The sequence below is a fragment of the Strongylocentrotus purpuratus genome, unplaced genomic scaffold (assembly GCF_000002235.5).
Source record: "Strongylocentrotus purpuratus isolate Spur 01 unplaced genomic scaffold, Spur_5.0 spur5_scaffold_2, whole genome shotgun sequence".
NCBI classification, from domain to species: domain Eukaryota; kingdom Metazoa; phylum Echinodermata; class Echinoidea; order Camarodonta; family Strongylocentrotidae; genus Strongylocentrotus; species Strongylocentrotus purpuratus.
In genome coordinates, this window is record NW_022145605.1 from 5,646,534 (window position 1) to 5,718,622 (window position 72,089).

The window sequence follows — 72,089 nt, forward strand, 5'->3', positions numbered from 1 at the left end:
CAAACTTCGCGAGGTGAAACAAAGGGTCTTTCAATTCAAGTCTATTCAAGCCCAATATGGGCTAACAACTGGCCTGCATACCCGAGCAGAATCATTTTGTGCTCGACAAAGACACACAGCCTTGGGTAAAGAGGTCCATTATTATTTTTTTTTTTAGTTATATTTTTTCATTGACAGTATACTATTAAATATCAGGAATATTGAATGCTCTGTTTCAAATACAGTCCAGATTGCCGAGCAATGAATTATCTCATGCTTCTTGTCCTTAAACCATATCTAACTGGTTTTTAAAACGGTATCATTTTAATTTCCATTTCCCAGCATTATTTTGAACTGTCCCGAAATCGCTTTCCTTTTTTTAAATGAGACTACAGCCCCATTCTATCCTTTTTTCTATTGGGATATTTAAAGTGCGTGTCCTCCATGCAGACAAGGAGAAAGACTTTCTCTTTATGGACAATACATCAACATAATGCGGTCATTGTTGCAATGTCATGAATGCTATTATTACCTCTTATGTAATCCTCGCAATTGACAAAAATATTCCGTCAATGAAGGGAGGGTCGGGTTTTTTTCTTCAATTCATTAATTGATGCTGCAGGTGCAAGCTATTGAACACAGAATCGAATAGCCAAGCTTCCCTATTCATTTGTGCCCTGTTACAGAATTCGTAGCATATCCTAAATTGAATAGATCCGTGTTCTGTTCATTATGCTATGTCAGGGCAGTGGCCTATTGTCATATCACTTGAAGTTTAAGTCAGCAGATTGCAAAATAAATGAAAATAACATAAAACCTCACTATTATATCAGAAATATCAGTAACTGAAAGAAAACATTTACGGGCAATCTTGACAACATCGGACTGCAAAAATATGAATAATTATGCATCCCGAAATCGTTAAGTCAGTAAATCAACATATTAAAGTCGTTAACATGCAGAAAGTGCTATAAGACCAAGAAGTGAGCCACTTAGTAGCAGTGAGGCAAAGTGGTCTTGCGGATAAGACTGATCGCTTCACAACGCAATGTATGTATGTACTCGGGTTCGACTCCCAGCTTCTTCTTTATACCTCATGTTATTTTTTTTTTCTTTACCCCATGATATTGACGTGTCCATCTCCTTTTTTTAAAGGGGACACACCCCCCCCCCACCTCCTCAACAAAGGAGAAAATAACATTTGATACTCTTTCTTTAACAAGCGACTCTCTGAATTAGTTAGAATACGTTTTTGCTACATCTACAAAAATAAGTATCAATATGAAAAAATACATGAAGATTACCAGTGTGACACATTAGTCTAGTGGATAGGCAAACGCCTGGCAACTGGAAGGTATCGGGTTCGACTCCCAGCTAGTGCTTTTTTTTATTTTTTTTATAAATCTTTGAAAAAGAAAAACTGATGTTAGAACCCATTTTCATCTCACTCATAGTTTGGTGTGATAAAATAATTATTGTTGGTGTTGTTGATGTATGGGAAAGGGTTCCAAACCACTATTATGTCAATGGATTCCTCAAAAAAAACTTGAAAAAAGGGCCTATGGTGAGGGGGAGCAGCTGAGTGTAGGAAAAAACTGTAATGGAGCCCCTTGGGGGGGGGGGGTCTTTTTTTTGGGGGGGGAGGGGTCTTTTTGGCAATAAGGGACTTGAATGTAGTTTAAAAATTGGACATGGCTTTGGGGCTAACGCTACCGGCCACCGGCTACGCTGACGACCGCCAGCTAGCTGACGACCGCCAGCTAGTCAGCTGGCGGTCGTCAGCCTCTGACGAGTTAGCCGAGGTCGCCAGCTAGCCAGCTGGCGGTCGTCAGCGTAGCCGGTGGCCGGTAGCGTTAGCCCCAAAGCCATGTCCAATTTTTAAACTACATTCAAGAGTCCCTTATTGCCAGGTTAAACAAGTTTTTTACATTTTCAGTACTACTTACATCCATTTATTCAATCTGTACACTCCCATGCTATCCATTTCCAGTCTGTAAACAACTTTACAACATGAATTCAATGATGGGCAAGGTTTTACTCCTCATATGAAAGCGCCCAAACTTCGCGAGGTGAAACAAAGGGTCTTTCAATTCAAGTCTATTCAAGCCCAATATGGGCTAACAACTGGCCTGCATACCCGAGCAGAATCATTTTGTGCTCGACAAAGACACACAGCCTTGGGTAAAGAGGTCCATTATTATTTTTTTTTTAGTTATATTTTTTCATTGACAGTATACTATTAAATATCAGGAATATTGAATGCTCTGTTTCAAATACAGTCCAGATTGCCGAACAATGAATTATCTCATGCTTCTTGTCCTTAAACCATATCTAACTGGTTTTTAAAACGGTATCATTTTAATTTCCATTTCCCAGCATTATTTTGAACTGTCCCGAAATCGCTTTCCTTTTTTTAAATGAGACTACAGCCCCATTCTATCCTTTTTCTATTGGGATATTTAAAGTGCGTGTCCTCCATGCAGACAAGGAGAAAGACTTTCTCTTTATGGACAATACATCAACATAATGCGGTCATTGTTGCAATGTCATGAATGCTATTATTACCTCTTATGTAATCCTCGCAATTGACAAAAATATTCCGTCAATGAAGGGAGGGTCGGGTTTTTTTCTTCAATTCATTAATTGATGCTGCAGGTGCAAGCTATTGAACACAGAATCGAATAGCCAAGCTTCCCTATTCATTTGTGCCCTGTTACAGAATTCGTAGCATATCCTAAATTGAATAGATCCGTGTTCTGTTCATTATGCTATGTCAGGGCAGTGGCCTATTGTCATATCACTTGAAGTTTAAGTCAGCAGATTGCAAAATAAATGAAAATAACATAAAACCTCACTATTATATCAGAAATATCAGTAACTGAAAGAAAACATTTACGGGCAATCTTGACAACATCGGACTGCAAAAATATGAATAATTATGCATCCCGAAATCGTTAAATCAGTAAATCAACATATTAAAGTCGTTAACATGCAGAAAGTGCTATAAGACCAAGAAGTGAGTCACTTAGTAGCAGTGAGGCAAAGTGGTCTTGCGGATAAGACTGATCGCTTCACAACGCAATGTATGTATGTACTCGGGTTCGACTCCCAGCTTCTTCTTTATACCTCATGTTATTTTTTTTTTCTTTACCCCATGATATTGACGTGTCCATCTCCTTTTTTTAAAGGGGACACCCCCCCCCCCACCTCCTCAACAAAGGAGAAAATAACATTTGATACTCTTTCTTTAACAAGCGACTCTCTGAATTAGTTAGAATACGTTTTTTGCTACATCTACAAAAATAAGTATCAATATGAAAAAATACATGAAGATTACCAGTGTGACACATTAGTCTAGTGGATAGGCAAACGCCTGGCAACTGGAAGGTATCGGGTTCGACTCCCAGCTAGTGCTTTTTTTTATTTTTTTTTATAAATCTTTGAAAAAGAAAAACTGATGTTAGAACCCATTTTCATCTCACTCATAGTTTGGTGTGATAAAATAATTATTGTTGGTGTTGTTGATGTATGGGAAAGGGTTCCAAACCACATTATGTCAATGGATTCCTCAACAAAAACTTGAAAAAGGGCCTATGGTGAGGGGGAGCAGCTGAGTGTAGGAAAAAACTGTAATGGAGCCCCTTGGGGGGGGGGGGGTCTTTTTTTTTGGGGGGGGGGGAGGGGTCTTTTTTTTGGGGGGGGGGGTCTTTTTTTTTTTGGGGGGGGGGGTCTTTTTTTTAGCTGGCGGTCGTCAGCTAGCTGGCGGTCGTCAGCGTAGCCGGTGGCCGGTAGCGTTAGCCCCAAAGCCATGTCCAATTTTTAAACTACATTCAAGAGTCCCTTATTGCCAGGTTAAACAAGTTTTTTACATTTTCAGTACTACTTACATCCATTTATTCAATCTGTACACTCCCATGCTATCCTTTTCCAGTCTGTAAACAACTTTACAACATGAATTCAATGATGGGCAAGGTTTTACTCCTCATATGAAAGCGCCCAAACTTCGCGAGGTGAAACAAAGGGTCTTTCAATTCAAGTCTATTCAAGCCCAATATGGGCTAACAACTGGCCTGCATACCCGAGCAGAATCATTTTGTGCTCGACAAAGACACACAGCCTTGGGTAAAGAGGTCCATTATTATTTTTTTTTTTAGTTATATTTTTTCATTGACAGTATACTATTAAATATCAGGAATATTGAATGCTCTGTTTCAAATACAGTCCAGATTGCCGAACAATGAATTATCTCATGCTTCTTGTCCTTAAACCATATCTAACTGGTTTTTAAAACGGTATCATTTTAATTTCCATTTCCCAGCATTATTTTGAACCGTCTTGAACTGAAGTTGTTTTCCTTTCTTATATTTCGATACCATTGCGTCATCTTTCATACGCCTTCCCGGCATGCACCTCGAGCATTGTATACGTTTCTGTAGATCAATGTAATGTGCATAGATAGCAATGTACTATACTTGGAACACAAGCCACCTTCAATCTCATATAGTGTAGTTGACGCAAATTAGGCTCCGTCTCATTTCATCTCTCTCGGAGCTTCTGATACCGATCATGTCGAATTATGATGTTTGGTTATTTTTGCACATCTGCTCCTACTCTATAATATCAAGTTTTCGTTATATACAAGGCTTATGTTTAGGAATGTCACTAGACGTGAAAAACTAAATGGGAGAGAGAGAGAGAGAAAGGGGAGGGGGCGAGTTAGAGCGCGAGAGAATTATCACAATCTTTATTCCTAGATCGTGTAAGGGATTTCCTGACTACTTGCATATTTTGTAATGTTACTAATTTTTACATAAAGTTTTCACAATCTTTACTCTTTACCAATATATCAGATATAATGTATTATAAAGTACCGAAATGTCATGTCATACTGGCCAAGTTATCAAGGTTGCTGGTTCCAAACAATCTTGTTCTAAACAATCGTGTGATGATCACACAAGCCCCATACCTAGTATGTTTCATTTTGAAGAACTTCAGTTAGTGTTCTCGCTCATTAATTATTAACTCCATAATATCTCCTAGCATGATTTCATTTAAAATTGCCTAGCACCCCCTCCATTGAGCCTTAGAGTTATTAGCTCCATCTATCCCCTAGCATGATTTCATTTAAACTTGCACTAACTACATCCAGCCTAGCACCCTCTCCATCTAGCCTAGCACCCCCTCCATTGAGCCTTAGAAATATTAACTCCATTTCCTAGCTATTTTGCCATTAATGCTAGTTTTCAAAACTAATTTATGTATAATACACCTACGTGTTACTTTCAAGTTGCCTTTGATACCAGGTAAGGAAGTAATGTTCGATAATGTCAAAGTCTTCTGCAATATTTTATCGTAAGTATTGAGATAAGACTGAGTATATGCAGTGCGTCCCATAAAAAAAGAAACTGAGAATTATCAATGTTTTATCATAACTTAATCACAATTATAAACAAAGAAAATGCAATAATTTTTCAATAATTCATTGCATTTCACCCCGGTCCCCAACAGGAAAAATTCCTCTGTAGGGCTCTGCATTATGGTTCATGGAATGCCCACATAGAGGATACTTTTATGTTGGGGGTCGGGGCAAAATGCAATGAATTATTGATAATTAAATGCCTGAAACCCCTTAGCTTACTGGGAATCTGCCCTTGACCAGCGGCGGATCCAGGGGGAGCCCGGGGAAAAAAATCATAGAATTAATGATAGATATGATTCTATTGATATATTATAGAGGTAGAAAATCTAATGATAAGCTTGCTCTAAATAATAAAATAAATGTTTTTTCTACAGCGAGAAAGACATGTACAAAGTTCATTGGTGTAAAAACCATTGAAAAGACTGGAGCGACCATGTAAAACACACCGTTACATCAATCTCCAGAAATATTGGCATACTGTATAGAATAAAATGTTTTGTTTTTGATAGAATATTAGTTATGCTATATAATAGTCTAATCTTACCACATATATCCTATTGTAATATTTTGTGGGCAACATCCAAGTGTGTGAATAATAATATTCTTTTGCTGCAAAAGAAATCAGTACGCTATTTTGTACCCGAGTTGGTTATCGTGACCATGCTACCCCACCTGAAATGCTTAAAGGTTGATGATATTTACTTCCTCCAAATTTCCATATTCATGTCCCGGGGGTCTCAGTCATGTAGAAATACTGTAAGCATGCATGACCACAGGTCTTCCAGACACCCCGGAAACGAGGCTCTTTAAAGGTATAGACCAGTTTTGGAAACGCCCCCTCTCGAAAAATGAAATGGAAGCTCTTACTACCAATCATGTGAAAGAATATGTTTTTACTACTACGTGGTCATACAAATTTTGCCAAGAAACCGCCTACTAATTGATATATTTGGTAAATTATTTTATCTATTTGGACCTGATAGATATAACACACGTGTCGCGCACGTGTGCGTAGTCCCATTAACATCTTTCTGTGTACAGTGCTTATAACATTACCAAGACTGGGCCAATATTTCTTATCATTTGATGATTCCTGAACCTTGGAGGACACACCAATACTTAGCCTATATGCTTAATGATCAACCTTTTCTGATCGATTCCACCACGCCTTTTTCATAATGCAATCGCATGACCATAACTGGTCTTTATCTTGAAGTGATTCGCACGCTTCGCTTACTCACCACCGCCCCCAAAATAAGAATCTAGCTACGTGCCTGCAGTTAAATATATAGCTCAAGCCCGTACAAGCTTTTAAGGAGGGGGGGGGGGTTCTTATAGGGTTGCCACTTTTGAGCCAGAGGTGAGAGTGAATCATTGCGAGGGGTGTAATGAGCACTTAATTTTTTTTTTCGTGAGAAAAAGTTTATCCGCGAATTAGCCGGCGAAAAGGCGGGGGGGGGGTGGTGGGGGAGGTGGTGGTGAGCACTAATTTGTACGGGTGTAGCTACGATGTTGACTAAGTTAACGAAATAAATCTTAATATATTTATGTTGTCGAGGAAAATGACCTTGTGCCCATATCGCAAGTAGGCCTACTATACAGTGCGTCCCAGAAAAAACGAAACCGAGAATTAATCACAATTATAATTAATAAATGACACATATTTGTAAAGCATAGATCCTCCTCTTTCATTTGATGTAACTCATATGATGCATATTTCACGCGCGAGTGATTAAAAACAAATTGAAGAGAGGGTACCAAAAAGTCATTTGGCGGGCGTTATCTGAATTTCAAAGAGAAAATCACATTTCTAGAAAGTTTATTTTCTGCCCTTTCATACGACACCTCAATCAGAAATAACAAAGTTCTGTTTGTTTAAATTAATGCTTGCATTTCCATAATTTGATGAAACGAATTGGTTTTTACTGGTTGCCTGCCATAGCAACGAGCAGACTCGACAAAAGACTTAACTACGTTTCGTTGACAATCAGCCATGCACAAAGAGGTCGAAAGAGCCCCCAGAAGCTTAGGGGTTTTGGGCATTAAATTTCCATCAGATTAGCATCCAGTGGACCGCCTTAGGGCCCTAGATAGGGTCCAGGGGGGGGGGGGGGCAAAGCCACCGGATGTTCAGGGGTCTTGTTATGCCGACATGTTTTGATCGAGTTATGAAATAAAATTATTTGAATTGAATTGAATTGAATGACAATACCCATTCGAAGACTCGAATCATATCACTTCCCCAAAACGACAGAACATAACTTTAGAGTCGATTTGATATTCGCAGAGAAATTTATTTTTAATTTTTAAAGATAACCAGATAGAATGATTAAAACAAAAATATTGGCTGCCATCAAAGCTGAATCACGAGACACACTGAGCTTAAATGTGCTAAATATTACTTTGATATGTATACAAAAATCATACTTTCCGTGCGCGTCTCAAATGTCTGACGGACAATCTGTGCGGAAGACGTCTCGCACCAATAGTCCGCCTGCCGCACCGAATGTCCGTACTCTAGTCCACACGTATACATATTCAATACAAGTATAATTATACTTAATGAATGAAACGACTGGATAACCCATATTCAGCTTTGCCAGCTAGCTAGGGATGACACTACAGGTCTTCCCGGCGCGGATCCAGGGGGTGGGGGGGGGGGGGGCGAGAGGGCCTTGACCCCCAACCGCCAACAAAAAATGAAGAGAAAGAGAGAGAAGGTAAAGCGGAGAGTAAGGGAAAGGAAGAAGAGGAAGAAGAAAAGAAAGGGGAAAAGAAGGTGATCGGGGGCGAAAGGCCTTTGCCTCCCTTGCTGTTGCCTCCCCCGCAAAACAAGAGAGAAGGAAGGAAAGGGAAAGAACCAAAAGAAGAAAAGAAAAGAAGGGATATCAGTTGCAATTTTCATGCACACAAGATGTGGATCGCGGAGAAAGGCCCTTGCCTCTGCCCCCCCCCCCCGACCACCCCCCCCCCTCCCCGCCAAAAAAAAAAGAGAGAAAGAAGGGAAAGGGAAAGAGGAGAGCTAAAATGGAACACAAAAGAGGAAGAAGTAAAGAAAAGGGTAAAAAGAAGTAGAGATCAATTGCAATTAATCCCACCAACATCATATGGATCGGGGGAGGGGGCGAAAGGTCCCTGCCTCCCTCATTAAAGTTAAATGAGAGAGAGAGAGAAGTAAGGGAAGGGAAAGGGGGAAAAAAGAGGAAGAAGAAAGGTAAGGGAGATCAGTTGCAATTTTTCCCGATGTGTACCCCTCCCCCCCCCCCCCTCAGCAAAGAGAGAGAGAGAAAGAAAGGGAAAGAGGAGAGAAAGGGACAGAAAACAAAGAGGAAGAAAAGAAAAGGGGGAAAAGAATTAGGGAAGATCAGTTGCGATTTTCATGGTTCTTCTATCATCATTGTACAACTATCGTACAAATCGAATTGTACAAATGTATTTATATATTCATTTATTTAATCCTGTTTGATAACAAAAATATGAATATAAGCTCATAACAGCAACAAAATTAAATGCAGAAGGAAACTATCACAAAAATGATCATGCGAAGGCTAAATTGTTATGCGCAAATGGTCGTTTTCGTCGACGACATGAATATACAAATTATTTCGTCAACTTAGTTAGCATCATAGCTATATATTTAAACGCAGGTGCGTAGCTAGGATCTTATTTTAGGGAGGGGCGGTATCAGTGGCGGATCCAGGGGGGGGGCCCCCCCCCCCCTTGAGAAAAAAATCATGTAAAATCACGTGATTTTTACCTTTTTGGGGGGTTGGGCCCCCCCCCCCCCTGGCGCTCAAGGGGGGGTGCAAATTGAATTTTTTTTTGAGGATCAAAAAAAAAAAAAATGTGCTCTGTACCCCCCCCCCCCCCCCCCCCCCCACTGAGCGACTTTTCGGCCGGCGCGATTTTCAAATTTTCGGGAGCAAAAAAAAAAAAAAAAGTTGGGCCCCCTCCCCTAAGAAATCCTGGATCCGCGCCTGGGCGGTATTGAGCAAGCGAATCACTTAAATAGCGCGCGTGGGGGAGGGGATGGGTGAAAGGCCTCCCGCGCGAAGCGCGGTAACTTACACGTTTCATTAAATTATTATGAAAAGAAGACGATTTGTTGTACCGTTCTCGACTCTTAATCCTTGTCTGAATTCAGTTTCCCCATCCCACGCGCAGCGCGGAAGCTTAGACGTTTCATTAAGTTATTATAGAAAGAAGACGATTTGTTGTGTACCGTTCTCTACTCTTAACCCTAATTGTCTGAATTCAGTTTCTCCCCCTCTCGCGCGAAGTGCGGGAGCTTCAACGTTTCATTAAATTATTAGAAAAAGAAGACTATTCATTGTACTGACTCTAAATCATTGTCTGAATTTTCAAAAATGTTTCTTTGTCCGATAAAAAGTCACAGCTCGAAGGGGAAAAACTTGCTGGCCGACCGACATAACAAAAATCCCACCGACTTCAAACCCACACCCCCCCCCCCTTTAGCGACGCCCCTGAATGTAGAGTGGCCTGAGCGGGTAGGCACAGGGCTTGGTTCTAAACCTACAGAGACACTTCGATGAAGACATCTTTATTTCATGATTGCGTGTGTTGAACTGCCCTGGACTTTACAACTTTAAACCTCCAGGGTTTATTTTGCATATATAGGTATTTATCAAATATCATAGGTAGCAAATAAAGGAAGACTAAAAGAGGAATGAAATCAAACAGATAGGTGAGGATGATCGAGCATAATGATGTGCACCAATCTATAATGATAATGATAACCGAGCCCGGCCAAAATATGGGGGGGGGGGGGGCTCAATGATATCCGAGCCTCTCACAAAATATCGGGGGGCTCCGTGTTGTTATCCGAGCCCCACACAAATATCGGGGGGCTCCGTGATGTTATCCGAGCCCCACAAAAAACAATTGGGTGATATCTGAGCCCCACAAACATATGGGAGGGGGGGGCTCAAAGATATCTGAGCTCCACCAAAATATGGGGGGGGGGGGGGCGCTCAATGATATCAGAGTCCCGCCAAAATATTTGGGGGTTTCAATGATAATTATCTGAGATCCACCAAATATATTTTTGGGGGTCAATGGTATGCGAGATCCGATGTCTGAGCCCCCCCCCCCCCTCCTCCCCAAATAAATATTTATAAAATGTTTATATTTGAATGGTAAGCCTGTAGATTATAGGTATACATGAGTTTCATGCCTAGAATATAATGATTGGGGAGGAGGGGGGGGGGGAGGGTTTAATGATATCCGAGCCCCGCAATAAGTATCGGGGGCGGCTCAATGATATCTGAGCACCGCTTAAATATTGGGGGCTCAATGGTATCTTAGCCCCTAAGGACTCAATGATATCTAAGCCCCACCGACAAATTGGGGGGCTTAATGATATCTATAAGCCCCGCAAAATATTTTGCGGGGCTCAATGATATCTGAGCCCCCCAAGCCCCCCCCCCCCCCGGTCCCTAAGCCTTTGTACTTGTCAATGAAGTCTACTTTTTGAAACTTAAAGGGATTGGGTAACTTTGTCTCATGCAGGTTCTGAAACAAAATCCTGGAATGATAGTAAGGGCTAGTTCTGACCGGAAAACGACCCAAATATCGGATTATGCATGGCAAGCTGCCCCAGGGCCTTGTCCTATATACGGATCAGGAAAACAATACTTGTCAGGACCTGTGGAACGGCGGGCTTGGGGGCTCAAGCCCCCCCCCCCCCCACACTTTTGAAAAAGTATATTAAAGATAATTAAATAGAAAGAAATAGAAAAGAAAGTATGCTCATGTGACCGTAATTAAATGCCCATACCCCTGAGCTTCCGGGGGCTCTGCCCCCTTGATCCCACCTTGTGCCCTAAGGCTGGCCCCTGGATGCTCATCTGACCGTAATTTAATGCCTAAAACCCCTGCGCTTCCGGGGGCTCCACCCCTTGGACCATACGCCAATTATTGACCTGCTAGTGTCATGAATAAGGTATGAAAATATGCTCATCTGACCGTAATTAAATGCCCCTACACCCTGAGCATCCGCCAATTTGTGCTACGCTCTACCTTATCTTAAATACTCTAGCCTCCCCCACTCACTTTCAACCACATTTTCACTTTTATTTTCCTGGATCACGAGTATATACTAGTAGTGAGTTGGTTGAAGAACGAAGCCACGTACAAAAGTATAATCGATTACAACAGTTTTGGGGCCGATATTCATAGAATAAAGGTTTAAATAAAATAAATATTCACTTCTACTTTCAAAAGGACTGGCCCATTTGCTTTAAAAAAATTGTAGAGAGTTATTATTATGTAATATCTAGAAAAAATGTCTACCACATGATTTACCGAGTTGCTTCCTTTTATCAAATATACACGTAAAACAAAATGAGGACAGACTGTGCGGATAGCAAACCGCACGGATCGTCCCTCGGACGGATCGTCCCTCGGACGATCCGTGTCCGTGCGAGTCACGGACGATCGATGCGAGCAGAAAACCCGCATGTTATGTCCGACGGACAAACGAAACTGGTAGGACAAACGGTGCGGTCACACCGGCCCTGCATAGTTGCTGTAAGACGCGCGCGCCATACAACCGCCATATTCTTCTCCGATCCGGCCCACTGCAGAAGAGCATCATATGGAGGGTATTCATATGTAAACAAGAACCAGGTTCCTTTAAATACCGATGGCGCTGGCGATGTTGATGTTGGGGATGTTGGATGAGGTTGAATCAGAATCAGAAGACGAATCAGAAGACGAAACCGAAGAGGCGGTTTCGCTTACCGAAGGAGCGATTTCGGTAAGAATTATTGGCGCGTTCAGAAACCAATCCAAAATTTGACCCGTAACTCCGGCGTGGAGATACCCTACTAAATCATACCCAAAATTAAGTAAATGTTCATTAATTGTCCAAATAAAGATCATGAATTAAAAGTCGTTATGGGTATTACCTGTTTCGTGTCAATTTTCTTGTTATTTTTGGAGTATATTCTTCGGATAAACGTTGATATTAGTATACACTTTTTCACGGAAAGCCGCCGCACAATTACAATTAGATCTAAGTGCATACCGAATATGGTGGGTTGCGCGAGCGCGCCTAGCCTGTGACTGTGTAAAATTATCTAGACTTCTAGGCCTGGCCTAGACCGAATTTTCCGTCTCTTTCGTTCGTTAGCCTCTTATTGGGGTAGGGTCGGAATTCGGTCTAGAGTCTAGGCCTAGCCTACCGTAATGTCTCAGATCCTCACTAGGACTAGGCCTACGGTAGATAACTTCAAACAGGCGCGCGCCCGCCCGCCCGGCCCGCAACCAAAGACGTTTAAATATAGAATAGGGTCTAATCTATTCTCTAGATCTAGAAATCTAGTCTAAAGGCAAAAGCCAGGCCCAAAGGCAAGGTGGGTCATGTAGGGTCTAGACCTGGGCCCTATTTAAAGTCATCTTTGTGACGTCATTTGTCATCGAAAAAAGGCTTTGTTAAAAAGTCCCTGGGCCTGGGCCTGAATTAGATCTAGGTCAAAGTAGATCTAGGCTAGTTTAATGGTATATAGATCTAGTCTAGATCTAGATCGATAGGATATAGGCCTAGACTGGCCTACCCGCTAGCCTGTGCCTAGATCTCGTCAGGCGGGTATACTGGTAGCTAGTATAGATTTTAAATGATCTAGACCTAATCTATGATACACAAATGGGCCTAAATCTAGGCCTAGTGGGTCTAGTAGTAGTAAAATTCACGGGCTCGGTCGGTAGCCTGGGGCTGGGCCAGTCCGGGAAGGATGATTTCTAATTCATGATTGATTGATTGCTATGCCTTGCTTGTCAATCTCCCTGCCCATATATGGCCATGATGGCTGGCGGATTTTACTTTTGTTTTAGACAGGGCTGTCAACTTTGGGGAACTGCTTCCAGGGAGATCTAATGCAATTTTTTGTTTTGATCAAACAGAGAAGGGGGGGGGGGGGGGGACGGGGGGTGTTGAGTATGAAAAAAAAATTTGAAGTGCTCATGTAATGTACACTTGAAATTACCGTTTTAAATCAACTGTCTGGACACATGCACAATGTCTGCGTATTATTTCTTGTCTAAGATTTTACCATAAATAGTAATTATTTACAATTACATGCATATAATCTTTCTTTTTCATGCAGGCCATTTATCGAGGTGAAAGTCCAAAATTTCCAAAGTTACAGTTTTTGGTAAGTAGGTTCTACCACTATACCAGGGAGTCTCCGGGTTCTACAGTCTACAGAGGACATGTCTGTAAATGACTAGACTATGTAGGACTTGACCAAAAAATTTGGTTGCCCCGCTTTGGCATACAAAGTTGTTGGCGTCTCTTTTGGTGTCCCTTATTTTCAGGCCTGATAATTACCCAATTTAAATTGGTTTCCCGATTATTTTATTTTTCTTTCTTCTTCATGATTTTACACCAATTTCCAGATTTCCCCCCTATTTTCCAGATTTTCCTTGTTTTTTCCTAATTTTCTTACTCAAAATGGGGGGGGGGGGGGGGGGGGGGGGTGGAAGTTGTAAGATGCCATTTTTTCTTTTCCTGAATCCTTTTTAGGATTTTTTTTTTTTTTCTTCCCTTTTTTTCAGTGCTCACTATCCGGCACCCCTGTATTTTACAGATTTTAGCCTGACGCTGGGTCTACTCTAAGATTAGGTTTAACGTAATTAACTTTAGACCTCAGACCAACTTTCTTTATTAAACCTTGATTTGAATAAAAGCTTAAACCCAGCGTCGGGTTAAAATTTAAGTGGGTTCAAGTATGGGCACACTGCCCCACCAGAGATGCCAACTAGTACGGATTTCCCGTAATTTCTACGGGAAATCGGCCGATTACGGGCGGTACGATTTTCATACCATAAATTCCGGATTTTGCAGATTTTGCCGATTTTCAAAATTAGCACTTTAAGGTTTAGCACGTTTAAGGTTTAGCACGTACTTTTGACTATTGCAGCGCAGCCATCCTTGAATCCATGCATAGAAATCCCACAGGGCTTCCGATTGGACAATTTGTTATCTAGCACACCCCTTTCAGTGCATACATGTGCATACAACATGTGCTTCGCGAGCGGGGGCCGGGTGAAATACCTCTCTTGGCCGCGCCGCTACCGCCCGCCCATATGCCCAGCGCCAGGCCTCGCTACGCTAGCGCCGTGTACACTGTCGGATTTCTCACAGGCTGTCACAGCGTTCGTCGATTTTCGTCGACAATCTGAACTCATGTTGGTTGGATTTAGATATCAATCATCATGTCTTCCACAACTAAGAAGCGTGGCAAGAAGTTACAGACTTTTAAAGAAGAATACAGTAAGAAATGGAAATGCATCGTGTAACACCAACTAATGAACAGGTAGACTATGTTACTTTTATTTAACTTGTTGTGCTATCGCGCTTGCCTGCGGGAGCTGCGCTTGCCAGCGTGCAGAAAAATTTGCGTCGCGCAGAAAATTACGGATTTTGTCTCCAAATTACGGATTTTTAGCCTTATGATTACGGATTTGTGCTCTGAAAGGTTGGCATCCCTGCCCCACATTCCATAAAAATGAACAGTGCATTTTTTTCGTGAATATAATCATCATTGTTTTCAACGGTATCATATGTCCCTTCTCTAGATACATTTGTAAGTAATTTTGGTTAAAAAAAGTGTTCTCCTTTTTATACATTAAATGCCTGCCCCTTCAAACTACCATGACATATTCTACTAAACTGCTAAAAGAGGTCTTCCAACCTGTCATCCTTTAAACTGTTTTTCACCCCATATGTAAGTTTCTTTGGTATCAATTACCTTGGTGTCCTAGTGACACTTTATTACTATAATTTATTGGAAAATTAACAATAGATGCCACTCCTGGGTTAGCATTGAAGTTAAATTTCCCAAGCAGTGACGGTGTTTGTTCGATGAATCTGTGTGGTCCCAGAACAGATTATACATTTTCAAACTCTGTTTGAATTGTTCTGCTGTTAGTGATGATCTCAGATGTGGAGAAAGCCTAACTGTTCCTGAGTTTGAAAGCGCAATATTATGTTTTTTGTCTGTTTTATGCACTGTACAGAGGACGACTACTATTAATGGCAAATCTTTGAATCGCTGGGATGTGATGCTATCAGATGGACAGCATATCTGTGTAGGTAATGGCTCTTCCTCATCATTTAATTGCATCAACATTTTTATTGATGAAGAGATGTGGCAAGTAAGAATTTAGATCTTCCTTTCATTCATATATTTCAACAGAATAGTGAAATTGAATAATCATTTTGAAAAGAAACTTGGGATATATTCACAAGTTTGCTCAAAATACTAACAATTATAAGCTGTTGTGAAGTTTTAGCCTCCTTAAAGGGAATTTTATATATCATATAAGTGAAAAAGAAATATATGTTCTAGGCCACAAATGGAGCCACAAATTTAAATGCATGTAGGTGTGTTGTAAACTCTAAAACTAATGAAATATATTATGTGCAAGCAAAGCTTTGTAAAATTGTCTATAGGGTTGTGATGGAATGGTAGGCTTCAGTTTACAACTTCTTCTTTTTTTCTTTTTTTTTTCTTACTTGAGTTCAATCATGGAAATCGGGGATGGAATCTTTTCATAATAGTTTGTAACACATTCTTCAAGTTGGACATAAATTTCTATTTCATCATCAATGCTGTAATATGTCTGGACCAAAAAAGCTTGTAGCAAACAAAAAGTACAATGTGGTTGTGGAAAAACAAATTAAAATGCTATAGTTGTCTGGCAAGCTAATATAATATGATTGTTTATATATATTGCATGTTGTTTCCATAGCAATGCTGGCAAAGAATCTCAAGTGGAAGTTGACATCGGGACAGCTGGATGAGAAAGCGATAATTAGACTAGATAATTACACCCTCACACGTAATAGGTATGTACAGTGGTGGAGAAGGAGAGATAATGAGGGTGTGGTGTGATGGATAGAGGGGAGATGGAGAGAGAGGAGAGAAAAGCAAGAAAGAGAAGAGGGGAAAAAGGGAGAGTAGAGAGAGAGAGAGTTGGGGGAGGGGGGGGGGTCAGGAATTGGAGAGAGAGAGAAGGGTAGCTATAGTTAGTAGAGTTAAGAGCAAATATATTCAAACGTAGCACTGACCAATGGACATTGCCCGGTTGACTTAGTTGTCAAGTGTATATGTTTACATACTTTAACAATTAACAGGCTAGTACTCCCCAACATTTACATCAATTAACTCTGATATTCCTTGTGAATGAAATGCTTTTTATCTCGTTTCAGGAAATACTTTGAAGTGCAAGACCTGTGCATCTTAAGGAAAGGAAAAGATATTGGTGTGAGCATAGGTAAACCCATCTTCATTTATCATAGACTATCACCACATGCAAGACCATCTGGGGTATCAGGCCTATCCAATGCAGCAGGACCATCTAGGGCATCTGGAGCTACAGGACTATCTAGGGCAGCAGAACCATCCGGGATAGCAGGACCATCTGGGGATTCAGGAACATCCAATGCAGCAGGACCATCTTTCACCATGGGACAATCTAAGGCATCAGTACCATCTGGAGCTTCAGGACCATCTAGGGCAGCACAACCATCTGGAGCTGCAGGACCATCCAGGGCAGCAGAACCATCCAATGCAGCAGGTCCAACTGGGGACACTGGACCATCTAGGGCATCAGTACCATCTGGAGCTGCAGGATCATCTAGGGCGTCAGTACCATCTGGAGCTGCAGGACCATCTAGGGCATCAGTACCATCTGGAGCTGCAGGACCATCTAGGGCAGCACAACCATCCAGAATAGCAGGACCTTCTGCGGCTGCAGGAACATCAAATGCAGCAGGACCATCTGGGGCCATGGGACCATCTAGGGCATCAGTACCATCTGGAGCTGCAGGACCATCCAGGGCAGCAGAACCATCTGGAATAGCAGGACCATCCAATGCACCAGGACCATCTACAGACACAGCATCATCTTCAATTTTAGAAACATTTGGGGATGCAGCACTGTCTCAAGGTATCATTAATATCACTTTTTTGTTTGTTCTCAGTACTAGCTGGCACTATAATAATCAATTACCCGTGGGCATTATGGCGCAACCTTAAAATATAACGTTTACTAGTCTTGCATTGCATTGTGAATTAAATTCCCGGCCCCCCCCCCCCCCACTCAGTGTTATTTAGGGTACGCGTATGCTTGTTCCCTCTTTTTTAAAAGACCCCCTATCTGAGCACTGCAAACATTTCCGAACCCCCTTTCGTGGGCTTTTCACTGGCTTTTCCTGCCTTGGAGACCCCCTAAATCTGGAACACTGCTCAATGTACCCCCTATCTCAGGACATGCAGACACCCCCCCCCCCTCTCATCTCAGATAAGCTGTCATTACTGGTTGGCACTTCTTCAAGTTTTTCTTCTTGATCATTTTGAAGCACAATTTTTATGCCTCCGTTACGAAGTAGCCGGAGGCATTATGTTTTCGGGTTGTCCATACGTCTGTACGTACGTCCTGTTTTCGTGATCGCGTTATCTGAAGAACAGATAAATGGATTCCTGCCAAACTTTGGTCATGTATGTATCTTGCGGAGCCGATGAACTGATTAGATTTTGGGGGTCACAAGGTCAAAGGTCAAAGGTCACAGGGCTCATTATGTATGCAAAAACAGCTTGTGATCGCGTTATCTGAAGAACCGATGAATGGATTCCTGCCAAACTTTGGTCATGTATGTATCTTACAGAGTCGATGAACTGATTAGATTTTGGGGTCACGAGGTCAAAGGTCAAAGGTCACATTATGTATGCAAAAACAGCTTGTGATTGCGTTATCTCAAGAACCGATTGATGGATTCCTGCCAAACTTAGGTCATGTATGTTACTTGCAGAGCTGATGAACTGATAAGATTTTGAGGTCACGAGGTCAAAGGTCACAGCGCACATTATGTATGCAAAAACAGCTCGTGATCGCGTTATCTCAAGAACCGATCGATGGATTCCTGCCAAACTTAGGTCATGTATGTTACTTGCAGAGCTGATGAACTGATTAGATTTTGGGGTTATGAGGTAAAGGTCAAGGTCATGCGGCTCATTATGTATGCAAAAATAGCTTGTGATCGTATTATCATTAGAACAGATTGATGGATTCCTGCCAAACTTAGATCATTTATGAATCTTGCAGAGCCAATGAACTGAGTAGATTCTTGTAAAATTGCTCTATGAAGGAGGCATCATTTTCGACTGCGCGCAGTCGAATTCCATCTAGTTTATAAGGGCTTCAATATTACACCATATAGACAATGATAACATGTAGGGCCTTGCATCTCAGATTTAACATTGTTAAACGATCCCTTTAATACACAGCCAGGATAGTATTATGCAGGTGTGTGTGAATTAGGGTAGCCTACACTACACTAGGTCTAGATCCAAGTCCCACATTATCATTTTCATGGGTGTAGGAAAATGAGTTTGAAAGTGTTACTATATTGCGATCAAACTATAGGGCAAACTACTCACCTGAATGTGCCACCCTGTGAGCCACAGGTAGACAGCCACAATATCCACAACGAGGAGACTGTGGATCCTGCTCAAAGACGTCGCAATCATGACAATTTTGGCAGGGCCCACGCCTCATACCCCATCTTGATGCCCCAGCTTGATGCCGATCGAGCCTAGCCCGATATGCATGCTGAGCGTGCAGCTAGCGGATGCGCCATACAGACTATACGTTCTGTTGTTATCTCTCTCTCTCTCTCTCTCACACACACAGATTTTGAGAAGTCCGTACTGCCCATAGAGCTATATACTACTAATATCTCTACGGTACATGCCGCCGTACTGGGACGGGAGTGCATGGGAATCAATGATTTTACTTTTCATAATGAAATAATCCTGAATAAGCTTTCAAAACTAGCAGGAATTTCTGAAATCTGATCGCGGGATTTCATCAATTTTTCTATATTCAACTTCAAGATATTTTATAACCCCCTTTTTTAATTACAAAGAGATGAGAGAAAAACACCCCCTTTTTAGAGAAATCTCCGGGTGAAAGTCAAGTACACCCCCTTTTTTTACATTTCTCGGGCCGGACTTTGTCGCACGAAAAGTACCCCTTTACCGGACATTTTGGCAACACCCATGCGGTCATTTCGAAACCTGAGTGGGGGGGCCGGGATTAAATTGTACTGATATTAGGAATTTTTGAGCCATCTGTACTTCTTGAAATACTTTCTATGTATCGAAATCTAATGGTTGTTTGTTTTGTGTGTTCTTTTTTTTTTGGGGGGGGGGGGGAATACAGAATGACTGAACTGACCTTGATCTTTGTAAAATCTTGTCAGTGGTTATCTTCATAACAGTAACTGTGTAGGTGGATGGACACCCTGAAAATGTACTGACTGTTGACCTTCAGCACCTGAAATTGCTCTTCCATGTAATTTTCTAACATCATAATGATAGTTGAAGGAGGCCATATTTGTGTTGTCAGTTTTGAAAACACTTGCAGTGACGTATTCTAAATTGATTTGAGTTGAACTGAACTGAATTGAATCAAACTGATTTGATCTGAATCTGAATCGAATTGTATTTCCAAATAGATCATTGTTCTGACAATGAAACATTACGCATTTGGTTACAGAAAGAGAAAACATAATCTTTCCCAGTTCTCAAACATTTGGTATTAATTAGTATCATATAAAAGAATATTAACCATCAGTGGTCAATAGATACACACATTGGAGATTTACCATCAGTATTAATATCAGTGCATACTGACTCTACCAAGATGCCGGCCCAAAAAGGTCCACAATCAACTCTTGAACATATATTGGATTAAAACCAATCCCTCCCTGAAGGCAGCGTAAAACGCCATGGCCTAGTGGATAAACTATCAGAGCTTCATTTTAATAACTTTTTAGAAAAATTACTTCATATTGCCTTTATGGAAAGAATGAAAATGCCCAGCTTTTAGATAAAATGATGATTGGGGTTTCCTCAGAGAGTGCATAATGCAGGCAACACTTGCATAATCTGTACAAAGTGTAAAGAATGGCATATAACGTGATCTGTTTTCTATACATTTGAAGATAACTTAAGATTTTTAAAATATTTGTTTTCCTTTCCCCAATTTAGAATTAACAAGCTCAGGTTCTGCATTGTCTGACGAGGGAGACCAGTGCCCCGAAGGTTTGCAGTGCCCCCTGTGTCTTGATGCCTTCAAGAACCCCACCCTCCTGGCTTGTGGGCATACCTTCTGCAAGGCCTGTCTCCAGGAATATGATAAACAGCACACAGGTCGAGATTACATGGAGTGCCCTGTCTGCAGGAAGCGCACCAAGCTGGCACACGATAGGGTCTCTGGGTTTCCATCAAACTTCTCAGTCAAGGTCCTGAAAGATGAATTATGCAAGAAAGAAGAGGGAAGCTCTGCAGATTTCTGTCCATTGCACAGTCAACTTTTCAGGGACATTTTGTGTGAAGATTGTGCAGAGTTCATCTGTCTGACTTGCTTCATTGATAAACACCAAGGTCACAAGATTAAGAAGAAGGAACAGCTTAATGCACAATTGAAAAAGAAAAGGGATTCTCTCCTTCGGAAAAGCAAGGAGAAAAAAGCAAGAATTGACAAATCCATAACCAGTGCTGAGCAGCATAAGCTAGACACGTATGCTCACTTTGAGAGTTTAAAGAAGAAAGTAAAAGTAAGCTTGGCAAAAAAGGCAAGGATTCTTCGTGAGAATGGGAAGAGATTACAGCATAGGTTATATGATATGCAGGTTTACCATGACGAGATGCTACAAACTTGCATCGCTGACCAGAGGCAGTCAGTAGATACCATAAATAAATGCCTCGGGGTACTGGCCAGCAACACAAGCAGATGTTCAAACATGGATTCACTCAATGCACATCATTTGCAATTAAGCGATGTTAAGAATTCATTGACGGCGATCACTGATGAGGTTTCAATGGCAGATGTCAAACAAACGGCAGAAATGACGCAGTTCTTTCCAGCCGATGACAATGTTCTTGAAGTTGGTCATATTCAGCTTGGAGAGAATGGTCCACCTAGTAAGGATGAAGAAGTGAAAACTGTTGCTGAGGGGAGTATAAATGAAGAAGATCTGCAAGCCACTACTAAGGTACTAGGCACTCCAGCGCGAGTAAGAAGCACGTTAAGCCTTGTGAGAAAAATTGATTTGCCACATATGATGTCTGGAATGGCAGCACTGTGGCAGAATGCTGTGGTGATAGGTTATGGATCTCATAGTCAAGGTTCTGATTGCTTCTTTGTGTCGGGTGGAAAGAGACCTTATATGAGGACCATTGGTGCAGTGCATGATCTTGCAATCCTTACCGATCGCAGTACAGTTGTATCACAGGATGGGAAAATATTCCATCAGCTTGACCCGCAAGATACAAATAGGAAAATAGGTATACAGTACGCATGCAAGAGAGATAATGGGTTTTTCACCTTGTGCAGTGACCAGAAGGACAACATCTATGCTATTAATGGCCATCCAGAGATCTACGTGTTCAAGAGTAGGAACCCTGATCCTGTGAGAGTGATCCCTGGTAAGACCAACGCCATGCACATCTGCGTCTTGAAGACTGGCGTCATGATCACTAGCACCTGTGCCGTCAAACCCAGCACAGTCACCATGTACGATGAGGAAGGTCATGTAGGTGACTCTATCACAGGCAGTGATGAGGGTGAATACTTGTATGCTGTGGTAGACAGCCTGGACAGAGTGCTGGTAGCAAGGGTTGAATGCAACTCTGACATGCTTTCATTGACAAGGTACATCATTCAGGACAGCAAGCTTATCGTTCAGACGTGGTTCAAACTACTCAAAATTCCTCATCTGAATAGTCTCCATCAAGGTAATTGGTGTTACATGGTCAGTCTAACACCCAACATGCTTGCCTTTGCCCATGCTACTCACTTATATTTCATCAAGCTGGCTGCGTAGCTCCATCTCTGATCCGTCTGCCAACCTTAAAGGCCACCTCAAACCTGATCTGACAACAGTTGGATCTCGAGTTCTGTAAAGATTCTTGACAGAAATTGAAGTAGAAGATTTGAACATTTTAGCTATCTTGATTTTCACCTGATGGAGGCGCTGATGGTTCAATCAATATCAATATTGCAGGATATTACCGCATCAACTGTGCATTATCAAGACATCACATCAGTCCAATGAGTGTCTAACCGTCTTCAAATTGGTTTGATATCTTCCTGGAAGGTGTTAAATGCCATGCAATTGCAGTTGTACTATTTTAAGACCATTACACATTTAACTTGGAAGAATATTGCACTTGGTAAATCATACTTTAATGCATTTTCTTCCAAAATCTATTGGCAGTGTCGTACTGTTTCAGGTCTCGATCACATTTTGGCTGGACCCGTTTAAGTAGAGCTGTAGCTAGATCTATTTATTTGCTTCTTCCACTGTTGCCAATGCTACCTCAATTGTCCATACCAGCTCTTAACACAGCTTGTTTGGTTAAGCTGACATTTTCTATGTATTTATAGTATTATAGGTTGTTAAAAGAATTGTTTGTGTCTTCATTTCTTGCCAAGATTAACCTCTGTGTATTAACACAACATATGTTTGCCAAAATAAGTAAAGTTATTGCAACCTTATCAATTACTTATTGTACTTTTGTTCATCAATTCCTTGCCAATATTTCCACTTTCAAAGTTATTCAGGTGTTTCTCTTATTAGGTGTTCATGATTACTTTCATTCAACGTATTTGTTGGCTTTGTAAATTTAAACTTAGTAAGCAAGAATTGTAGCCTACTTGTAGTTTTATGGAACCATAGTTTTACTAGCAATTTACTGCTGTTTCATGGTCTCCAATTACCAATTGAATAAGTTTACCTTGTAAATATGTTTAGTATTTCAATCTTTCATTCATTTGTATGGTAGATAATCATTACAATAAAAAATATGTCTTGTCTACCCAGGGTACCCCATCACTATTTATGTTGTTCACCCCGAGGGACCAGTTATCATATTACCCTGTTTACCATATCTTTACCACATCTTTACCATATCATAGCATTACCCCGATATGAACTGCACCTCCAATTGATTATTAAAGCTCATTTACATCATTGTTGTGATGGTGCCTCCAGCTCTTAACCTCTTACATAAGTCACTATTTAACTTTCTTTTTTAAAGGGATCCAAATTGTGTTTGGAAAGAAATTTAATATCGCATTACTTTTTCAAACTCTATTGGATACTCTGTAGTTTGATGAAGTCTACGATGTTGGTGTTTGTAACCTCAAATTAGTGTTGAAAATCATCATCGTTTCCCTTTTGAATATTGAATGTTCATTTGTTTTTTTCTTGAAATTGTCAGCAAGAGACTTCCCCCCCCCCCCCCCCCCATCCATTAATAACTACTAGGTAATAATTAAGGAAGGCCTACACTAAGACCTGTTGCACACGAGAGGTCATTTTGATTGCGTTATATTCTATGCTACATGAGCCTGTTGAGGCAGTGATTGGCCAAGCTGTGGGCCAGTTATCAATATCATCGGTTAGCACTGTTTATTATAACAGCAACACCTCTTTATGCGGCGATGCAACTCACATGGTGCGTCAGTCATAGACCACACACGTTACTGACGCCGTCCTAAATGTGCGTCAAACAAAATGATGTCTCGTGTGCAGCAGGTTTTATACTGCATTATAGAAGGGGATATATGTTCTATAGTCGACCCGTGAATCACATACATGTATACTTTCATATTAAACTAGCAACTACTTTTGAAAAATAAACCTATGGAAATGTGCGAACATAGCAATGACCTATTACTTTAATAATCCAAACATGGTTTATGTGGGGCCTACAATAGCGCATTGAAATTGCACTGTAGACAATTTTTCGAAAAAAAGTTGTGACCGTGTTTAATTAGTTCTAATGAATATTTGAATCTTGACAATGCTGACAAACATAATTGTTAAGAAATGCAAAGCATTGTACTGAATTTGCCAGATGTGACAAAAGATGAACGTTTTGAATAAAATATGTATCATTTAGACCCTTAAGTATCGTATCGTCGGGCATCGACCATTTTAAGCAATTTGGAGACCATTCTTGTTCTATCGTTTGGAATTTCAAAACAATAAACAGTGAGCACTATGTTTTGTGTTACATTGATGTTTCAATACTTGTCTCATGTGCATGTACTTTTAGGACTGAGTTTGTGTTGTTGTTAAGGGTGCTGGGGGGGGGGGGGGGGGGAGATAACAGGAAAAATAAATAGTCAGGGAAACAAAATCCGGCAAGGGAACTTTTTCATTTTTTTTTAATACTAGGGCGGGCCACAATTCAGAAAATGTCTGACAGCTAAATACTGACAAACTTTTGATTAAAGATCAATTATTTTGTCATTCTCTATCTTATGTTCCCCAAACTATCACTTTATTAAGATATGTGTCTCTCTGAATACACTGAAATGTTTAACAGTTTATTCAAATCAACTTGATGGCTGATGGTAATGCCTGTAAACAAAGCTTATATTAAGAGCAAACACGTCAACGTTATTGTTCTGTTATTCTTCCTCTATATTTGCGGCTAAATTCGACCCAACAATTCCAATTAGGTATCTCTGTAATATATCAATACTCCAAATTCTCAGTTTGATTAAATTTCCTTCTGTATCTTGCAGGTCGTCCACAAGATTTGCGGAGGCGCTATATGATAGCTGCAAACCGTTCCTATTTGGGGGCCTTTAAAGGGAACCAAAACCTTCATACTAAGTTACTTTTATTGTAAAGGAATAAGGAAGTTGGAGCTTTTTTAAATGACTAGTCACTAGAGGGCGGTATTCAATTTGATGAAATCTGTGGACAACTCTCCATGCCTTTTGTACAAAAAAAATTCACAATTTGTTCGTTTTCTTCATATTTATTTGTGTTCTTGATCCGACTTCATAACATGTGAAGTAGAATATCATTTTGCATTCTATATCTTGCTTTCAGGGGAGTAGATTATCTCAATCACAGGAAAGAAGGAAAAACATGAAATTTGATGTACAAAAGGCATGGAGAGTTGTCCACAGATGATGTCATCAAATTGAATACCGCCCTCTAGTGACTAGTCATTTCAAAAAGCTCTAACAACTAGGCGTTGTGGCGTGCGCCTGTAATCCAGCTAACAGTGGAAGTTACAAACTGATTCAGCCGAGGACGCAGGTTCGAAACTGAGTCACGTCTTTCGGATGGTGACGTTAAAGGTCGGTCCCCAGACGTAAATAATCATATCTGATTGATACACGTCTGTAAAAAACCAAATACACACACACACACACTCTAACTAGGCGTTGTGGCGTGCGCCTGTGGCGTGCGCCTGTAATCCAGCTAACAGTGGAAGTTACAAACTGATTCAGCCGAGGACGCAGGTTCGAAACTGAGTCACGTCTTTCGGATGGTGACGTTAAAGGTCGGTCCCCAGACGTAAATAATCATATCTGATTGATACACGTCTGTAAAAAACCAAATACACACACACACACACACTCTAACTAGGCGTTGTGGCGTGCGCCTGTAATCCAGCTAACAGTGGAAGTTACAAACTGATTCAGCCGAGGACGCAGGTTCGAAACTGAGTCACGTCTTTCGGATGGTGACGTTAAAGGTCGGTCCCCAGACGTAAATAATCATATCTGATTGATACACGTCTGTAAAAAACCAAATACACACACACACACACACTCTAACTAGGCGTTGTGGCGTGCGCCTGTAATCCAGCTAAAAAGTGGAAGTTACAAACTGATTCAGCCGAGGACGCAGGTTCGAAACTGAGTCACGTCTTTCGGACGGTGACGTTTAAAGGTCGGTCCCAGACGTAAATAATCATATCTGATTGATACACGTCTGTAAAAACCCAATATACACACACACACACACACTCTAACTTCCTTAAATTCCTTGCCCGATTTTGTTCAATTTTTCACTGATATTTTTCAAATATCTTAAACTTTACAATAAAAGTAACTTAGTATGAAGGTTTTGGTTCCCTTTAAGCTATTGTTAATATTGTTTAATAACGATAAGCGCGTTCGTAAATAGCTCTGGACCGCATGACCCCAAAATATCCACAGATCTTTTACACGATGGATACATCCCACATGTGCATTTTAGAATAATCACTGCCGAAGTGATGGAGGTGCTTCATGAATACCTTTTGTTTGCCTCTTGAGAAGAATGCTTCCACCTGTGTATCAGATAAATGTACTTTTGGTGCATAACTGAATACTGATTACACGATCCGAGTATTCGTCTCAATGGTTTTACAATTTGGGTACGAATGACCTTGATCTGCCCATGAACAAATCCTCGTTACGAACTCGCTTATTAACTAGCGCTTTCCTTTTTCTGATAATTGACAAAATGACTAGCTTTTATTCGATTTCAGAATCTTGTAAAGCACTTTAATATTTTGTGTAACAAAATGTAAGATCATTTGTACACTTCATCTCTCTCTCTCTCTCTCTCTCTCTCTCTTTGTGTCTGTCTCTCCCCCACTTCACTCCCTTCTCTCTGTCCCAGGACTCTCTCCCTCACACTCACACCCTTACAAACAAACTGCAGAGTATAGACATCAAGATACACATAATTTCATTTCTGTTGGTTGTTAAATATTTTATTGGAACGTTATGTAGCTATGTTCACATTCTCAATCATCATGTTTGCATGAGGCCTACTTTGCGCGATAAACATAATCATCAACGGTTTCAGATATTCAACACACATTGTCACAGGTTTTGAAAGCGAGAGAAGACAATTTTTTTTAATATGAAAGTTAAAACACTATTCTTGCAGAAATAAAGGCACTCCGAAATGTATTTGATTAGATCAAGGTTGTATAGTACTTGATGACGTCATCTCGGTTGTCATGACATCATCTTTTATCGGAGACTGTTTACGTCACTGTTTGATTAAGCATTATAATTTATGATTTAGTGATCGATCTACTAATTAGAATTACGTCAGCAGTTGTGGACATTATTGTCCTAAGTTTTGTCAAACATTATTTTTTCAGGAAAGTTCATAAATTATAGTTGAGTTTCCGTCACTTAAAAATTATAGACCAGGCCTATTAAAAGCCATGCAAACTTAATCAAAATAGATTTCGATTTATCTGCGCAAAACATCAATAACATATTCAACCGAAAATTACAGAAATATTCGTTCATTAATATGAGAAAACGAGTGTCTTCTCACCATAAAACATCTACTTCTAAAGTACCTGTTGGTGCCATGAGCCATCTGCAGTAATCACACATGTAAACATTCTAACAGATACAGAAAACAATGCGCCATGTGATATTAAGCTGAAATAATATCAGTATCATATTCATTTTAAAACTATTTTTCTCTACTATCTTGAGAACTATTAGATGTTGTCCTGATCCGGATTAATATCAAACCTTGTGTAGTTTGTCAAAATGTTAAATTCGATACCGATTTTGGAATCTGCCTGCATTTAACATGCATTCTTACAGTGAAGCAGTGAAGGGAAGGCCTTCAAACCAAGGTCTTATAGTTGTGATATAGAAATCAAACCTAATAAATAAATTGACGAGATCCATTAAATGATTGTACATCTCAATTAAAAACAATATATATAGATAGAAATGATTATTATATACACATCATGCCACTAAAATAAAAAACGCTGATAACCTATACCATCGACATAGTGCCTTTTATCTTTCTTTGCATGGAAGACCATTTCTAACCGCATGAACTGAAGCGTTCTACCGTACAATAACCAGAGACACTATACACAGGATAACATTAGATTTGGTCGAAAGCCATAGATGCCAAAATAAATCAATTATTGCACATTATTACATACTTTTTGCACACAGTCTCCCCGTGAATCTCCCCCATGAGGACTTATACGAGAAAGCAGGAAAGAAGCAGAACCAATCTTGCATGAGTTCTAGAAGAATACAAAAATAAAGTTTTAATAGACTTGGGACTGAAGAAAGACGGGGCTGATACTTAAAGTATTCCTAAAGCGAACGGCAGACAAAAGCCATGATTGCAGACAGCAGGAGAAATAGATTTACAGAGATGAGATTTGCAGAATTATTTGCGCTGTAGCCCATTCCGGCTCGACTGGGGAAGCCACTCCTAATTACTTGTCGGTCAAAGAGCGGCTGTACCGGTCGGAAGTTGTCCTCGATGTGGAGCATCTCCAGTTGGCCGTTGGGTTCCATGAAGAATCCCTGGTAAAGCTCACGGAACATGTCAAGCTGAGGAAGAAGAAATAAAAAAAGAAATGAGATAAGGTGTAAATGTGGTGTAAACGTGGTAACAAATCTATTTACACTCGCCTTCAAGTTGTTTTCAACGCAAGCAGACTATAAAAGACCCCCCCCCCCCACTCAGTGTTATGTAGGGTACGCGTATGCATGTTCCCTCATTTTGAAAACACCCCCTAACTAAACCCCCTAAAGTCAAGACGGGCCGATTTTTAGTTCATTACGAGCCGGACTTCTTTGTTGCGTGAAAAGTATCCCTTTACCGGAGATTTTGGGAACATGAATGCCGTCCCTCCGATCCCTGAGGGGGGGGGGGGGGGGGGTAAAGACTGATAACTACGTTTCACTATGCACCCCGCCCAGATTCTGACTACATTGCTCGTTTTAGTGCAAATGCATATTCACTTCTATTAATGGGTGCGACCAGTTGATAGACTAACAAATCATATGGTCTGTATACATGTTCTTTATTTTCAATAGCCCAACTTGAAGACAAAAACAAAATCATCTAATTATTCGCGTATTCCACTCGGCTGGCAGGTTCGTTGTGCGCGGTCATTCCTCTGATATTTTTCTTAAAGGGATCGTTTAACAATGTTAAATCTGATATACACGGCCCTACGTGTTATTAGTGTCTGTGATATGGTGTAATATTGAAGCCCTAAAAAAATTGCGCTTCAAAATGATCAAGAAGTGCCTTAAAAAAGTAAAAATCATTGAGTGACCGTTCCCATACTCGTTTTCCCCAATAGACTGTAGTGTTATGAAAACCGTCAGGCGAACGGTTTTCAAAATTTATAATTCCAATCATAAATATCTTGATAATCAGACAGGCGATCGGCTTGTAAAAGTCATGGGGTTCCTGACTGACCTAAAGGTTTATAATTATCATTGCATCATGAGCTAAATCCAGAATTTTGTTTCAGAATCTGAGACAAAGTTACCGGATCCCTTTAACGAAATTATTTATATATATATTTTTTTTTTTTTTTTTTTTTTTACCCAGGTTAGCCACATCAGCCCTGCATTTATTATCACCCCGGTTTTGCCAGGTACCAAGTAACACCTAGGTAGACTAATGTGGCAAAACAACTTGTCTATGAATGCAAACACCAAGCGAGGCTCGAACGCGGAACCTCTTGTATGAAAGTTTTAGAGAATTCACAAATTTTTACCACAGTGCCTCCATTATTGGAAATTATGCCAAATGGGAAGACCAACAACAACAAAAAGTATATTTATCTTACCTGGTTATGTGAAAGATGGATAACACCGCAACCGACAGACCAAGTGACACTCTCCCAGCATTTGGGTACTGTCAGGGAACCGTTGTACCTGTAGAAACAGCTCAGGTCAGTTGGCAACATATCACGGAGGGGAAGATGTGCGTAGTATTCTACCTTGGTGTCTGTGATCAAAGGGGTGGGGGTAACAGAGTAATAGAGCGACGTGTTTATTGGTTTAAAAAAAAGATGCACACCACAGTTAATATGTTATCGGCTAATAATGTACGATACGTGCTCCTGCGACAATAATTGCTCCGCGGTAATTTCATTCACTAACCGAATCCTTAACTTCAACCCTGGACCCAACACTGTACCTAACCCAAAACCTAAACCTAACCCAAGTCACGCTTGCAGCCCTCGTCCTAACCCTATACTTTTGACGAAATAAGGTCCGGAGTAATTGTCGCAGGAGCCAATGTCGGATCACCAGGGGGGCGTTTCATGAAACAATTAGTCGGTGGTTATCACCGACTAATATCATGTTCACCTACAATTTAGTCAGCGCTGACTAAACTTGACTAATCACAGGCCTGAAAAATAGGCAGTGACAAAAGAATTGTCGGTGAACATGATATTAGTCGGTGAAAACCACCGACTAATTGTTTCATGACACGCCCCCTGATTGTCATGACTGCGGCTACCATGCATACAGTCAACGTCTCTAAGGAACTGTTAGTACTGTCTAGATCTTTGATTCTTAATCTTGTTGGTTTTTCTTGCGGCATTTTTTTTAATGCAGTTCTTGTTCAATACCGCTACTCTTTGTAATGCAACTTTGAAATTAATTCAAAGACAAATTATGTTATGCGTCAACATTTGCAAAACAGATTACTCCTGATCCATCCGGAACTTACGGAGAGAGACTTGAAAAGTGTTTTGGAATTGGGACCTAACGATGATGACTTTTCTCTTAGGGGCTTTTTTTAAATTTCATTATTTGTGGAGGATGCGCGCATTAACATGATATACGTATACCTGTCGTTCGTAAAAGTAAAGTACAATCTTGGTGATAGATAAAAAGTCGTTCTTCAAATGATGTATTTTGCATTTTAATAATTCATTATCCTCATAAAATCCACCGAAACAACCCCATGAGCCCACCATCACACCGAGGCCGACAACCACTGGTGTTTAGTTTCCTTCGTCATCTTTGGCTACCATTTTCCCTGGTGTAATGGGGCTAATAAATCGAGGTCTTATGAGATCATAATGAGTCATAAAGGGATTATTTATGCTTAGCGAGGAGTTCTCTGTAAAGTAAGACATATTCATACTGTACAACAAAAGAAAACATTTTCAGTCAAAACCGAAAATACACAGTTCAAATGCAATATAAATGAAATCTATTCTATTACATTCACAAATGCACTTCTAAGGGGTGGTTAAGAAGCAAAGGAAAACTATCAAAGGAAAGTCTTTGGGTTGCTAGAAGGATAAATTACAATATTTAGAGGTAATAGGAATAGTCAGCACGTGAGAGGAGGTGGGTTCTAACTAAAGATAGGATCATTCATTATGTACAGAAAACTATATTATGCCATTGGTTATTTTGGAAAAGGATATAGGAGGGGGAGGCGTATAAGATGAACAAGTATTAATTTTACATCACGGTATTCTACTTATGCAATGAAACGGTATTTAGACACATAGCATTTGCTATCAAAATTGATTTAAGCCTGATATAATACTAAATGATCATGCCATTCAAAGTTAGATGATTAAAAGTATGTTAAAAGCAACATCCATTGCGTTATCGATTTAGTGAAGCAGTGTAAGATATTCAATTAGTGCATTTGTGAGTACATGTATAAGCTCCGATATTGACACGCACGTATAATATAGATACAGATAAAATGATTCATTATGCAAAATGAATCATATTTAATGGATCAAGATAAGTCCACAATCTTTATGCGTAAGAACATAGAAAAAAATTCAGAGCGGAATATGAGACGGAAATTGAAATTCTGAGCTGAGAGAATTGGAGGACATTGCAGACGTCCTGTCTAACTGAACGCGAATCTTAAGACCATCGATTAAACACCCTACGATCTTACTACGATCTTACTACGATCCGATGTTGGAAGAATTTGCAAAAGCATTTCATATGAATGAACATTCAAACTCTTAAATTCTTAATGATCGATGATTAAAAAAATTGTATGATTAATAAGATTAGAACTTAAATGAATTTCACCTTCCCTCGGAGGAAGAATAGCTAAATCGGTTCAGAATCGTAGTTACGTCGTACCAGTAGTGTAAAAGTATACGATTTTAAGCCGATTCGGCTTTTATTCTGACTTTATTCGAATTATCCCGGTTGTAAGCATTTGTATCAATATTTAGAAGCTAGGCAGCAGGAAGATGTTTGTTTATATATCTATATCTAATATAATTGCCATTTTTCAAGAAATCGTGTAGTGTAGTGTGTGACGGTCTTTAAAAACCAACCCCGGGTGGGGGCGTTCTATGATTTTCCGCAGATGGTATTGTGCAGTGGCGTATCCAAACCTTAATCAAGGAGGGGAAAAACAATTGACCTTAAATTGGTCCCTAGAGTTCACCAACAAAACTGCCTTTTGAGGGGCCCTAGTTTTAAAAAAAAAGAGCAATCTTACATCGAACACTGTCGCTACTGCTTTCGAAATATCAACCAAAAGCAATTTAACTGGCATTGCACGTCATCTTTTGAAATATGCGAACATTTACGGTGATATATTACGTAATCCTAACTTGACTTCTATAGGACATAGAATACACTATTGATATTGCCCTTGAGTTGATTTTTGAAAGGTACAGTAGTTGCAATCATGTTAGTGATTGACTTGCACATTGAGAAGTGATTTCCTAACCTGCTATAGGCCTAGTACATAAATATGTGATTGCGTTTGTTTTTTTCGTGGTTATGAATCTTTAAAGAGGGGGCAAAATGCCCACTCGCCCATACGATAGTCGAGTATTTGTGCATGAATTTATGAAGAAGCGAGAAGCTGGAGGTCTGCAGACTGCTTCATGCAACCATGAGGGAGGACTGCCTGAGAAGCAAATGACAGGATCATTTGGATACACGGAGGGGTTGCCATGGCAATAAAATCCATCGCAATACTCACCTTTGAACTTAACATTTTCTGTGATATCAAGAAGAGGATCAAAGGCAGGATTTTCATAACTACCACTGTCCTGTAATTAATAAACAAAGAGGTAAAGTGTAAAATTCTTGTACATTCGTATAAAATGGGATATGGTATGATAACTTACCTTTCCTTCGCACGCCTGCCGTGTAATCTAATATAGCATCGTATGCGGGGTTATCAATATCTGAAGCCTAAATGAATGAAATATGAAGAATGGAAAAGCATGATGGCGCAAATGTTTTAATTTTTTAAAGAGAATATCAAACGATGACACTATACTAACAACTTTCACTGCTGCTGCTCCTCCTTCTCCTCCTCCAACTACTATTACTGCTACTATTACTACTACTACTGCTACTTCTACTACCACAACGACCATCATCACCACCATCAACGGTCACACCAACGAGTTCAACAGCAGACCGATCAAAAATTTTATTACCCCTAATGGCCACAAATGATTCGTTACTTTTCCATACTCATTAATGAAATAAATGTAAAGCTTTGTGAAAATATGAAATGATCATAAGCAATTTTTCACTTGTAAACTTTTCATGCGTAATATGAAGAATTCAACGATGTTTCAACGATTATCCGATTAAACCGTAAAACTTTAAGAACCATAACGATGACATACCTGGATGAAGAACCCGAGAACAGCTAAACCATCGGGTTGTTTGACTGCTTCTGCAATGGTCCTGTATTTAGCGTTGTAGTGAACAAGATGAAGCTTTGATGGAGATGATGGGGGAAAGGAGAAGAACATATTTTATTAAATGGAAGATCACTAATTCAATTTCCAATGTTACTTAAGTCACCAACATTGCGTGTGAGGGTGTAACTTTTTGTAATGGTACAACGTGTGAGCGGGTTAGGGGGTTGGTGGGGAGGGGGGGGGGGGGGTAGAAAGGTACGTTAACCATGATCGCAAGACTTTTTCGAGAAATTTACTCAGGGACAACTTCAAAACCTTACTTCACATCTCATAGAAATCATGTTGGTATTACGTTATACGTCATTATGCGGTGCTCATATTTCAGTAGTTGATGTACAGGGCTATTGAAATTACCACAGGGGAATTTTTGGAAAGTCTTTACGACCGCGTAGGCCTGAATCATCATAGTCATCATCAGCATCATTATTACCTCAGCAGAGAAGGGTCTTCCATCGATGGTATGTTCTGAACCTCTTTCCGGTGTGGTTCCCCAGTGAAAATGAAGTTGAGCTGGCTTGGCATCAAAAGGCAGTCCACCTCCTTTCAGCACGTACATGCCTTCCGTACTGACTTTAACTAAATCAATGAAAACAAAAGTTTTATCTTAGATTTACATTTAAGAACTCACAACTCCCTTTAACATCATGTTTTACTCTATTATCACATTGAAGCGTACAATGTACGTCCCTTTTCCAGATTTGTTTCGCCTCTAACGCCCTGTCTGTAGTTTATCCTTTTGAAAAAGATTAGTTAGCAATGTATCTTATTCACTGAATTGTTATTATTGCATAAAATTGGAACTGGATGAGCAAATATTGAAATCTCTTGTGAATAGTTCCATTTGTTAACTCATTAATATTTTAATGTAAACCATTCATATTTGTTAAATTCAAAACGAGCAATTAATTTCAACTAATTACATTTTTCGATTCTTAAAAAGTGAGATCAAACATGAACGATTGTTGTAGTGTTTTTCAATACAAGCTAAGAAAATACTTACGTGTATGACCGTCGTTTGAAACCTCTACTTTTGTCGTTGGAGCTGAGTTGTAACCGTGCAGAGCCCTAGGAGCGTATGCATTCTGATTGTTGTCTGTTGTGAACATTCTTTCGGGTCCGTTCATGCCAAAAGGTTGGTATGGATTTACTGTTGGTTTGGGTCCCATCTGAAGGTTGCCGAAAGGATTACTCCATTGCGGATGTTGGTTTCCAACGGCGTTTTGTCCACCTCCGTTGTTGCCTCCCCATCCGTTGCCGTTCCACCAACTGTTCCAGTTCCAACCACCACCGCCGCCGACACCACCGACGCCGCCTCCACCTCCGCCTGCGCCTGCGCCACCCCAGTTGAATCCACTGCCACCTTGTCCACCTTGTCCACCACCCTGTCCAGCTTGGTTTCCCCCAGCGCCAACCTGTGTACCGTAGGTTGTTTGAAGACCTTCGAAGACGAATTCACCCAGGTCAGCCTGGATGACAGAACGGGATTCGATATTGATGGGCGACTGTTTCCTACCGCCGCAATGTGATCCAGGGATGGTCGGCCAGTTTTCCGGTCCTGAAACATAATTATTGTGGTAAAGATAGAAAATAGATAGAACTTAAAATAATATTTCTGGTCAGGAAAGATGAAATAATTCATCTGGATTAAAAGCATTAACCAAACACAAAACAGGGACACTAGATATTGCCTTCTACTTTCGCGCCAGTGATCTCTAGGCAAGTGGCAGCTATATGAAAGTGTGTGTAGGAATCATTCGGCTCGACAAAGTCTACAGCAGTTGGCGAAAGCTCTCCTATTACTATCAAGGTTGGTAAAAGCTTAAACTTCATGTTATGAATAGAATATACCTCACATAAGGACTATGAATCGAAGTTTAATTTATATTCATCAGGTTATGCAAAACAAAGACACATTGATATCCAACTGTTCATGATAATTTATATAGGCCAAATATATAATTGATCGGACAGAAACAAGAGAAGACATTACTTACCCAATGGTCCGTGCTGGTGATAATGCCAGTTTGCACCTGTCAATCAAAGAGAGAGAAAATGAATGATATTAATCATGATGCCTATATTCATCAGTAAGTATTGAAGTGATTATCAGAGTAAGATATTAAACTACCACTCAGACTATCTTCAGAAGATATTGTTTATATTTTTATTTTTATAAATGCAACTAATGCAAGTACATGTATAACAATTATATAATCTATACATTTCCTGAGGTTTCAAATATCAGGCCCTTAAACATGTGATATTCGATTAGATTTCCTTTGGCACCTCTGTAAAATACAGTTTAACATTTTTCATACTTATCGTCCTAAATAACTCAAACACGACAAAGGGTTGGTTTCGATTCATTTTAAATTAGTGTAAGATAAGGTGTTGTGATGTTATTTTCTATCGGAATTTTCTCGCTGCCTAAGTTACTGATTCAGAAATGAAAATCTATAAAAAGATGTCTTTATAATTTCACAGCTTTAATCTGTTCCTAAGTATCTTGGCTTTGATATGATTGATATAATCGTCGTAAATTAACTCGGAGGACTAGCTTGCATTTATTTTTATATATTAAGCCACCATGGTGATTTATAACGTCAGAGAGGAACACCAGACAGAGTGCGCTTTTTCATCTAGGAAACGGCAAGGAAAAAATAAATGATCGTAGCAAACAGGTGTCAGGAGTGTGATTAGTAGATGATGAAATCTAGTCAGCAATGATACCGAAACCACAAAGTTATTATAAAACTGGTTAAAATCTATTGATAGAAAAGCTGATAGTTAGGATATGATTGATACTTGGCTCTCGGTTATAAACGATTTTGACGTGAAGTTGGCTTCGACCTTTAGAAAGGGGCTCCGATTATCACACTATGTTATACTCCTTGTAAAAAGTTTCATTTTTAAATAATGAGGAAAATTATCACGATTTGAAGAAAAAAAAAAAACGTGTTTTTTCCTCATGCTGTTTAGAGGAATTTCAGATTTAAAAGATGAGGATGTTGACTCATACTACATTTAAACGCTTGGGACATTTTAGAATTCTTGCAGAACGAGACTGTATTTTTGAAACCTTGGCAACAGGGTTTAGTGATGACTGGTTCTCGAAATAATAATACTTCTATGACGTTTTTTCTTCCTTCCCTCTCTTTCACAATTAACGTTATACAAAGCATATATCTACATCCCAATGTTTTGGAATTTCTGAGTGATAAAATAGTCATGTCAATATAAAAATCTGCGACAAGATGACATGTTCCAACATAAACTGTTACCTCAGTCACATCGACAAAGCCGACACTAGACCGAACAAAACCTAACATTACACCAACTGGCCAAAAAACATATCGATGTGGATTTGGTTTGACAGTGTGGCTGAGGTATAAGGGATTCACTTCCTCAAGTAAGGCTCAAGACTGGAGAAGAGGATATAGAGGGGGCCCAGAAATCAGCACTCATGCAGAATCTCAAATTGATCGTGATATTTCACCAGGAGTTACGGTTGTTTCAATCCCAGGAAAATGGACCAAGCCTAGTGACTCATCCCGGCTACTCATGAGACCTTTGATTGACCGGTCTAACCTATTCAACCTTCTATCATTACTACTGTATCTCTCTCTACCTATCTAATTACTCAAAAGAAACGGTAAGATTGAAGATACAGAATGACGTCAATAAACTCTCTAGACATTTCTGCGGACCTGACTGCGGACCTGATACCATCACACACCTTTCCTTTGTGACCGACAAAAGTCGTACTCCTTATCCTCTTGTTGTTCTTCTTCTGTATAGTTTGATTAGGTTGGCGTCTGTTAAGTGCTTGCTACGTGACAGGAATACTCCTTGGGTCTTAACATTCTTGATTTGACAACTATTACAAGCATTTTTAAAAGATTATTCAATAGGTTGCTTGGCGTAGACTGTCCCATTCTAATCTTAAGGATATTTTGGAGCAATCAATTTGCTATTTTCAAAAAGAAATGCGACTTCTCTCAGTCCTAATCACTTATCATAGGGGAAAACATACTATAAGCGGGAACTTGGCCTCCATGTACGAAGAACGGTTGCCTAAAGTGACATAAGTCACATTTACAGTTATTTCTAGAATAATCGCATCTTTCATAACTTCAGGGAATCCATCAATTTGCAACACTAATGACCTAACTACTCAACAATCATAAAGTTCTGAACAAACATAAAGTCTTGAACATTTTCAAGGGATTTCACCTCGAAAGTTTTTCACTATATCCCTTATAAAACAAAAAACGGGGTGAGATTATCAGCAGGGACAGCTGAAGGTGGGTTAGTCAACGACATGACAGATGTGAGCAAGCCTGAAGTCGTGACTTGGTTAGAGACTGTTAAGACAGGGTAGTGGGTAATAGCAAAGATCCGTCATCGGTCATTACGGGGATTAATTTGGAGGGAAGAGGATACCTCGGCTTGCAAGAACGAAAGGTTAAACTACACTTTCGAGGGTGGGTATGGGGTCCAGGAGGTAGTGTGACTAATAATTATCGACACTTTTCAAGGGAACATGTTTTCGTGTGACACTGTCCTGTACCTGTTTTGTCAAACTGTGACAAATTTTGGTCTGTACAAATTTCATTCTCTACACCTTTATAGAGTAGAAGATATGTAAAGGAAAATGATTCAGACCTCGTCCCTTCCGAATTTTGATGGTAGGAAGTATTCTAGGCTAAATACATTAACGATACGGAGCAATGGATAGGAGATCTGATTTCTCATTTGTTCATAATATAAAACTCTTTTTCAGTGAATGATAGCTGGAGGCAACCAAAAAAAGAGAGTCACAGCATGGAGTAGATCCATGGTTACAGCATCTATTTGAAACAAGTTCGCTTTCCATTGCTATAACGAGAGAATAATGCTTGGTGATATCACATTTAAAGTAGTCACCCAAAGAAAATTCATAACTGTTACTTATGGACAAATTATATATGGATGGAAAGATTTTCTTTTGATAAATACGACTAATTTGCTGAAAAATCATATAGATATCATGAAAAGGCTTAAAATGCTTTGTGGCTAGCTGTGTCTCGCATGGACGTCACGAATCTTGACACTCTACGGAGGACCGCTGAAGGCAGATAACTCAAAATTAACATTTTTGAGAGATGATTACTGCGGGGCCCCAAGCATATTTTGAAGAGGGGAGTTGTTATACTGGATCAGTAAGATTTCCCCTTCGCAATGATATGAATTTTGCATCTATTCAAAACACTTTTGGTTCTTCTACTTTAACCCCACCCCAGAGACGCATGCACCATTTCCATTTTGTGGCCTCCACATCCCTTTCCCATCCTTAACCAATCATGATGTTCAATTAAGAGGACACAAAATCATATTTAATATCTGCACCATCATGCACAGAACGCTTGGTGACCCATGTGTATACCTCAGGAAATTGGCGTACTGCATATTCTGGACTTCCTTCCCATTGACTCTACAGACGCCACACACGCTATCAAGAAACGATTCATGATAGTCCATGACACCTTAAACAGCCGTGACCGTTCAGCTGGTGAAGGGAATTCATGGCATGTGTGACTGTTTAGAAGCCCTCCACTTGATTTAGCATAAAAATAACTATCATGCGGTCAGTCACAAAGGTCTTATTCCTTTATTAACGTTGAAGATGGGGTGTAAGATTGCACCCCAGGGTGCTCCCAAGGTACTATAGAGGAACCCGCAAGTACCCATATGCGGGACATGAGAAACTGCTACTTTGACCCACCCTCACTCGACCTATTCGGGTGACTTTGCCTCACGTGCCTCAAAACGCAGGATCATATGCCCTCGAAACTTATTCCACATATATCACTTTTCAACTATTTTTAGGTTTTGTTGTTGGCCAGCTAAAATAAGCGTCTCCGATCTTTACACGCGACGGTAAACGTGATGATGATATCATTTACATCATTAAACACTTATTTAGAGAATGATTTATAGGAACATTCTCCACGCTTAAACTTGGGGTCAAAGTAAAATTATAATTTGATATTTAGTTAACATTACAAAAAATGCTAAAGGCTGAGAACCCTTTTGGAGATTTTTGTATTGAAGCACTCTATTTTTTTTTTTGACCGATCCAAGGCTTTAATTTCATTTCAGAGGGGAGCTATTACAAAGAATCGTTGAGACCAAGTAGGCCTCTTCGACTTCGGAAGTAAGCTATAGAGTATGGAAAGCAAAGGGGTTGCCTTATTATAATGCATTAATGACTTTGAAGTTGATGCATGGAAGGTTAGTCCTATTGCAGTTATACCCTTCACAAATCAAGTGGAGGATACTTAATCGTTTGGTAAGCTTGTAGGTTAGTTTCCGTCCTAGACACACCTTGTCTGTAAAGGTTTGATCCTTAAACATCACTTACTTCCTGTCTCAGTTCATTCGCAACAAAATAAATTGTAACTATTACAAAACGTTTAAAATTGAATTCAACAGGTGTTTTAAGAAGAGAGGGTTGTGCAGGATGGATCTCTGTAATAAAGGGATTACCCGAAGATTACAGACGGTGTGATTATAGAAAATGATTATGTGTGCTAATTAAATTGATAAATTGTAAAAGGATCCCTGAATGGCCCTCGTTGGGATGGTCATAACAGATCTACTTTGTCTGCATCTGTGATTAATGGTTCCTATTCCCATGAAGCCAGTGACTGATCAGTTTTGAGCTTTTACTAAGTTTATCCACTAAGTTAGGGATCGTCATTTAGCTCCTTTAGTATCAAAGTATAACAAAATATGTGTCACACTGTACGAAAATAATTTCCCGCTTATTTCTTTATACCACTAAGTGATAATTAATCTGAAACTGTGAGTAATCTGCCCCACGCAGATTTAATTTGGTCCTCTGTTGATATCACATGATTCTATTAGATCATCTAATCTGTCTATTTTTAATAACAATCAAGGAAATGCAATTAATGATATTGCCATTAGAACTAATCGATTTTACTCACTAAATATAAATAAATGTTATCATTTGTGTACGGAAATAGTTGACTGTGGATACTGTTTGTGTTAAATCTCAGCGGTTTGAAAGCAAAAGGACATGAACCCCCAAAGCCCGTACATGTGTTTAGTCATCTAGATTTAAATATCCCTGTAATGTGACGTTTGCCATGAACATTCAGTCAGGTTTATTAGACATTGATATAAATTCAGCTGCGAACACATATCCAAACTACTTCCACAACAAAATTACAGATTCTTTGTAAGTCAAAAACATGCTTTGGCGGGAAACCTTTCCTATAAACCGGGTGATGTCGTCGGCAGACGATCCTAATCGTAACGTGGTACATGAGTTTAGTTTGAAAGAGGGATGATCGCGCCTCACAGCAGACGAGTTGATTACATAGAGGGGTGTGGCCTAAAGCCCTTGTTAAGAGAGGGGACTAAGAGGGGAGACACATACAGACAAATTGACGCGCTCTTTTCACTCCGATTGATTTTCATGAAGTAATCAACAAAAAAAATGAATGCAACAATCTCAAAGAGACTTTTCAACTGATGCAAAGATCACTAAAATGTCGATTCTCTTACAACGCATTATGAATATATATATATATACATTGTTTTACAATTATGTCGTTATATAGGCATAGGGATGATAGGGGCTAAAACAGCCTAGGCATTTATCAACTAGTGTAAAAAGTGGTTTATAGTTGGCTTAATTCCCATCGTAAAACTTGGCATTTAGAAATGTAAGATAATTATAACCACACGTCTATTGTTTTATAAGTCGCCGTTGAGCCATTGTCTTTTGTACTCAGAAAGAATCGAGTTTTAAAAAATAGGGGTTTTATCTTTAACGGAAAGGTATAATAATTGAACTATATAAACAATAGATGATTATGGTCAATAAATGAAATGTGGATAATAGATTAAAAGCATATATTTCTTTCCACTAAAACAACACTGTTAGGAATGGTAAATATATGCATTAATGTCCAAGATGCATAGGAGCCCGTATAATATGACATATTTAAATAAAGGGAGGGGTGTAAAGGCATTTACCCCTTTTATATGAAAAGAACCGAAATCCAACATTTTGGATAACATATCACTGTAAAAACACCTCAAACTGTTCCCCTAAATGCATGCAGGTGTTGATGATACTATGACATAGACTGTTAGACAGTTTTCGGGTCGAACAAATAGGCTACCTTTTGAGGTGCAGAAACAGTGTCCTAGGCTGTTGCTCTTAAAACAATGGCTTATACTTGCATAACTATTTATAAGATTGTGACACGCCAAGATATTGTCGCAAACTCGTCATATCATTATACTTTGGATTTTTATATATAACAGACTGCCCGAATCAGCCTTAAAATTGTCACCTTGACCCTGTTGGCAGGCCGGGAAGAGAAGCACAAAGATGTTGGTTTCAATTTTTTTTTATCAAAAAGGGAATTTAAATTGTATCGATTTGAATTATAAAATTCTCTTTGCTATACATATCAGAAAGCGTCTAAACAATGAATACTTTTATAACATAAATTCTTCACACAGAGTTTTTCGATCGATTATTCTGAATTCAGTTTCACTTATTGTTGCTGTTACAGTCAAGTAAAGTACAACATAACCCCCTGCATTCGTCTGTCTGTATAATTCTAACGATCCATGTAAATTTGTTGCACTTTTCTAGAATAGACTAAAACGATGTCCTTTGAATGAGACGATTCCATACCTCGACTAGCATGATGTCACTTTATCAAACGCCCATTTAATGTCATCACTCAGCAGATAGCCCAAACTCCATGGTCACTTAATTCCTGAAATCCTTCGATGCGCTAAAACTCTTAAAGTAGAACCATCTTTGACAAAGTTAGGAGCTATATTTAGTTGTTTTTCTCTTCTCTTGGGAGTCTAGAATCTGATGGAAAAGTCGACCTTGCGAACACATCCTTACAAGCACGGACAGGCGTTTCCTTAACAGCAAAGTGGCACCGGCTTGATATCAAACAGTATGACCGTGTTTCTTGTAATAAACCCCCCCCCCCCCCTTCACATAATCACAGCTCATATTTGCTTATAAAAATACATGCGAATTATGCTCGATCAAAGCTGAGGGTTATAATTCAATCGCATAAAACCATGCATCGTGTAAAAGTCAACGTTTTGGAGGAGCATTCCTTTGGCGTACTACAAATTCTTCTTTTCACTTTTCTTATATAACTATTCTCTGTACTCATATTTTAACTGCTCATTTAAATCAATTATAATGTTTAGGTCTTTCCAATAACTGACTAACAAAAAAGGCTCAAGACCGGCAGGCGATCAATTTAGTCTAAATTATATATATAATTTATTTATGATACTTTCATGACCATGTTATATCAACATAAATTATGTCACAGATATTCAATGGATGTCCATATTCAAACTCTTCAGGGTTTTCCACTCGATTCGCCACAGTAAAACTTAGGAGGCTTAATCATTGAAAGGAGGTAACAACTGAGTCAGCGGTCCATTATTTCCTGCCAATCAACGGTGAGATGCTTGAAACAATGCAAATTCATAATTGAAAGGAAGGTCACTTTAAGAAGGTGCTTCATTAAGAGTTCCGCTGGAGAGTCGAATCATTATTGACACACCACAGGCTTCCCTACACTGGATTCACGACCCTTTAATACAACAGCCCTGGAAACTGTTGTCTACATGGCAATGTATAATGAAGAGAGCTAGGAAGCAGTTTCTGTCATTTTATTTTTAGAAATATTTGTATATGTCTCATGACTTGACTTGATCAGTATTTACTCGTAAAGTAAAACAAAGTAGGACTTTTGTGAGGATTTCTCTTCATTAAATTCAATGTAATTCAAGTCCAAATAGTGTTCCAGTATCGTACACGCTAATAATTTTAAGCATTCAATACGTTAACAGTCTTGCATTAAAACAAGACATGTTTTTAGATCCGCCTTCTTTGAGTTACATCATTTGTCATTTGATTGCGAATTTAAAGCTTATAAATTGATGCAATGGAATGATAAATAAATCAGGGTAGTGATATCAAACTAACGAACATGTGGTTCAGCTGTGATATTCTAAGAATGTACTGGAATTCATCAAGTGTCGTTTTAGGCAGATTTCTTTTACAATTTGAATGACAAATATGCACCTCTTTCTGCGCTACCGATAGAAAAGAATCAAATAACCACATGTAGAAGTAGGAAGATATCAGGTTAACATTATAATTGACGTTCATTAGAGGAGACGGCCAAGGCCTGAAATGGATCCGACGAAATTGTAAACCAGGTTCTTGAGACTGGCGGACTTAACCTTCGGAGAAATCCAGAACAGGACAAAAGAGACACAGAGTTCGGGTTTCCCCCTACTAATCATTACCGGATACTGATGATTTTCAGGGGATGTCTTTAAGTTGTTCGATGTTTAGGTTTGCTGCGCAGTAAGGTGTTTGGAGAGTTCTAGCTTGGTTACACAACAGTCCGACCATCCTTTGCTCAAGTAGACGCATTTTCAAATGAATGAGTTGAACAAATATTTCATGCAAAACTTAAGAATGTCAACGCATTGAACATCCAAAGTGAACATCACGAAACTAAGCAAAAGACCGTTTGCAATGAATGTTCAGCAAAACAATTAATATTTGCATGATATACAAGTAAAATGACAGGAAATGAAGTTAAATTGTTCAACAAGAAGGAGACAGAGATCAAGTAAGCGTAAAAGATGGAAACTGTAAATTAAATGAGAATAATTATCCTTGCCATGCTTAAACTCACCTAAACATTCTTGGTACAACAACGTCAAAGTTGCTAAGCTTAGTAAAATATATGCATTCATGTTGATCAGTTGCTTTGGGGGCGATCCAGCGCTCGACCTTCAGATATATTCTCACAAAATACAAAAGATGAAAATTGAGTAGAAAAATAAGATGAATTCAATCCTTCACGAATGAACCAGCACTCTGAAGAATGAAAACAAAATGATTTAGCTCATGAAGAGCACAGCGGTGAACTTTACTGACTCCTTCTCTCTCCTCAAATAATGGAAGTCGCTTCCACAAGGACCGTCGACACTCTTCTGAGCGTTAGGGTCCGTCGTATTTCCAATGGATGGTACCAAGAGGAATACAGGTTTTGGGCCTGAGAGTGAAACGACCGAGCTAAACAACGTAATACAGACGACCCGAAACGCGCGGCTTTATATTCTTTCGATCGACCGCCGACACTGCGCCAGGCCGCTGCGCACAAGCTGTGCGCTGATTGGCTGAAAGCTGTGGGCTGGGTGTTTTACTAACGACTCTTTACTCCCCTGTGTGAGTCCCCCTCCAAACCCATGGCCGCATGGCGAGGATATCGCATGCAGGTCGTCTGTATGACGAACTACCCTTACGCTCATCACAATTTTTCTTTTTCTCCCCTTTCAGAATCAACATGCTCAACCGCGGAACGGAAAAGAAGATTTCAGAGACTATATTTAGAGGCGCAGGTCGGGAGAGCCTAATGAGCCAGATCCACACGAAAGCAACGTTGTTTTTCCAAAGAGAGGCAGAAAAGCCGTCAGATGAATGACAACTTACACGAGCTATTTTCAATAAGTTCATTAAAAGGTGAATAATAGGTACATAATGAACGCAAAATTATTTATTCCACTTCAATATTGCCGATAAGGAGGTCATCCCCATAACAAAGTACAATCGATATAGATTTATTCAAATTTCGTTTTAAAGTGTGGAAAAAATATTTTTCTCATAAAATTACATTCGCATACACTATAACAATTTCCCTGTTGATTAAAGCTAACATTGAGCTCTGGTATTAGCATCGTATGTAGAGAGAACATGGCTATAATTAATTATGGATTGTGTATCCTGCAGTTAATTGATTATTTGAACCAGTAAAATAAAAACAACCTCACAGAAACTTGCTGGAAATCGTCGTCAATAAAAAACACAACTCTCATTTGCACATAGGGACCTGTGTTAAAGCACATGGTGTCGGGTCTATTTTCCTTGATTTCCTTATGTTTCTATGCTCATTACTCAACCCGGGGCTGCTACTATACTTTTTTACCAAAATTGTTTGGCACATGTCATTTATTTTTAATCTCCAACATTTAGTGTAAGTTGTGTTGGATTCTGTAAAAATTTATTTTCTATCAATTACAGAAATCAAATTTATCTTTAAAGATATTCATTTTTCGAAGTTGATATTATTAAATTTGTCATAAAAGTGTCATCCATCATGCTTTTAATATAGTCCTACTTCAGTTACTAGGCTGAATTCTTTCGTCGTGAAAACAGATCATTGTGGTTTCCATGAATGAGGATGAGACATCGAGTAAAAGTTAATCATTTTGACCTTTACTATCAGATGATCTTAACCATAGATAGCTGCTATAAATACTCTCCAATAATTAACATCAATTGTGTCTGCGTAATTTTGATATCCGGAAATAAACCAAGTGAGGCAATTTTTGCAATATGTACTAGAAAATCAAAGACATTCTCTTCTTTGAGAGTCGGAATCGTCTTCGACATATATAAAATAAGTTCATGTTATCGACGATCTCGTAATTATATATTTTTTTTTAAATAAATTACATAAAGTAACATATTTTAGAAATGGAAGTGCTAAAAAAAAGAGAATTTATTTTTAGTTAGATTTTTTTTATAGCATAACGACGCGTAGGAGTATCAATGATGCCACTTAAAAAAAAAATTAAAGGAATATATTAATCTTTAAATCCCTTGGTACGAGTCTTAAAGTATATATTTTTTAAGTTGTGTTATGTTCCATGGTTGCAGATTCGCTTGGTTGGAGAATTTGACTTAATATATATCTGCAAGTGGTAAACAAAATTATTTAAAAAAATGATAACTACAGTTGCCTGCATGCTCGTGGTACCGAATTTCCACTTGCCCGAGAATCTCGGTATAGTCATTCTTTTGGCTAATACACATTCGGGCTCGTGATTTATCCGATAAGTTGTCATCAGTTAGATGAGATGAAATATTTGGTGCGCATTCTACATATTTAATTTAACACGACCCTTAATGTTAAGCACGCTTTAGAGAAGGAAAAATTAGACCTCAGACTTAATTTCATTGTGTAACCCGATTTTAAACAGAAGCCTAAATCCATCGCCGCGTTTTAATTTAGTAGAATACAAGATATGCTGTATTTGGATTCTTCGCTCTTGAAATTGTCGTCCTTCCAGGAAGTATGAAAAACTACTTTACATTGAGATGTCAGGAGTCTTATTAAAGAGAGAGATACAGATCCTTGGAGGAGGCCGTGTTTAGGAAAGCGTTCTTCAGATAACTAACATGAGATGAGCTACAATAGAGGAAAGACAAAAACTCATTCAAATGGCACGATTTACGACAATATACCATTGTTAGCTTATTTTCTTATTACCCAATTTCCAAGGAAATTTCAGTTATTTTCATAGTTATTGTACTTCGTAAAATTGTGGTTGGCTTGACCTAGGAAGACAAGGCTGAAATATTATGTCAAACCGATTCTGCGTATTGTTGTGAGGAATATGATGTTTCTTGAAGACGTCTAGACTATTTCATGAATCTAATGAATAACAAACTTGTACACAACTTTTTTTAAAGTATACCCGTGCAATTTGACATTAATTTGTTTTAAACCAAACAAACGCTAAAAAAAGCCAGTAAAGTGTTGAGGTCTAAATAAAGAAAAATACAACAAAAAAAAAACGTAAAAGCGCTTCTGGAGCTCAGAATTATTTTCGTTTTGTTTTTTATTGTTGCTATGCTATCTTTTATAATGCGTCCAGATTAACTCCGTGTCCATGATTATGCCAATCTCCACCTGAGGCAAGTTGGAAGACAACCGGAAGCTTTATGTCTCTGTTCCTTTACAAAGTTGGATTTCCAATTTGGTTTTTAGACTACAATTTCTTTTTCAAAATTTCTAAAGGATTCTTACCAATGAAAAAAAAGGCAAATAAAATCTATCGATTTGATTTGAAGGGCAATAAGCTATAATATTATTCAAGAAATGAACACATCGTTTCTATTAAACAGACTCATACTGAGTCCTCGTACTTCCATCGTTTTCCCAGTTCCATACCTCTCTTTGTGTAAAATGTGTACTTTCAGCGAGAATACAAACATGTCCTCGAAACTAAACAATGTGTCTGGCTGCACAATAGAATGACTCAGTCTGAAATTAATCATGAAATAAAATTTTTTTAAAATGGTCGGTTAAAAAGCTGCTGTTTTTTAATATTTGTGATCCCTCAATTAGAGTTAAGACAATCTCTATAGTATATTTAGAAAACAAAAATATGGATTTATTTTTACAAGTTTGTAAACAATTTTTTTACAAACAAATCTTACGACATCAGAGACGTCTGGGTCAAATAATGCCTTTTGCACACGTCATTTATTGACGTAGTACTGGGTCAAGGACTGGTGTGGTCTTTTGACGGCTGACCGTGCTTGTTTCGTCAAAGATATAGGGTTAGAGCAAGAGTTGCAACTGGGTTTTATGTTAGGTTTAAGAGTAGGGTAAAGTGGTAGTAATCCTTTAAAGGCCTGAAACTTCGTTAATATTTTCATTTGAAATCTGTTATACAGTTATACTTAAAACTGCTTAAGCATGTTAACGAATTGTCTAGATTTATCGTCCTGTCTGCTCTAATCCTGTAATACGCTTTGTTTGTGTGCAAAGAATGGTACCATCAATTTTCCTGTAGTGTCTGTTCCTTTTCCCATTTTAAAATTGGCAATTTCAATGAGAAGTTGTGCCAACCAAAGTATTTATGGCACTCTTTTTTTTTTCCCTTCTGATTATACATGCTAGAGACATCTCAATTGACATCTTTAAAAAAGAGGCACATTTGATGCTAATTTGCACCCTTATGTTTTATTTAAGTATGTCATCATCACCGTGACCAAGATTCGCCATTGAAAAAACAGGATACCTTGTTAAGTCGATATTATCAAGATTGGGGATGTCTTCAATTAAAAATGTTCTTTGATAAGTCGAAATGGTCTTTGCTTCCTGGGTTTGACTATAGACCTACCACGGTTTGACAGCCAGACATTAAATCTGTTGCGTAACAATCGTGGCTTTAGCCCACCTTTACGACCCACCTTAATAACATGTTTGTACAGAAGATTGGGTTGATCTGATCTTTCAATGATCTTTGTGTCAGGCGCCAGGAAAGATACCTGTCGCAGTGGACGCAAATATCTCTATGTGCAGAGTGACGTGAGTGCGGTTAGAGTGTCGAAAGTCTTTTAATGCCCGTTGCACACGAGGTGTACACGAGGTGTACACGAGATGTCTGACGCAAGAGTCAAGACTGCGTCAATGACCGGTGCAATCTTTCATTGTCATGTGAGAGTGACACAGTAAAAAAGGGTTAATGAAAAGTATAATTGCAAATATCTGTTCAGGAATACATTCACAGTCTGGATTAGTGCAGGCAATAGTAATGACGCCTCATGCGCAACATACAGAAAGTAGACAATATGCGTTCGACGCTTTTGATCACAATAATAATTACACATTAATGAAACCATTATTTATTTTATCATCGCCATCATCACCATCATCATCATCGTCATCATCTCCTCAACGTCCTCTTCAGTCCTATTAATCAGTACCACTACTACTGCTGTTATCACATAATAAAACAAACTTAAAGTTTACTTAACAAGGATCTAGAATGTGAACTAGGGAATAAAAACTATATGAAGAAAAAAAGAAGAAGGAAAATAAACCCTAACATTAGCTTATCAAACATTTGCTGTGTAAGGGGTCAACTTTGACCAAGATAGAACTTGTCAATTTCATATGACGTACATAATGTACATAGCTAAACTTGACACGCGTGAGAAAGTATGTATAGTAGTCACCTCTATGTCCCCATGACAACAGTCTATTGTGTTTGTCTCATTATTAACTTCGGGATCAATTCATCTTAAATCTAGCATGGATAACCGCTCACAGACGTTTGGAAAAAAGACAAAAGGAAGATGTAGATAATCGACTGTATTTATAGGCCTATGGGTCTTATTATACGAGTAAGTGATATTATCATTGATTTCCGGTGGCGCCAAAAATAACAGTTCTGATGAGGGTCGGCCATGGTTTTGTGCGCACATGGAGCCCCATGATATATCAGAGGAACTAGATTGCCTAGTGACTTCTTAACATCAGCGAAAGTGCGTGGCTTTTAGTCATTAATCCGGGCCTAAATGCGGGAAAAACGAAGAAGATCTTGAACTTTTATTAACCTTTCCTCATATTTTCTTGAAAGCGTTGAGAACAGCTAACACTAAAGAGTCTTCATAAACGGTTATCTTTCTTTTTTCCTATATTATTGATATGAATATTTTAGTTGCAGCCGTCTGCATTTCATCAAAAAGGATGCCTGTATAATGGATCTGTCACGGGGCAACTCAAAGAATTCCCTCTTCTTAGTAATGAATCGCTATTTGGTTTTATTCGATGTTAACCTTTAGTCCTGAGGAAAGAAATACTTTTCGAGAAAAACGTGTCGAAGAGAAATCCGCACATAATTTTTCCATAATACTATACGGTCATTTGGGCGAAAATTTGCTCGAAATCACATTGACTGAGAGGCATAACTCAAATTGCATTCATGAGGCGGCCTTTATGCAAATGGTTGGGACAACTTGCTTGAGTTCCCTTTTATTTTTCTTGACTCATTAATTAGCTTTCATACAAAGAAAAAAGAAGAAGAGGAGGTGAAGGAGGAGCAGCAAGAAGAAGAAAAAGAGGACGATTAAGAAGAGAAAGAAGAAGAAGTAGAAGAAGAAAGAAGAAGGGGGAGAGATGAAAATGAAGAAAAAGAAAAGAAAACCCATTGATCATGGTTGTGAGACATCTATCTTCTTTTTTCTCGAATATTGATGGCTTTACATAGAACAGTGTAGATTTAATTGATAACGGGTATTTATTAATGTCTTTTTCATACATTTTGGATGTGCATGTGGGTGGAAAGCTAATGTTTTTTTGTGACAGACTGAAAAGGAATCAACTCATTAAACATGTCCGGGTTTAATCATATTTTAGATGTGTACTTAATGCTCTGTAATCGGTCTGCTGACAGTAGTGGATCCCGAGGTGGGGGAAGGTGGGGGGGGGGGGGGGGCAGCATCGGGCACACCACAACGAAATACTTAGAAAACACACCTGAGTAAGAACATGTACCAAATGATTTTTTTTTTTCAAAGCAGTTCCCCTCCTCTTTTCCTGTCAAAGAATCGGGGATCCAATTGGGATGATTTTAGAATGAGCATGTGAAAATAAAAAGGCAATGAAAGCTAGTAATGAGAATGAAACAATTTTGGCAGTACTCAGGGTTAATGCCAGCTCATGTGTGTATGCTTGTGTATGTGTATGTGTATGTGTGTGTGGATGTGAGCGTGTGTGTGTGGGTGTGTGTGTGTGTCATCAATACACAACATGGATGCGGTCAGTAAATTAAACTGTTTACAGTACAACTTGAATCAAAATCGATTCATTTTCCCTTACATATTTAAAAAAAACACAATATAAATCAAAGCAATAAGTAATCTAATTCACGGCTACCGCTTATTCATAGTAAACATGCTTAAGTGAGCGGTCGCGTCTATTTTACCCTATCGATTGCCAAAATATTCTGCCAAAATAGAAATGTAACGTCTAACGTCCTTTGGCATGATTCCTTTTTCAATGATTTTGGACTTAACTTTAAGAATCATGATAAATCTCTTCCAAATCTTATTCTTAATCTTAATCAAGATATAAATTTTGTATTTTTTAGTGATTCGGTTTATTACAAATATATAAGTATTATAGCAGAGACGATTATATTTTGTCAACATAAAGATACCCCCGTCTCAGACAGGTTATTGACATATTATGTAACAAATCTATCATCGATTAAGTAATGAGGGGGTAACTGAATCGCATCCGGTCCTTGCTACGAATGAAAGGCCTACTTAATAAATTTGTAGATGCGGTAAAGATAAAACGTAAAGGGGATAATTCTGACACACAAACTTTAATAAGTCATACCTTGTTTGAAAGTATATTCTTTGAAGAAATTTGACACCTGTTCACGGGTAGGTTACCTGATGACTTATCCCCTCCCCCATAGGATCTTCTTTTGTCTCAACAGCTTTAAAATCCCATTTCTCCTTGAGCTGTTCGTGTGGGGGTATTTTTATTGTGACGTACATATGATGGAGGATTAACCCAGAGACTACGTCACATCTTAAACAAGACAGAATCTTCATATCGACTCCCACGCGTTTTACGTCTTACGTTGGTCTCAGAGGCAACTATCGTAATTAATATCCTTGATACAAAATGGCGGACCCTGTAATGTAATGCCTATTAATGGGATTAGAGGAGTTTAAGATTATCTTTTTCTTATAATAAAACGCCAGAAGCAATGATGTAAATCGCGGCACTGCTGATCGTTTTGATGCAAATAAAAGTACACAATTTTGATAGGATTTGGTAAGAAAAATTAATCGTAAAATACTGAGAAAAGAGTAGGAACAACAAAAGTTTTCCCCTAAATTGATCATACATATCCTCGATTCTAGGTTAGAATCAAGTTTATAGTTTATAAGGACTCATGAGAATATTACATATGTACTAAGCATATTCTCTTTAAGCGTGATATGAGGTATATCTTAATATAGTCCAAGCTAGGCCCATAGGAAAAGGCTCGAACCTTCTGCTAAAGGTAAACAATTCGGTCACTGTGATGATAAGAATTAATAAACTGCGTAGTAATAAGTGATGTAGAGAGATTTAAGGAATAAATATTCCTGTTTTGGCGGCCATTTTTTCTCCACATTTCCGCATCATGTGCTCAAAGTTCGCATCTGGCAATCATCGGGTTTGGAATAGACACCCTCGAATTAACAAGAAACCCTCAAATAACCTATTCAATGGCACAGAATATGTGATTTCATGATTTGGCGGCCATTTTGGCGGCCATTTTGAATGTTCACATTTGGTGAGAAATGCTCAAGGTTTCGTGTCTGTCATTGGATTTGGAATCAATAAGCTCTCGAGCTTTCGTGGATTATCCTGTTCACCTCTGACTTAATTTTGATCTGTTATTCTTGCATAATTGCTGTATGATGGAGGCTTGGCGAATAAAATCAATCAATCAATCAATCACCCTCGAATTGACAAGAAAACTTAAAATAACTTGTTAAATGGCCATAGAATAAGCGTAATTTTCATGATTTGGCGGCCATTTTGAATTTCGCGCCTAGCACTCATCGGATTTGGAATCAGCACCCTCAAATTGACAAGAAACCATCAAAAAACGTTGTATTATATAAACAAAAAATTAAAAAATAGGTTCCTTGCTCTCTAGCCTAGTAATAATAATTAGATTGACTATTTACCATCATAATTGTAATATTTACATTCACAACTTATATGTTTGTAATCGTATTGTATTAAAAATAATAATAATATCTAAAAAATAATAATGACAATTCAGTTTTTAACTGCAAAGATATTTTTTAATATGAAGAAACTGTGTGAAATGGAATGAACAATGACAATTTGACCGGGTGAGTATGCATGTAAACAGAATTCGATATCAATATCTTGGGAAGATTGCTTCGTTTTTAACACAGTATAGATTCTGGCGAAAATCCATGATATAAACAGGAACAAGGTGGTTGTTATTAGTAGATAAACAAGGTTTTCACTCCCTAAATTCAATTTGTCAAAATAATACATCCGACATGCCGTTTCATATCCTGGACTGATTATCCTTCGCAAGGGAAAAAAAAAGAGGTAAAAGGGTTAATCTCATTAAAAATTGGATCGAAAGTTGAGAAAGTTTTTGCAGATTTCTATTTTTGCAACCTGAATAATATGAAAGTCATTGATAAGAAACGAATACATCGAAAATCGACATTCCTATGCCTTTTCGGATTTGGGTCATGTTTTAGAGCAAATATATTCTCTAGAATGTTATGAGTGGGTGGGATTGAGCTAGCAATGCATTGACAAAAGTCCTACTAACCAAAAAAAAAATAAGTAGAGGATTTAGAGGGTGTAGATGCTCAAAGCTACTTTATAAAAGAAAAACAATAGTATGCTAGATAAACATGTGCTAATATTGATAGTGCTTTATTGTGTGTCAATTTGAAGAATGGTGTTAGAGTGACAGGCTAAAGTATTGGTGAAATATATAATACAGCAGAAGGAATGTGGATATAAAGTAAGAAAAGACGAATAAAACTGATTTTTGTGACAACATAATACAAGTTGCATGGGAATATGAACAATTTTGTATTAAATTAGAGAAACATATTATGAAAATAATCATAATGCATCTTAAAAGCAGAAACAAAAACGTTTCCAATTATTTCAGTGAACTGTATGGGTGAAATACAAATAGGAGATTACCTTTTATGTTGGGTTACACACTACACTTGCCAGGTATCTACAGGATTTCCGGCAATCATTGAAAATGTGTACATTTTATACAGTAGGCTTGCGGGTGCACCATGTAAGAGAGAGAGGGGCACCCGCAAGCCTACTGTATATCTACATCACCATGCAAGCCGACACTTACAAGCAGCAATTAAATTTTATGTCACGGTATAGAAATAAACTTAACTGTAAAAGATTAAATCAAGGCACATTTGAACATTTAGGTTATGATTATGAAGTAAGGAATGTTAAATATTTTTGGATAAAGGTGTGTTTGTTTATAGAAACGGATGCCAAATACTCAATCGGAAGAAACGAGAGCCCCATACGTAAATGTAGGCTGCCTAGAGAACATGCCGAAATACCACAATCTCGGCTGTTTACATTAATTTTTGTTGGAACTAGGTTTCAATTTGATCTTTTCATACCTTTCTCACATTGCGTTTGTCTCATGTAGCGATATAATTTCTCCTTCACTGTATGAAACTATTTAATTGATAGCGATCAATTCATAGTCGGGTTTGACTTTAATTATTGAATTTAAACAAAGAATCTGACCGGCTATGTTGGCTTCGGCTTGATTAGAGCTATCTTTAACTAAACTTAAACAACTGAACCTACGAGTGAAAAATGTGACTCAAACATGTGGAGCGATGTTTTCATGCAACGCTTTAAATGTAACAGATAGGATCAATCACTATGTAAAATACCTTTTTCATCGGATTGGATCATAAAACTTTGTTTGAATGTTTTTTATTCCGAAATCCTTATATACATACAAGTTTTTAGAAAAGTGAGCTTCCGGTTAAGTAAGTAAATGTGTGTAGTACAGACAGACGTTTGGAGAGCCCATTTCAGGACCATTTTCAAAATGGTACTGTTCTTCCACGGGGTATAATAATAATAATAATGGTGGCTTCTTATATAGCGCACATGTCCGTCACGTTGTGACGCTCCTGGCGCTGCCCCGATTATTACCCTGGCTTTATACGGTGTTTACGCTTCAAAGGTTTCCTGCTTCCTGGTTCCGAAGCTATCTTTAACTTCAAGACAGTGGATGAACCCAAGGTAATCGGTCTATAACAGTAAACACTTCGTGTGAACGTTTTAAGATCCTTTAATTGATGAATCACGCTCATCGGACAGACGAGGCTGAAGAATAAATACGTCATGGAATGAGTAGAGTCGATAATACATGCCTTATTTCGTCTGTCAGGCTAGATTATGCAAACTACCAGGGAGTGAAATGTTAGACAAAGAAATGCAACCTATAGTGCTGTGTTCGAGAGATTTTCAGTTTAAGATTCTAGTCTTGAATTGCTAATAATGTAACCTACTTTTTCTGTTTTCGAAACATTCCTCATGTCTGCCAGTAATGAGGTAGGGATCCGCTATATAATTTAAGGGATACTTTGGAATAAACTTTCAAAACTGGAAAGATGTTGTTCGAATCTGTATTTCAGATTAAATTTTAAACTAATCCATTGTTATACTTTCTCCAAACCAGTGACAATTCAGCAAACCAGCAAAATGATTATCAGGTAAAACGATTGGATGTGCCAGATTAATGATAATTCTTAAAAAATACTTGTGTTCTCTACACACAAACTATTTAACTAACCGGATTTTTTAATGAAAGATTGTCCATTAAAAAAATATATATATCTTTCACGTTTATTAACAAATTATTAAAAAAAAAAAAAAATCCCGACATTTTATTTTACTTTTTAGTAAGATAAGTTTGAGAAAGACAAAAGGTGTCTTAATTTCCCACTATGAATTTTTACCATCTGTTTTGTTTAATTCATATAGCAGGTGAAGGCCTGTCACATTGGACGGAAAACCTGTGATTCAAGCCGCAAGGCCATCGTGATGATGGCCCCAGACAAGCGGCACCAAAACCCACCTTCTGGTCGATGACAATGCGAATAACCAACCCCGTATGCGATGCTTACCGGAGATGGAAATTCAATTAAGCTACCGAATCTCTGCCTATAATTCCCCCAGACGAATTGCACAGAAGCACGTGATTTAATGCAGATCTATAATTGATCGCTAACTTCATTTCTCGTACAATAAGTACAAGGTAAAGTCCGAGCCGCCATGCCCATTGGGATAAGCTTTGATTGACCGTATGACAGTAGCTTATAACCACATATTGATATAAATTGAAATACCGTGCCGTCATATGAATAATATACGTTAAATTACTGATGCAGAAATGATAAAAATAATGTCTAAACCATAGAAAATATCTTCGATGGTGACGTCATTCGTATAAATGGCGTTAAGTGCAAGAGTACTATTGACACGGTTCTGTCAATTATTGATTTTATTTAATTTTATTTTCTTCTGCATTCATGTAAGTTTACAGTTTTTCGATAACAAAAATATAAAGTACAATAAGTATTTTACTGACAATGAATCATAAATTAGCAAATACATTTATATTTGAACTGTTATTTTCAAAAACGAAATGATAAACTGTCACAAATACTAAATTTCCTCAAACATTATAACACATTATAAAATTATTTGCGGAAGAAGGACTGTCATTGTAAGCAGATTGCTTGAAAATACGACAGCCCCAGACAAAAACTCATGAAATTTATTAACACATTTATGAAGCAGAAACGAAAAGGTAATTGAAAATACAAATTACGATGATGGTGATGCAGATGAGGATGATGATGATGATGAAGATGTTGATGATGATGATGATGATGATGATGACGATGATGATAATGATTCGAATGAAGGAAGAGATGACATAATAAAGAATGAAGAGTTGACACAGAAATTCTACCTTGAGTATTCTGATAATAACATCGTTTTAACTTTGGCCTTAAATGAGTAAAGGGAGCAACATGATTTAATAGATTCTGGGAGAGAATTATCTTTAATGAATTACCATTAAAACTTTATGGTTATCATAATTAGCCTATTCCTTTGATTCGAGCAATTCAAATTTATCTTTTTTTGGGGGGGGGGCATGCTCTTAGAAGCAGAGGCGACGATTTCTTTTCATGACCGGGGGGACGAAATGCAAGGGACGAGAGAGCAGTGGCGTAATAAGCAAAAACTTTTTTTTGGGGGGGGGGGCAGAAGCAAATTCCACCTCCCCACCACTCTTACATGTTACGCAGGCCATTGGAATGTTTTTAAAGTGGGGGGGGGGGGGGCTAAAATATTTACGATCAGGTAGAGCAAAGCAAAGCGAAGCATAAATTAGCGTGGGGTCCATGCAGGATCACAGACCCCATGAAGCTCAGGGGTTTTAGGCATTTATTAAGGTCAGATGAGCATATTTTTATACCTTATCTGTGACACTGGCATGCAGGTCACTAATTGGAGTGGGGTCCACAGGGCGGAGCCCCCAGAAGCTCAGGGGTTTAAGGCATTAAATTAGGTTCAGATGAGCATCCAGGGGTCGCCTTAGGGCCCTTGGTGGGGTCCAGGGGGCAGAGACCCCGGAAGCTCAGTCTTTTAAGGAATTTAATTACGGTCAGATGAGCAACCAGGGGCCCGCCGTCGGGCCCTTGGCGGGGTCCAGGGGGAAGAGCCCCGGAAGCTTAGGGAAAAATCATGCCATTTCAGCAACATTTATAAATCATTTGTATTGAATTAGAAATAAACCACGTTTGAATTTCATTTGGGAGGGACCGACCCCAAAGCCCCCCCCCCCTCCCCAATCAGTACGCAAGTGCGAGGGAGCAATGGTGAATGAGATGGGTGAAGGTGACGGAAGTGACTACCCCCTCACAGGTTTTTGAAGTTTTGTTGTATTACAAAATTAAAGTCCTTAGCAAAACTACAAGCAATATACTTTTTTCACACTTCTTTTGTCTTGGTATTTACTTTTGAAGGATATTATGCGAGGTAGCGTTGCTACCGAGTGAGAAGATTTTTGCATTTTTATTTGTCTAAACGCTGCACTCTTGGGCCCTCCAGAGATTAAAAGTGTGTTGCAGTCTTTAGTCAGTATTTGCTATACATTTTTGGGGCACTTTTCAAATTTTGAGGGGGGACGATCCCCCTTAAAATATTGAGGGGGACGTGTCCCCCCCCCCTCCCCCGGGATCGCTGCCCCTGCTTAGAAGTAGAACGTGTAGCATATATCACTGTATATTATCATCCGGCTGTTACAACGTTAGACATTCAAAGTGACTGAAACAGGGGGGGGGGGGTGACCAAATTACCGAGTGTACCCATGATGATGCATTTCTAAAAGCATAATTTGGTACTGACTTTTGTATAGGACACCATTCTGTTGTTATGGTCGAATTAAAATTTCTGTCCTGCCGGAGTCATCTCTCGTGGCTCGACAGTGCCATTACGAACATTGGCAATTTGGAGATGTTACAGATGGCTTTACAAAAGGTGGATATTTCAAAATTTCGTCGTACCAATTTATTCAATTGTGAATTTATCGTTCACTATTCAATATGAAAAGTCACTGTGATAGGTTCCACATTTTCTCATGATGAACACACGTCGACTAAATAAAGATTTTCCACTTTATTCGTACGCGTTTCCTATAATCTTGCTCTAATATGATCCACTGACCCTGTTGTTTTTTCCTTTCTCCTTGCAACATTCTAAATTGTTACTTGAAGAACCGTATCACCATATCATGCTACTAATCTATATGATCAGTTTATGATTCCTTAGCATGCTTTTTAGATCACCTGAAAGGTAATTGACTTGACGTTATATCCTTTCGTCGCTTCTCGTGGGGTTTCGGGTTCAGATTTTAGGAGAGGATATGCAAGAGCCGCCTGACCTTCCCGTTCCCAACTTTTAAAAATCTAGACCGAGGTTTGCTTTCACTCATCTACACCATGGATCTAGACTTTGCTAGAAGTATTTCCCTTGCGACAATCCTCTCCCAAAGTCGCCGAGGGTTCACTTGAAAACTGCAAATCATAGCTGACTTCTCAGTGCTGAGTACTGCATCTCATTGAGCTAAAACAGATAGGACTGATATGACGAGGCACTGGCGAAGAAAGGGGGTACAACTGGACCGTTATCCCTTTTAAAACCTAACTGTGCGCCCATTCACTGTAAAAACCAAATGTGTCCTCCCCCCCCAAAAAAAAAAAAAAAAAAAATAAATAAATAAATAAATAAATAAATAAATAAATAAATAAATAAATAAATAAATAAAATATAAAATAAAATAAAAAAAATAAAATAAAAAATTAAAAAAAATTAAAAAAAAATTCGCTCTCTTTCCAACTTTTATCCAAAAATGCACCTGAAAATGTGATAGCATTTCCACCCCTAAAAAACAACAATAATTAAACATACCAACAAACAAACCCTTGCTATACATTATTGTGTCAGATTCCCCATGGCAAAACTAAAGTAACTCTCGGGGACCGTGCTTTTGCTATTGCTGCCCCCAAACTATGGAATAGCTTGCCAATAGAAATACGAAGCACTCCATCTCTCAATGTTTGCACATTCAATTTAAAAATCTATGTGTTCATTTGAGAGATCTTATTTTGTAGAATTTAGTATAAAAGCTGCGCTATATAAATGTATTATTATTATTATATTATACATGATATAGCCCTGTATGAACTATCCTTGTTATTGGAGGTTTTAGGAAATTCTACTCTCCATCGCATGCTGCCCCCTCCCTGTTATTCGGTGAAAAGGTCACCGTCATCTTGAGGTTATCCTGTCAAGTCATCTTGTTGTCTCCTGTAACCTAGTGCTAAACTCCCAAAGGAGGAGAATGGCGATCGTACCGACAAGACGGCAGACCAAAGCTTTAATGCCTTATAGCCTGGCGCCGTTTTTAGCTCCTCTTGTTGTTGTGAAAATGTTGTTGAAGCAACATGCACCCATTAACATGTTCCGCCTACACTAGATGTTTAAGGCATCGTTTAACATTGTTAAATTGCTGAGATGCATGACTCTACCTGTTATTAGTGTCTGTGATATGGTGTTATATTGAAGCCCTACAAAAAATTGCGCTTCAAAATGATCATGAAGTGCCTCAAACAAATACAAATCTTTGAGTGACCGGGTTTGCCATACTCATTTTCCCTAGTACACTGTAGTGTTATAAAAGTCGTTAAGAAAAACAAAAAATGAAATTTTTGAAATTTCGATTTTCAATCATAAATATCTTGATAATCAGACAGCGATCGGCTTGTAAAAGTCATGGGGTTCCTGACTGTTCATTTCAGTTTGTTTTATCATCATATCGCAGCTTCAGCTGAGTTACATGACAATTTACAATCAAATTAACATCACATTTCATTTCAAAGGTTTATAATTATGATTGCAGCATGAGCTAAATCCAGGTTTTTGTTTTAGAATCTGAGACAAAGATACCCAATCCCTGAGAGAGTGAGAGAGAATAAAGACCCGATGTTATGCCATCACTAAAAAAATCCCGTTATTGCCCCCTTCACCTTCTGTTATTTACAAACAGAAGAGTGCTAAAAATAGAAACGAAGTTTGTTATTCCCAACGTGACCACAAAACCAAATTCACTTAATGCATCACAAGAAAGAATTGGCACACCCACTGTTAAGGCTTGCCCATCGAAGAAGTAAAAAAAAAAGTGGGCAAAAAGTGAGCGGGAAGCCGTCTGGTTATCAAACCATGGATCCGGATACGAGTCATGGGTAGCAACCGGCTCAGTATGGGGGGTTACCATAACGTGAACCTCTTGACAACAGTAATCAGTCTAGGTCCGCCATCTTCTGGGACCGTTCCTGAGCCAGCAGATAATGCCAAAGTTCACGCTGCGAGGAAATTTGTTCATTCTTGAACTGTCATATGAATGTGCCAAAGAGGTGTCAGGTTGATAAACATGGTCTATTTTTATCACAGTGGTAACGTAATAGGGAATTCACGTCTCCTTTCCCTTCCACTTCCTTTTTTCCTTTGGATCAAAATTATGTTTAAACGGGTTCTCCAGTTTCAAAGAAGAGAAAAAAGAGTAGCGAAAGCCAGATTAAACCAGTATCTAATAATTGCAAAATCGACAGCCTATAATGTGCTTAATCTCATGTAGAATTGATTTCATACGTTGTTGACATAACCCATGTGTATGCAAAAGAACTCGCGATCAAATTTCCATGATAAAATTGGAACTGTATGACATTTCAGCGCTTCAGTTGTTTTCAGGAGTTGGAGAGGTACAGCATGAGTAATATTTTGATATGCACTCAACCATTCTTGCAAAACGTTAGATTGAAATAACATTCTATGTAGACACATGCTAAACGCATTCAATTCATATATACTCATAAATATACATGTACTGTATTCAATTTTATTTGCACTTAATTCAACAATACACATGTATGTATCAAAATGGATTTGCAAATGTTGTAATATAGACAAGAAATGGACTGAACACCCATTAGAATGAATTTCTAGCTTAGGTCCCACTTTCATGGTCTTACATTAGAGAGCTATTTTGGTGGGATTGTATTCATATTGTCTGGGGACTCCTCTGTGATAATTGTACCACTCTTGTACTAGAGGCGCTGCGGTATAGTGGTTCATTTACATGATTCTCCATACGAGGGTTGATGGTTCGAATCTCAGCCCGACGCTAATGTCCTTTGGCAAGACATTATTCCATTTGTGCCACTCTCTACCCTGCTGTAAATGGGTACCTGGTAGTCGTATGGGGTAATAATAATTACAGGGCTCTCAGGAAGAACAGCATTGAAGCTCATGAGGCTTCCCTGGGTAAACAAGGATATTATAATTATCATTATACTGACGTTAAACGAAGTCGTCTTAATGATAATAATATTCCGCTTTTATATAGCGCCTATAATGCATCGATGCAACGAAGTGTCTAAGCGCTTTACATATATATTATTACCCCGGTCATCTTAGACCCCATTAGGAGACATGGCGGGGTACAGAATTTAATCAGTGGAAACATAACTGAATATCCGATCTGGTGACTTCTGGTCCGAAAGCGGTATGTCTGCTGCGATAATAACAAGCTTACACACGTGAGGTTGACATACATATAATTTATCTAGGTAGGGCAAAAAATATGTCAAAATGAAATATACCGTCTGCTTGTCTGCAAAGTATTGAGAGCTCGTGTCAATGCTTATCTTCAATGAAATTAGTGTGGACTCGGTCAGACCGAGTTCCCAGGTTGTCTGTAGGGCGAATGCTGTCTTTTGGACTTCGTTTGCGGAAATCATGACATCTCACATAAGAGTTCAGGTTCTGTCGCATTATATTTACATGAACATTCCTTTAAAGTTATGTAAGAATTCAAGCCCAAGAAATTCGGTCATATCTTGTCCCATACGCCATCACGTATTGTGTAGTTTTATGAACATAAAATTACTTGAAATGTGTTATGTTACAGTTGCTAGGGGAGAATGTACCGTTTTCATAGAAATAATGGTAAAATCTTTTTCGCAACATTGCGGTCATGAGAAGAAAATTACCAAAATGTGCAAAATCAATGAGAAAAATAACCGCAAAATTATATAGATGATAATAATAAAGGAAAAGACCTGGGATTATCTAGAAAGTGTAGATCTAGGAAGGAAATCATCAAGCGGTTATTTTCTTGTTATCAATAATTATAATTCGCTAGGGCATTTACTATTTTCTTCCAGGCTTCCGCACTGATTGCCAAATTGTATCAATGATCTGTTTTTTGGACACCCGCCATTTTGGCACTAAGTTGACTCGTAGTAACCAAAAATGATGCAGGATTAAAACATCCCTTCTGATACTAAATATTTGAAATTACTCTTGTGAGAGTACAATGATTTTGCGTGTACAATTTCCCCCGTTACGTGTAAACCGTTTTTTTAAGAAGACTAATATCTGACCTAATATTCGGAACTGCAAAAAATGGGCTTGCCACCGATAGATATGAATCAAGCAAGGCTCTTTATGCATAAAGTATCTTAAAAAGGAATCACCAACTAAATGTTTTGTCTGTTTAATATGACTTGTGGTCAGGAAATCTACAAGATAATCCATCGGACCACACGTAAGATTAATGAAGTGATCCAGATAAAGATAGAAATAAGTTGAAATATGTTCGCTATCTCCACCACAAAAACGTTGAAAATGACATCATTAGACTGTCAAAAAGAAACTTTCCCTTATCTACTGCGGTGGATGAATCAGTAGTGACGAATGTTTAAGATCCTGTTATGCTGTAGGGTACCTGGGAAGGGTCCAGAACAGCAGGTGCAGGGGACGTGCAACAGTGCGTAATGACGGGTGTGGTGTATGCTGTGGGTGCGCGTGATTATGAGCGTGTGTTTGTGCTTAATCCTTTTATTTACTTGTGATTGCATTATGCTTGTAATTGGGATGAATGTTTGGGTGAATACTGCACCAATGTCATTGCTGTACCGAATTGTATTGTATTGAAATAAAATTTATTTTGGGACTGTCTAAATTTAAGCATGTTCACTTTTTAATCTAAGTTTAGGTTTCAGGTTCAGTGGTATCATTCCTTTGGGGCGGGGTTCACCTATTCACTTAACTCTGTTCAAATTTCATTTTCTTATTTTCATCCTAATTTCATTTCTGTCATCTTTTTTGTTGCTGTATTAATTTTTTGAATTGTGCACGTCATACCGTTTTTCATCAGAAGTTAATAAATGTGAATTTCAAGTAAGTATTTCGAATAAAAAGGAGTCCGAGACTATACTGTCAGCAGACTCTACATGGTAGATTATGGACGATGTCAAAAGTCACATGTATCACGGAAAAGGGGGGTTGCGACTTGGGGGCTTAAGCACAGCATACTGCCCGCCCCCATTCATTAAACACCCTAAATTTGTCTTCATTTTAAATGACTTTAAGCGAGGTAAATGAATGCAATACCCCCAAAGGCAACTTCTGCAAGTAAAAGACACCGCCCCCCCCGCCCCAAATATAGTTCTTCTAGAACTGCTCCTGATATCACGTCCTGTTAAACACATGTGGCCATGCATCGCAGGTCGGTTAACAAGGTATCAAGGATACCCTGCGATGACAGGTACTTATCTCCAGTGCACACATGCGTACCTGTCATTGTACACAAGGTGAAGAAAGAACAGGAAAGCGAAAGAGAGAGAGAGAGGGGGGGGGGGGAGAAGTGGACAGGGATAAAGATGGACAGACATAGAGAGAGAGAGAGAGAGAGAGAGAGTGATCGAGAGAGAGAGACAGTGAGAGATCGAGAGAGAAAGAGAGAGAGAGAGAGAGAGAAACAAAATACAGGAGGACTGGGCAAATAATTCAGCCAACGCCCCCCCCCCCTGTATACCCATTTACACATGTGTACCTGTCCGTGAGTAGAAGAGAGAGTACAGGGAGTAGAGGCGAGAAAGAGGCGAGAAATAGAAAGAGAACTGCATGGATGGTATTAAGAAACAATACCCTCCCATGTGTACATAAGTATGTCCACAAAGAGGGGCTAAAGAAAGAGAGAGAAGGGGGGTCGTTGCGAGGGTGGGGTAATGTCCAGGAAGAGAAAGACATAATTAGAACGACATAGCCGTATGATAAAGAGGAAGAACACGCCCTACTTGATAGGATAGGAAATTCACTATGTGCGATATGACAGAAGTACACTCTTAACAAATTCCATGTTACAGTATATCCGTATGCTATTTTACCGGTTGGTGTAAAACATTGAACCTATCGTGCTCGCTTCCCACTAAATAAAAGTGTCCACCTATGCTTAAACCGTTGAATGAAAGGTCGATTCACCTTGTGTAACTATAAACTTTTTGCTGCATACAGGGAGAAATGTCAAGTTGAGATGTCAAACACATGGTCATGAACTACGTTAATTTGATCGAGGTCACAAACCCTCTGCCGAAACCGTTTCCTTAATTAACTTTTTCAGTCCGTCCCCGTCCCAGAAAAACAACTATAGCTCGTGACAATGACGTTTCCCTTCAGTGTCTGTTTCAAAATTAGATCGTTCATATGGGGCCATTTTCCCTCTGTCCTAAACAGAGACACACACAAATACTTTGAAGAATTATTGTTCTGTCTGATCCCACAATTAGGTGAGGGGGAGGGGGTGTTAGGCGATGTCTTTTCGTCTTTTAAAATTGATTCTGCTGTTTTCACAAAATTTAACAGACTTTAAAAAACAATCCTTCTCTTTGTCTTTCGGCATTTTATCCAATCCTCCTCGGTGTTATTTAACCACGATATGTTCAGTATATTCCGATGCATTATCTGTTGTACCCTTCTCTCCGTTGCAGCAGGGATGTTACGTGATATTACCGAATTATAATCGGTTACAGGTCTTCAAATACTCCTAAGACCTTAAAAGATTGGTTCCCATGTTTGAATGCCACGATCATAGTATTTATTTCATCTCTTTTCTGTAATTACCCTCCTTATTAATTTTCTAATGCTACTTTTATCCAATAACTGTATGTCTCGATAAGATTCATTATTCACTCATTTTTATCATTAACTTTTTTTCATGATCAATAGGTTTATGGTGCATCACAATCTAAGCAAGGATAATCATTCCCTTCTGTGCATAATCATTTTAAGATAGTAGATTTGCTTGTTTGAACATGGATACAAACATTTTGCTGAGATACCATTTTCTGACGTAGGACTTCTAAATCTTGATATTTCATGCGCTCTTCTATCTCACCACCTGGTCAACAGTTGCAGATTGGCGCATAACTGTACGGCGGCTTAGAGCATGGGGTCAGAGGAGGGCGGCTTGATTCCAGTTCTATTACACCTCCCTGCTTAAATTAAACACCCTTCTGGTTCCAAGCAAATGATACAAACGTCATCGAGACAAAAGGTTTAATCATTATTGGTATATGCATATATTGTACAGCATGTTTAATCTATATTTGCATGTTAAATAATGCATATCAAATTAATTGGGAAATTCTATATTTCTGCTTTTGTATTACTTTTGAAAATTTATGACTGGGTTTACCTGTTTGGAAACTGTATATAACATTTAAATTCATTAATAGCATATGTGATCACTGTCACCTAACGAAGCATCAACTTGCTTGCCGAACTCAATAAATTACTTTAAATTTGTAGAAAGAGGTCTTCAGTGGATATAATTCCCTATACAGTATTTGGTGGATTAAAAAACAAGACGCCCAACAACAACAACAACAAAATCGGCATCTTTTTTCAGGTGACTTGGGTTGCCTAGGGAAAGCTGGACTTCTTAACAACTAGGCAGAGAAAGTTTTTGCTTGGTAAGGTGAAATACGTTTACGTATACGTGTTTATTGATACTGTATTTGTAGCTGGTTGTCAAAGCTGAAGTGACAGGGCAAAATTTCATCTATAGAAAACTTACAGTAAAATTAATTTAATCACCCCGAGTGACGTAAGCGGGATATGTAAGGAAGAAAAGAAAAACGAAAACACGTTCATGATGACCGATGACAAAATCAACAGAAGAATGGATGCGAAAAGTGATATGAATAATGTGAATAACATGATGTGTCGAAAATGAGAGTGTTTGGTTAGATGATAAATAAATCGAACATGTAAAATGTTAAACGACGAATCACTTCTTTTTCGTTTCCTTCAATTCTTCAAAAATTGCCTTTCAGTTTCGTTCAATTCATGAAGCAAATATCAATTAGTTCACGTATTTAAAATTTCCCAAACAAACCAAGTGAGGTTCTTCATTTGGTGATTAACAACATATTGAAAATATCAACTATGAACAAGACCATCAAGACAATAATACTTATTTCGGAGGAAGTGGTGGTTAATCCTTAAAAACAATATTGATTTGATAATCGAATAACAATCACACCCAACGACATTTAATTATAATGATAATAAGGGTGAGGTTTGCCACAAGATGTGATTCATTATACTGCTCTCACATTGTCACTGTCTCCCTCAGACGTGTTCCTTGAACACACCTGTTGTGGTCAATGACCACGGGTTCACGTCTAATTTTACCACAGCATATGCATGTATAAATGACACCTCTACGGACTAACCGATTGTCATTCTCAACCACGAATAACATATCAAGTCGTGATACAGCTTAAGGCTTGATATTTGCTCCTAGTTATATTTCGATTTGTCGTCAGTTAGAAATACGGGGTTTATGGTAGGGTTGCAACTGGGTTTTAGGAGTCGGTATAGGGTCAATTGGGGGTGGGGGTCTATAGTATGTATAGTGTTTGATCCAGGGTAGAGTTTAAGAATTGGGTTAAAACAGGATAATGACCGCAGAGCATTCGTCATCGGATCTTGTTTCGTACAATGCTTAAGGCTATAATGTAATCGTACACCAGGAAACATTATGAAGTAAATGACATCTACATGTCTGCCAAAATATAATGCAACATAATCTATGTTACAAGGGGTCAGTGTACATTTTAAACATTTAAAGTTTGTTTTAAATGTTTTATTGCAGGTATGGTATTCTTGCAGCATAGCAGCCAAACACGAGAAAAGTCAACCTATAGCATTTCTCAACAAACATCATAAGGAGGACGAATGACAATGACTCAACATTCTAATGAATATATCAAGCAAGGATCTGACATTTATGAACATGCAATTTCCCTCTGAAGTGATGAGTATACTTGCAAACGTGATTCCATGCAGGCTGTCATGTAGTCTTGACGCAATTAACAACTGATTCAATCTCTTTCGAACGGAACTCCGTTGAACAGATATTTTAACGGGAATTTAGAGTTCTGGTAAGGAAACTTCATTTTCAGAAGTAGTTTTATTAAACCATTCTAAATGGATGATTATTTATTAGATGAGGATTCTAATAAATTCGGGTTGTTTGGACTGGCAAAATGAAAAGAAAACTTCGAAAACTTGCGGAAAAACATATACAGAGAAAATTACCTACACAAATATGAACATGCAAGACTTGATATTAAGATTTTGTTGGATTCTGTTGGAATCCTTTTTTCATCATTTACCAGAACTCAAGATTACCTTTAACTGATGATGGTCGCATGACACAATAATGAAAGAAGCACTTTGTAAAACTCTTTATTGAAAATTGAATATTAATCCAACATTTGATGAAAAGGTGCTGGCGTTAGTAACTTTTCAGTAAGTAAATGTATACTTTGTACCAGTTGAAAACAAAATGAATGACATTGATTTAAGAAAGAACGCGTTTTTAATAGCATGTTACCATTCTTATCTCTTAAGGTCGTTGAAGATCTCTATTACGTAGTCAAAGAGGACAGTGTGTGTTTCTCTCTCTCTCTCGTTCGACATAAGTCCTGCATTAGCCATGTTGCCTTTGTACATGTAGAACTCCTTGGTTATGGTTCCAGAGTACCCACAGTTTGAAAATGCCAATTGGTCCTAAAAGATCATCGATGGCCTTTACATAATTATGATATGGATCAGCATATTTGGTGAATGTTTAAAAGGATTTCATAGGAACTGAAGTAAAGTCGGTCAAGCTGATGCCATGGCAGCTTCTGCTACCATCGTCAGAACTGTAGCTGGTAGACTGAACTTTTTTCATTGATACCAGAACTTGACTGTGCAAAAACAGATCACATTTGCTGCCCTCCAAGAACCAATGTCTCCCTAATCGTTAATAGAATATGTATATATTGTATATATGTTTTAATCTAATATTTCATAATTCTTGTGAAAAAGAAATGCAAATTTTAGTGCAATATCACTGTAGTATCTTGGCAAGCCGGTCGTTCAGCCCAAACTCTATCTTTTCATATTCAGTTTTGTATAATTCATTGACACTAATATAAAACTGTAATTGATCGATTGTTTTCATGGCTCTTAATATCACAAGGAGCAATTAAACCCATCAGTCAAAATACATTCATACAATGTCATCAAGAGCTTGCACATGTAATCAGGCTTTATTACACAGCGGTCTTGAGGCTTCATTTCAAGTGAAGGGTTTGTTATTGCCTCCTGCCTTTGTGAGTAGATGTAGACTATGTATATATGAATTGCTGGGGGCGCCACAAGAGCACATTAAAACTTTTGGGCGGAAAACTGTAAATTGTGTTGATAAATCTGTGTCTTTTTGAAGCATTTTGTATGTTCGCTTAAAATCTATCGGCTGCTCTTCAGCCATATCACGCCATTCAAGTTCTGAAGCTCGACGTTCTTGGTGTCGATTAACAAAATATGGGTGAGGGTAGGTAATCGAAGACGTTTATTGGTTCCAGTAATTATGTATTTGATGAAAGTTACATTTCCACATGTCAGTCACAGATACATAATTAGCTATGCATTTGCTGAGGTTAAGTCAGTCATCTCGACCGATTCGTCTGTATTTATGTTTAACGTCTCAGCTCACGATTACCCCAGAACAAGGAATAGACACATTTAGTTGTAGAACATATCGACCTCTGAGGCAACATCGACAGAAATGGCGGCAATTCAAGCTGAAGAATTCTACTACGTTCCGATTATACTCCTTGCCCTTGGATTAAATACGACAGTCCTCATTGTCATCCATCATCAGACGGAAATCCAAGATGTGATGCGATTGCTCTACCAGATCATGGCCGGAATTAATCTTCTTCTTGTGACAGTCTGGGGACTTTGGTCCATGATTTTGTTCTATTTTCACGACAAACGTTCCTGTACCATTATGAGTAGAGTGTTCCCCTTTCCAGTCCGCACTGCAGTCATCTGTAGCATGGCGTGCCACTGCAGCATCAGTCTTAATCTTTATCTCTTGATTAGTAAGCCGTTGCGGTATCACGGGATGGTCACTCTTGCCAGAGTCCGTATCGTCGCTATAGTTGTGTTCGCTTTGATCTTCTTGATGAGTTCTATTTACTTACCTTTTAATTTCTTCAAGCCATTCTTTAATTATTTTTGGAAGAAATGCATGCAAATAGAGAGTGGAAAAGAAGAAATGTGGGTGATAAAACTACAAGCTGCATTTATGATTGCACCCGCCTGCCTAACGGTCGCAATCACTACGTTCATATACATTAAACTCTTCCTTATTGGACAGAAAAAGAAAAGAGCCATTGTCAATATTGAAGTGCGTCCCAGAAATCATGTCGATGTAATCGAACATCATGCCGATGACGAGGGTAAAAGTCCAGTCAATGTTCCTGGCTGCCTGGCTGGGACTGAGAAAAAATCCAGAGGTCTGCAGTTTGTCAAGTGGCTGCAATGCGGACGCAAAGGTAACCACATGGTACGGGTGGAACCGTCTAAAGGAATGCTCACTGTCCTTATCATCACAGGTTCCTCTATCTTTGCATATGCTCCATATGTAATCTGTCACTCCATTTTTCCCAATTCAGCATGGCACAGCGCAATTGACAAGTTTGCTATATCCATGACGTGGGTCGAACCGCTGGTCTATCTGGTAACCAACCAAGAAGCTCGAAGACTACTTCGAAGAGTCGCATGTGGTCGTCACAGGGAGGAGGCAGTACAAATCTAATATGTTTCAGTGTCATAGTTTGGCTTTGCTTTGTGCAATCTGAAGGCACAAACCATTGAGAAATTTCTTAAATGATCTTCTATTGCAGGCTAATGACAAATTCTTCTTTCGAACATGAAAATAGTAATTCTTTGCGATTTGGCATATCGGATGTTTCTTCACGCCAGGCTTTTAACGCATAGCCCTATTAATAAGTACTTGCTCGGTATTCTCAAGGCTAAAGAGCAACACTTGTTCGATTCTTTTTGTAAATCATGTGTATCTAGAAATATCTTTGTACGTAATATTATCATCATCTATAATAGTTCAATTATAGTATATATAATCTGCTCTATCTGCGTCAATTCTTTCTGCGATCTGTCCCACCACCTCTAAAGATTCCATATTTTGTGTAAAAAATATATTTCCTTGCTGCTACTTATGTCGAAAATTATTCTGTCCGCCGTATGCCTTACACAGTGACTCATCAAAATATTAGTTTTGAAAATACGATATCTCCCCCATTCACCCAACTCATCCTAAATCCTTCGAGAAAGCCGAAGATTGAAACCAGATTGGAAAACATTTTATTTGCAGACAGGCTGGATTAAGTTTCAAAACAATCCGGCGTTGGTATGGAAGGACTATTACAGCTAGACGTGCAGGCAGGCTAGCGTGGCAAAACATTAAAGCCATGTTACACATTACTTATGTTTGTTTTCAGTAAGAGTCCATAATTGCATAATGCATGTATGATCTTACATAGTCCAATTTCAATTGTATTTCAAGGAATGGTATTCTTGTAACATATGTAGTCGCTCTTTGTGTGAAGAATATAGGTCTAATGATGTTTAACAAATAATGACAATATAAACATACCGATATTATATGTACCAAAATTCTTAGTATGGTTTTTAAACGTTGTGGAGAAAAGCCATGATTGCAATTGTCATTTGTATTAATTGTACAGGGCCTTCTTTAGCGGTCGTAAACAAAAACTTTAACCATTGTAGAAAACTTCGCTTTCTTCGCTGAATTTATCAGATTTCTAGATCTGATACCAAGGTGATATAGTGTTTTGTCAAATAAATGTTTTATGAGAATAACTACTCAAACTCTCCAAGTATCTTAAATATAGATTCTCTTTACTTCCTGTGATTGTTCGTCACTTCGTGTAGAATTATATTAATGCACTAACACAAAAGAGTGGTTCGTAATATTATCGATGGTAAAATTAAGCATATAGGCTAACATTTTACTAAATGTCTATACTATATCCATTGTATTACTGAATTAGCAGAATAAAGACCATAAAGTTCACCCGTCTTTGCGTGCGGTGAAAATAAACTCTTTCCCGTCATTGTGCTTCTCCATCAGTTTGTGTATTTGATTTCATATATGATTGTTGATATGGTACTCAATCAACAACTATTTTACATATTTCACCATTACAAAAACAAATGTGT

At 38.6% G+C, this 72,089-nt stretch overlaps 2 protein-coding genes and 1 long non-coding RNA gene across 5 annotated transcripts in view; 1 reads left to right on the forward strand and 2 right to left on the reverse strand.

Annotated features, from left to right (window-relative positions):
* Positions 1-11,845: 11,845 nt before the first annotated feature.
* Positions 11,846-23,726, forward strand: LOC100888142. Of its 2 annotated transcripts, XM_030991494.1 has the most exons (6): positions 11,846-12,176; positions 13,525-13,572; positions 15,440-15,515; positions 16,175-16,271; positions 16,635-17,374; positions 20,479-23,726. In XM_030991494.1, the coding sequence occupies exons 1-6, from the start codon at positions 12,063-12,065 to the stop codon at positions 22,314-22,316; spliced, it is 2,913 nt and encodes a 970-aa protein (XP_030847354.1). In that variant the 5' UTR covers positions 11,846-12,062; the 3' UTR covers positions 22,317-23,726. The 2 variants fall into 2 exon arrangements, with proteins under 2 accessions (XP_030847354.1, XP_011676394.2); XM_011678092.2 differs by lacking the exons at positions 11,846-12,176; positions 13,525-13,572 and having other exon boundaries at positions 15,442-15,511.
* A 3,253-nt stretch (positions 23,727-26,979) lies between these two features.
* Positions 26,980-44,956, reverse strand: LOC579101 (carbonic anhydrase). Of its 2 annotated transcripts, none has more exons than XM_003726241.3 (8): positions 44,550-44,956; positions 35,766-35,801; positions 34,772-35,326; positions 34,202-34,347; positions 33,694-33,786; positions 33,033-33,102; positions 29,884-30,044; positions 26,980-28,627 (listed from the first exon to the last, which is right to left on the reverse strand). In XM_003726241.3, exons 1-8 carry the CDS (start codon positions 44,608-44,610, stop codon positions 28,385-28,387), a joined length of 1,365 nt encoding a protein of 454 aa, XP_003726289.2. In that variant the 5' UTR covers positions 44,611-44,956; the 3' UTR covers positions 26,980-28,384. The 2 variants fall into 2 exon arrangements, with proteins under 2 accessions (XP_003726289.2, XP_784328.3); XM_779235.5 differs by lacking the exon at positions 33,033-33,102 and adding an exon at positions 33,181-33,247 and having other exon boundaries at positions 44,550-44,955.
* A 26,793-nt stretch (positions 44,957-71,749) lies between these two features.
* LOC115926619 overlaps positions 71,750-72,089 on the reverse strand; it is a 9,445-nt gene continuing 9,105 nt past the window's right edge. Inside the window, exon 2 of the long non-coding RNA XR_004065169.1 lies at positions 71,750-72,089. This exon is cut by the window's right edge and continues 679 nt beyond it. This is a non-coding gene — a long non-coding RNA (uncharacterized LOC115926619).

Excerpts from the sequence above, each read along its gene's own strand:
- LOC579101 (XM_003726241.3), bottom strand. The coding sequence starts at position 44,610 with ATGAATGCATATATTTTACTAAGCTTAGCAACTTTGACGTTGTTGTAC. Across the intron at positions 35,802-44,549 it reads GTTGTACCAAGAATGTTTAG|GTGCAAACTGGCATTATCAC; the intron begins GTGAGTTTAAGC and ends TTTGATTGACAG. Across the intron at positions 34,348-34,771 it reads TTCAAACGACGGTCATACAC|TTAAAGTCAGTACGGAAGGC; the intron begins GTAAGTATTTTC and ends TCATTGATTTAG.
- LOC100888142 (XM_030991494.1), top strand. The coding sequence starts at position 12,063 with ATGGCGCTGGCGATGTTGATGTTGGGGATGTTGGATGAGGTTGAATCA. Across the intron at positions 15,516-16,174 it reads TGGACAGCATATCTGTGTAG|CAATGCTGGCAAAGAATCTC; the intron begins GTAATGGCTCTT and ends TTGTTTCCATAG. Across the intron at positions 17,375-20,478 it reads GGATGCAGCACTGTCTCAAG|AATTAACAAGCTCAGGTTCT; the intron begins GTATCATTAATA and ends TCCCCAATTTAG.